General features: G+C 39.6%; 1 protein-coding gene across 1 annotated transcript; it reads left to right on the forward strand.

Annotated features, from left to right (window-relative positions):
• The first annotated feature begins 2,772 nt into the window (after nucleotides 1-2,772).
• Nucleotides 2,773-33,369, forward strand: RBBP8 (retinoblastoma binding protein 8). The gene is made up of 18 exons (XM_010017141.1): nucleotides 2,773-3,000; nucleotides 7,916-7,958; nucleotides 10,100-10,195; nucleotides 12,068-12,180; nucleotides 13,950-14,025; nucleotides 16,472-16,641; nucleotides 17,888-17,989; nucleotides 19,048-19,145; nucleotides 19,783-19,910; nucleotides 20,868-21,753; nucleotides 21,836-21,962; nucleotides 22,895-22,992; nucleotides 23,755-23,869; nucleotides 24,788-24,958; nucleotides 25,602-25,671; nucleotides 26,669-26,765; nucleotides 30,299-30,440; nucleotides 33,036-33,369. Exons 1-18 carry the CDS (start codon nucleotides 2,889-2,891, stop codon nucleotides 33,131-33,133), a joined length of 2,742 nt encoding a protein of 913 aa, XP_010015443.1. The 5' UTR covers nucleotides 2,773-2,888; the 3' UTR covers nucleotides 33,134-33,369.
• Nucleotides 33,370-62,739: the final 29,370 nt, after the last annotated feature.

Raw genomic sequence — 62,739 nt, forward strand, 5'->3', positions numbered from 1 at the left:
AGGATTTCTCAGAGCATCCCGGCGTGTCTTGAGACGAGTGAGTTTTCTGTGCAGTGTTTGTGCAAAGGGAAAGGAAAGCAAAGGAGGTACAGGAGAGTTAAGTTTGTTGGAGGAGCTGGTGCTCCGGCTTTTTGGTGGGGTCAGGGGTTCAGGAAGTTTTGTGCTTTCCAGAATCGCAGAGAGAGAATGTGTTCCTGTCAGGGAAGTATAAATAGAGATAAACAGTGTCAGTGCTTTATCGGTGGTAGTTGCCAGTGCTGGTGAAGGCGTGTGTGGGAAGGCAGTCGTTTATGAAGCTGTGCGAAGTCTTATGCCGGAGGGAGTTGGTGGTTGGAAGAAGAGGGAAATAGAAATATTTAGGTTGTTCTGTGAAAGGGTCAGTCGGGAGGATAGGAGCGAAGCCCCGTCTAAGAGAGCGGCCCTGCTTCCTGCCTGCCGACAGCAGCAGGGCACTCGGGAGAGCGGCTGGCATTGTGCCTCCTTCCCTCCTCAGAGACCTTCCAGCTCCTTCCCTGCCTGCAAGTGTCAGCTTAGGTGTATTGTTTCCCTTAAGGACTGGAAAATCGTTCTTAGGACTGGAGACTAAGCTGAGGAGCTGGCATCACTGAATGCCTTTTACACCTGTGTGACTGCCCAGACCTGTCAAAGGCTCTATGTGAACACTTGTGGAGGCCCTCTATTTGAAGGAGGTTCAGCACCTGTTGAAAGCAGTGTGAAAGCATTTTGGGATGCTGAAGCAGGTGAAACTTAGGAAGATGCTCTTTTTTTATTCCCCTGCTTCTATTCAGTTGATGTACTAATCATGTGCAGAAACTCTGAACAAGTTTTGTGAAATTTTTGGGGTTTTTTTGGTTGTCTTTGAACAAGGAGAAAAACCAAGCCAAAACCACTAGGGTCAGCTGTTACTAATTCTAGAGTCAGCCTCCCTTTTCTTGACAATAATTCACCGGACAAACTCAAATCTAAGACAGTGAGAGCAAGTTTGTTGATTTCGCTGCCCTAAAACCAAAAGCATGGTCTCTGAGATGTGTTGAAGGTAAAATAATTAGAGTTTAAAAGGCATTCCTAATGTCACTAGGCAAGTGATTCCATAGAGAAGAAGCATTGTAACATGGCTTAGTGTGAATGCACATAAAGTGGAGCATTTCAGCTGCAAAGATGCAAGCAGATTACTGTGCAGCTTCTGCTGAAGAATTGTAGCCATTGCTAATTTGAAAAGGTAATTTTATTTTCTATTAAGGACTTCTGTTAGTAAGAGACTAACTTACTAACTTGAAACCAGGTGCTGAAATAGGAACTGAGTTTTCTATGGACAGAGTGTGTTTAAGCAAACATGAAGCTACCTAATGGTTACTGAGTACTGTCAGCTCCATGTAAGTATCTTTATACTGTAGAAAACACACAGTTCAAGTGTTCCTGTGCTGTTGAGAATACACCTTTATTCTGTTTATTCCACTATTTTTATTCCACTTTAAATGCAGCCAGACGGAAAGAAAATTGAATGCTTAAGGCTGTGCACAGAGATATGAGAAAGAAAGCTGGAACCAAGGTCTCCAGGCCCTATACCAGGTCACTGACCACTGAACTAAACGTTTTATCAACGTGAATATAGACGACCAGCTAAACCAGTAGCTGCACTCAGGTATTCCAAGTTGCTTGAAGGCTCTCAAGATAGGGAATGGAGCTTCTTGACTAATTGTAGGCCTTCTATCATCTGAACTACAACTGTAACTTGTGCCTCAAAAACTTGAGAGGCAGTTGCTCCTTTTATTTATATAGACATTGTGGTATGTTTCCTTGGGCTGCCACTTTAGGAATAGCACAAAATACCTTAAGATTTTATTTTTCTTATTATAATTTATTTTACAGAGTAATTACAGAGATAGCTACATCCAACTGGTAATTAATGACACAATCCCAGTTCAAAAGTGTTTGTTTAAAATTGACCTCATGAAAATGGGAATTAGAATGTTTTCTAAGAAAACATTAAGAAAAGCTTGCAGTTTCACACACGGGAAACTGAAGAACAAAGAGATTACTTATTTCAATACTGGACACCCAGTGTCAATAGAATTGAATCTTGCCTTGGCTCAGAACCAGGTCTAAGTACCATACTTCCCCTGTGGTTACCTGAGGGCATCATCTGTGCTAAGAAACACGTTAAGAATTGTGGGTCAAGATTGTTCTGAATTGTTTAGGCAGTCAGGCTTTTAAGACAGAGCTGTCTGACCTTGCTAGTTCTCCTCAAATAGTAATGTTTGGGAGACTTACACATTTTGAGATTACTCCCTATATCCTTTTCATCAGGGAGTGGGAATCATTTCAGTATAGAATCACAGAGACTTGAAGGGGGGTTGGGCTTTTCTTTGCAGAGGGATGTAATTTTAGTCCATGTTTATGCAAATGATGTATACACACAAATGCACCTCTGGTTAAACTTCTGACAAGTGCTTTTACTCACAGCCAGATTTTGGAAGCACAGGTTACTTTGGAAAATCAGAGTTTCTGTTTAAATGTAGCTTTATATAGGAAAATAATAAAGACTCCTAAGCACCTTCATTTAATTTTAAGTTTATAGCTGCTTTGGGGGGGGGCTATTCTGTTAGTTTATAATTACTTGTAGCAGAATACTTGGCATCTTCCAGATGTTCAGGGTGACTGTCAGTGTGTAAGTACAACTTGACAAGGATAGGCAGTAAGCTTTGTATTTAATCCATGGCTGCAAGTTATACACTGGTAAATGCAAACGTAAGTGTTGTTGATCTGTCATTACAGGCATACACCTGTCTTCAGAAACAGCTTTATAACTATGTAATTTAAGACCTAAAGTGTGAGAGTGAGACAGTTCTGCAAATAAGTCGACAAAGCTGGGAGCAGAAAAGAGCAAGATGAATGCATCTGGAGGAAGCTGTGGGAGCCCTAGTTCTGCAGAACCTACAGGAGATTTCTTCAAGGAATTATGGTCCAAACTGAAAGAATGTCATGATAAAGAAGTACAAGGTAAATTGTTAATGTTTGGGTTCACAGAAGGCTCTGTTACCACAGAAGAACTTTGAACCAGAGTACTAAATACATTTTTAATGTCTTATGTTGTGTGAAAAGTTGATTGCAAGCTATCCTTATGGATTGACTACCTAATCCTGGTTTAATGGGATTAAATATAAACTACCAAGGATTATAAATGATTTGCTAGGTTGTCCGGGGCTCAGGAGTAAGAAAGCAGCTGTGTGATTCTGAGTTACTAGCTGGACTTAAACCTTCACATAGGTCAGTGAAGGAAAAGTAACACTGTGTTACATGTGATCTGTGTTTGCGTAGGAAATATTTAAATGTTACTTTTAATGAATGATGATTTGAAGTTTCCAAATCAAGTTACTCAGTGGATTTTTACTTTTTTCTTTTGCATTTGGGTTTAGTCACTTCAGATATATTAAAATGGTTTGCATTGTTGATTTCCCCTAACTTATGCAAAATACCGCTGCAGGTTAATATTACTGAAGTGAAAAGTATTTCCTTCACTTTTTAGCATTCTAAATTTTCTCAACAAAATTTATGATAGTTGCTTATTCTTACATTGTATTTTATGACCTGTGATTTCAGTTTTACTATGAATTGACTGTCAATGTCTGTTAATTCTTCAGTAGTGCAAGAAATTAATAACTATCAAAGTAAAGATGAATTATTGCACTGTATATGTGTATTCTTATTATTGTTGTTTTGTAACTAGTATTCATAAAATGTTTTGCTCAGTATCCTTCATAAGAAGTTAACATTTTGTTTTGCTAATATTAATTCACATGATCCATTCTTGTACGTGGAATTGTATTTGACCAAAAATTCCAACGAGCATATCCATATGCATGAAATAATTTATATTAGGCTGGAATGAAAACATGTGAGTTTTGTTAATTTAGAGCTTTAGTCATGCAAGTGGACCTTTGTAGCTAGACCATTCCAGTGGCCTTGGTTGTTTCCACCAGCCTCAGAACGATTCCAGGTCTGTCCATTTGGGTCCCATTATATTATACCTTCTTAATTTCAAAAGCTGTGGGGGTGGGGTTGGTGGGAGGCATTTTATAATATATAGATGCTTCATACCTTCCACTGAAAGTCTTGATTCAACAGTTTGTAACATTGGGCCTTGACATGCATAGTGTTAGTAATTTAAAACAAAAGTCAACCAAACATAAAAGCTGTCAGTTTGGCAACGGAAAGATGTACCAGATAGTAGCATTTTGTTACATGGAGAAAAAAAAGTTCATGTAAACCTATGAAATACAACTTTATATTGTGTCCCAAAGCATACAAAAAAAACTTCTACTTTTTTCTTTTTAGTTTTCCTTTTTATTTAATTCTTGATGGTTCTTTTCATAGTGGGTGTAATGTCAGCTGCAGATAAATGCGGAAGTACTGACAGAATAGGATCTGGCAATCTATGGCATGTCTGAACAACAACTGAACAGACAAAAAGCTCTAATGTAGAGGGTAATGTTAAGTGACCCCTTCTCTAGTTTCTTGGGATGTGCAGCACGTGATTTTTCAAGTTTTGGTTTTCATTATGCAAGTGAAGATACTCTTTAGAATGCATGCTGGGTGTGGCCATGTAATTTTGCCACTAGGCAGTCTTTTTCATGCCTAGCCCTTTGTCAGTATGTCCCGCACTGTGTTAGGTAAAATTAGGCCTTCCATGATAACATCAAAGACATGCCTGAAGGATAGTTAATTTTTTCAAAAGGTGGGGATCCTCTTATAGAAAATGGTACTGGAAGATATTTTAGAAACATCAAACACAGGCTTGCCTGGACTTTGCTTGTTTCTGAAGTCTATAAATAAGAATTAAAATTGACTCATGAGTTTCCAATCTAAATGTCAGCAAAATTTATTTTAAAGATGGTGGAAGGTGGATTAAGGGAAAGTTAGTAGTTGGAGAACAAGCTGCTTATTCCTTTAAGCTGATTGTTAGGATTTCCAAAGATGTTGGGCATGGTCAATGTCAGTTGGCTTTTCATGGAATTCAGAAGTTCTCAGCAAGTCAGAAAAATATTTATTTAAACTGTATTTACTTTTATTTTCTAGCTGTTGATTATGTTGGATACTTGCATAGTGCTCACGTTAGCACGGAATTTGATATTGGTGTTTATAAAGTGACTAATTTCTGCAAGTGTTAATACTTGCATCTAGCTCAAAATAATTACATGGATGCTTGCTGCACGTGGGTCTTAACAACATCGTTCCTGAGGATGAATTCAAGTCTACAGTTCTATATTAAAAAGAAATGTATTTCAGCATAGCAATGTGAGGAGAGTTTTGTGTACAAAAAATAGCCTATTTTTTTTCCCCCAGTACTTCCTTTCCTTTGAAAAGCAGAAGGTATCAATAGGGAAAAACCTCTATTCATAGGTGCAGAGAAAATTGAGGAACGCAGTCTAATTGATAGATTGCTGTAGGAAAGGAAATGGATGGAAGCTCCTCAAAAGTAAATAATTACAGAAAACAGGGCTGGAAGGGATCTTAGGAGGTCATCTAGTCCATCTCTATACCCTTAAGGTAGGATTATGTCTGTGTCATTGCTGTCAGAAGCTTGTCCAACCCGTTCTGAGACAACTTCAGAGATAGAGACGCTGCAGTTTTCCTGGCACTGTCGGTTTTAAGGAAGTGCATTTAATGCATTTTAAGATTTGTCAGAACAGAAATTCATAGCCATTAATTGAAATATTCCAAGTACATAGTCTAATCAAGTTGCAAGTTTCATAAAAGTGTTATGTGTGTAATTAATCTGCCTAATGATAGCTTGAAAGACTACATTAGTTTAATGAGGACACTGTGTCGTTTACTAAAGCACTTGTAAGGTTTACATGAAGTAGATTTATATAGTCTGAAGCTTGTCTGTTACATAGAAATATCGTGTGAAAAATAAAATTGAATTGGGAATGTACATAGTGTAGTTCCACCTGAGTCTATATGCTCACTGATGTGTTAAATAAGGAAACCTGAAAAAGCAAAACTCTTTAAGTGTGCCTAAAGCCTCTCAATGCTCTGGAAAAGCAAAAAGAAGAGATTATACCCAATGTAGAAATTCAATGCTCTTGGTTAAATGTAGCAAACTGGTTTCCTGCCTTCTCATTGCAGTCATTTGAATTAAGAAAAAAATGCAACCTTTAAGTAGCTAGTTTGGTTCCTTCTGAATTCAGGTGAGAGGGGAGATAGTGTTACCTGTAGCACAGTACTGGGCCTTTTGAGCGCTGCCTCTTCAATTTGTGGCTCAGGTTGCCAATGTTACAATCTTAAATACTTGCTGAACAGACTACCTGTTCATACAGGAGATGCATTGTTGTGCAGCCTCATTCCTTCCAATGGGTGTGGAGCAGCATTAAAGCATGCTTTATAGGGGTTATAATTGCAGATGCCTAATTGACTTGATGAATAGCAGCTACTTAAGAAAAATAAACCCTCTTTCTATGCTGATCTGCATGATAGAACACAACATCTCACAGGTGTTGAATACTGAAGAGATAAAAGAAATCCTGCTATATTTCTTAAGAACTGGGTTGGTTTTTTTTTAAGTAGTCTCTGTGCATTTTTATTGCATTGTCTCACTGGCATCTTGTAGTAGTCTGTGGCACAGGTTCACTGAGGCTCTGGCCAGTGTGACTGTTACACTTTATGTAGCCTGAAGAGTGAACCTGGTCCAGCAAGTAGTTTTCCCCTTTGAGCTGTTCCCAGTTGAGAGTGGTAGGGAAGAGGAAAAAAAAAGAAAAATCTGTTAACTGCCTTAACATATTTTTTCTATAGTAAGATGTAGTGTGGGTGTGTGTTTCGGTTTAAATTAAAAATTGTCAGAAGCTTTCTTTAAAAGTGCTTTTGTTTCATAAGTTTATCCTATTATCCTAAATGAGTAATGCTTTTACAAGACACCTTAATGTTCAACCTGAAGTTGCTCACAACTTTTCCATAGTTTGAAGAAAATATGGCCTTGTGGGAAAATAGTTACATTGCTTTATGATGTCATCTGAAAATTTCTATTGTATTCGTATTTAAAAAGACCATTGGAGTCTGATAATTTCTGACCATTTACTTAAAATAGGAACGACCAGGGGTAGTATCACATAAATTTCATAGCGCTTCATCCCGCTTGTTAAGCTTTGCTGTCCTTAAAGCACTTTTATCTTCCTGCCTCTGCACACATACGCATGCACCCAAACCCATGCAAGCAGATTGGCTGGATTGCTGTCTAGCCCCTGGGCTCTCAGCTGGCTGCTCCTGCCAAGAACATCAGTTGTATTTGCAAACCTTTTTACTTCTGCATGGAACACACATTTATGAGTGTGTGGGCTGCAGTGGGAGAAAGGCCTCAGATGAAATATCATTCCTCAGTTCACCCTAAAATGTTCTGAAGCAGCGTTGGCTGAGAGGGTCTAGTAGCATACCTCCAGGAGTATGTTGTCCTTTTGTATTTTAAAGCCTCGAATCATGCATTTTGTAATGTTTCCTTTATGTGTGTGCATTGTAATACATCTTTCAGTTCAGTGGCTGGGTGCTACCTTTCAAGGGTAGTATTACACATTTATGTGTACACAGAACGCTTTATGTACTTATGTAGGCATAGTCAATGAAAATCTATTGGCAGTACCTAGTATTCATGTGTGGTTTTTTTACAAAGGTGGTTTTATACCTGTTTAAGTGGGAATTTGCATGTTTGTTTAGGAAGCCTCTACTTCCTAGGGATCATAATAGCTGTATTTGTTTTCAAGACCATGTAGAACATACTCAAGAAATCCAGAATGGACCATTTTCTTTCTCTTTTGCAGATGTCATTGGCAGAAAGAGAGTTGGTTTATTGTTTCACTTTTTTTTTTTTTTTTTTTTTTTTTTTTTAAATTAGATTTTCATGTATTTTCTTCTTTTTGCTTTTCAGGCTTACAGCTGAAAATATCTAAGTTGAAAAAGGAAAGATGTTTGTAAGTACTCACCCTAATGATCTAATTTATTAAACAAGCCGTAATTCTTATAAGATCAGTTGAGGTTTTGTAGATTATTCCTTCAGATGTGTACAAAAAGCATGAAATTACCTTTTGCAAGTGTTAACCTGGTGTATTGGGAGTTGCTTCCATGTTCTGAAATCTTAAATTGATCAGTTAATGTTCTAGATTATGAGTATTATCGGCGATGTGACAGAACATATACCAAATGGCTTAATCGTTGTGGGAGTCTTTCTACAATTACCACATCGTAGATACAGTGCTGTTACATAGGAGGTCTTGTTCTCCTTGGTGCATCTGAATACCTGAGGTTTAATATTTCAGACTTGGTAATCAGCTGACAATGACTGCCTTATTTTGTATCCCACTTCAGCAGTGGAGCTAATGACTTGTAAATGCTAGGTCAGAGACTGTTCATTATGCACAGTGCCTTCGTAGCCAAAAATGCCTGTCATGTTTATCAGGTGCAGTGATGGGATGGGGGGGATAGGTGGAGTATTAGTGTGTATTTATTTATTTATTTACGAATAGCTTAATGCCATAGAATGACTTAAAGGTAGCTTGAGAAAATATTTTTAAATTTGGTATTTTCTGCCTTCTGTAAGTTGCATAAACTGCAAAAAAAAAAAAGCTTGTTGTTCGTTTTTTTGGTTTTTTGTTTTTTTTTTAATGCCATAAACAGTAGAAAAATAGACTGCTTTAGTCAGACTTCAGATTTTGCTGTGGCCTGGCTGTACTTGGTTAATGAATTGAGGTATCATAACTTTAACACTTTGTCCTCCCCAAGTGAAAGTACAAGTCTTGAATGGTCCCTGATGCTCTTTACAGGTAATTGTTTTATATGCTGCATATGCAGCTGGAAAGAACAATATTATTCTTGGTGGTAATACAGAAAAATAAAACAACTTTACTTAAATTTCAAAATTAATATGTCTGTTTGTACACTGTGGAGGCTTCCAGCTGTCCCATTTGCTTTATGACCCATGGTGTTATTTCTTGTATTACTGTATATGCCAGTAATAGGAAAATGTGTTTTACTTAATGTATCTTGAAGGGGTAGTGCCAACTTAAAAATATGTCTGTGTAAAAGAATTGTATCAACAAGTTAGTAAAATGTTTTTGTTTCCTGTTGTGTGTGTGCTTAGCTTTTTGTGAGCCGATTTCGTGGCTTCCTCAAATAATCCATCTTGGGCACACTGAAAACAAACACTTGCTTTCATGGAATATACAAAGGATTCCATGGTGAAAGGAAGAGCTGAGAATGAGTTTTCTGAAATTTGTCATTGTCATGCTATGTAGATTCAGCTGCTTATCTTTTACTGAAAGTTAATTTCCTCATAGAAAAAAATTGTGTCCTTGTTGCTCGTACCTTCTTTTATCTTTAAATGGTGTTGTGATATGATAATTAAAGCGAAGGGGAGCTAAAATTGAGAAGTTAGTGTTACTGCTTTTTCCCTAGCTCTTTTGAGGAGGAAGTGTTCTTCATTAATTGAATAGTCCTAGCTTTTAGAGAAGGTATTTTCTCCAATATCTTCTATTTCTGAAGTTCTTGGAAAGAAAGTTCTCTGTATTCATATTATGGGAATCCATGTTCTATGGAGTCTGAGAATTGCTTCTTGAGGAACTGAACCTCTAATGGATCTAAGGGCTTGTGAGCTTTACAAACCTACTGTGGTTTGCCACACTGCAAGATACACTCACTGCTAAGTCAAGATCAAAACAACCAGATTGTGAAAGCTCCCAGTTAGCTTCTCAACAATCTGCAACACAGTAAAATTAGAAAAGTGCTTGATCTTATGTTCCCTGGAATTGTTGCTTGAATACTACTAGCTTTTATGTCCTGACTGCCATCAACCTAATTATTGTCCTGAGAAAAATCAAATTTATCAACAGAAGCTCAGATGAATTAGAAACTAGCTGCTGCTTTCCTAACTCAGAACATTTCTAAATTACCATTAGTCAGAAACACTTTCTTAGTTTGTCTTCAACTTAGTATTTGTGCTTATTATAATCGCATTTCCCAAGAATATGACAGAAACATGCTAGATAAAATTCTATATTGAAAAAGTAATATCTGTAATTTAAAGCTTGAACTAATTTTTTTCTCTGTTTGATTTTAGGGATGCAGAAAGGCTTGAAGAGTTTTATACCAAGAACCAACAGCTCAGAGAACAGCAAAAAGCACTTCATGACACTATCAAGGTTTTAGAAGACAGGTGAAGTAGTGCCTTTTAGCTTTTGGGTTTGTTGTGGTTTGCGCTTACAGAGTAGCTCTGGATACTTTGCAAGTTGGGTGGTGTATTTTTATTTTGGTGATATTTCCTTTGTTTCTTTCTGTTTTGGTGGTGGTTTTGTTGTTTTGGTTTTGTTTTTAGTAAACCACTCCCTTTCCAATATAATCCAAATAGTGAGATGTAGAACAAAACACAGAATCCTGTAAACTATATTATATAGTTTTAAACTCGGGGAAAAAACTCTAGGAATAACACTATGAAATCTTCCAGATTTGAGAGGGTCTTTTTTACCAGTTGTCTGTTCTATGTAAATTTAATCACAGGCTGTCTTTTGCCTTCTTTTGGGCTTAGACATTCAGATCACCTTTTGACAGTTCTGCCTTTCTCTTATTTGTTCCTGTTTAAGCTGGTAGAGCAAAACAAAACCAATAGACATGAATTACAGTGCTTTTTTTTTTTTTTTTTTTTTTTTTTTTTTGTCTTTAAAAATGATGCTTGTTTGGAAAATGTATGTTAAATTTGCTACTAATAGGCTCTCAAAAGCTTTGTGGGAACCAGAGATCATTACATTGTAAATTATTTTCCCACATGCCTCTGATACCTGAATTTTTAGAGCTCAAAACTTGCTTTGAACTGTTTTTCTGTGAAAGGCATTAGGGATAAACTTGTAACTGTGCAGGTAATAAACTTTCACACCACATAGGTAGAAAGACATTTGCGGAGTGGACGGACTTTTCAAATCCCTTAGCAGATGAAGTACTTGCATTGTGGAAAACAAAAAGAGTATTCAAAGTGGTTTAATCCGAGGAGATGATAATACTGTGTTTATTACACAGTCAGATAAGCTAGTATGAAGAGGCATTTCAGTATTTTACTCTTTCCACAATTCCACAGTATTAAAATACCCATAAACCAGGATGACTTTAACTTCCAGTGTTAACTGCAGAGTTGGAAATGTAGATGGTTTGGTTGGTTTTGGTTTGGTTGGTTTTGGGTTTTTTTTTTTTTATTTATTTTATACTTCATGTGCTAGCAGCAGCAATGCAGAACTCTTAACTAATTGGTCTCCTATTTATCAGGCAAAAGAGAATCTGGTTTTCACTTCGGTAAAACTGCTAGGGTTTTGGTGTGTACCGGAAATATACTTCAGTTATCACGTGGAAAATGAGCACTCATTTCATTGCATGAATGAATATGTCAAGCTGGAGTGATCATAGCAAGTCCTTTTTTGATAGCAGATATGCTTTAAAAAGCTGATATAAACCATTAGAAACAGCAGAGGCAATGCGTCACGTGGACTTCCGGATCCACTTCTTATAATTGGTGTCTACATAAACATATGAAGGATTTTGTATTTGCTTGGTATTTGTTACAGTATAGACTTATTATTTGTCCTTTTTGATTGCTTTGTTTAATGACAGTGATATATCCTTCTTAGATGAAATAGCAATTGTATTTACTGAAATTATTTGCTTATGTGTATTTGCTTGAATTAACTTAATAATGAATGATAATTTATATCGCACAGTAGTCTTAGTAGGTCATATCACAAAGGCTTTCAGTGGCCAGGTGTAGCATGCTCCACTTTATTAAATAAGGTAATGCATGTTGCTTGAGAAGTATCCAGTACCTACAGCTGTTTATGCAAACGTTAGAGCACGTAGTATTAGATCATTCTGAAATCTCAAAATATTGCTATGCCAACATACAAACCCACAGTACTTAGCGGTGTTCTGCATCGTTGTCAGAAATTTTCTGATTTTCATTGTTCAAAGGGTAGGTAAGTGTGGATGTGCTTCATGTATGGCAGTATCTTCTTAACAAAGGGTCTTTTTGCTCTTAATTTTATTGTAGGTTAAGAGCAGGATTATGTGATCGTTGTGCTGTAACTGAAGAACATATGAGAAAGAAGCAGCAAGAGTTTGAAAATATCCGGCAGCAGAATCTTAAACTTATCACTGAACTTAGTGAGTTTTATCCACGAGTCTGAAGACAAAACACACTATTTTGTAAACTAGTTCTTCATGAAATCCTGTAATTTGACGTAATTTATGTATGGTGTAAGCCCAAGAAGTTCAGTCGGGGGATACTTAACTCTATAGCCTGAAAATAATGCAACATACCAATTACTAGTCATTTGACCCACTGTCTTAGATTGAAGTGTTGATACTGAAAGTGAACTGATGTGGAAAATCTTACAGTGTTAAAGTAGCTACTTTAGATAAAATGTGGCTGCTTCTGTTTATTCCCAGGGCTAAGGCAGAGAATGACTGATTGCTAGCTTTCCGAAGGAAACCCTGACTTCAAAAGTAACTGGTGATCACAAAGTAGCATGTTCAAACAAAAGTTACCTGGATCAAGCTAGGATCCTGTAGTTGGTCTTGGAGTTTAACTGCAGTAAATCCATACCCTTCATGTAACCCTCTGAAGCCACAAAAGAACTGCTTTACACCAGGCAGCTTGTAGCCAGCTCATTTTAAAATCAGAAGTATGTATGGGACAAGTTAAAAACCAAACCTGTTTGTTCTAGGTGACACAAAGGCAGGCCACAACAAATCTCTTCATAAAGAGGGTTTGGAAAGATCGGGATTGGTTGTATAAAGTGCTAAATAATATAGGGCAAAATTTAAAAATATTAATGGTATCTTTACCATTGATTGATTATTTTGTATCATTTAGTTGTCTTGCTTGATCAAGAATAAGCAGACATTCAGCAAGATTTCTAATATGGGAAATGGCAGACACAAAAAGTAGCTTTTTCAGTGCTTAATTAAATTATAGAAATACTAGATTCTTTTCTAATATAAAATACGTATGTTTTTCAAGGGCTTTTAATGTAGGATATTAAAATATTCTGAATCCTTGAGTTTAATGATTAACAACAAGCAGGGTACAACCAATCTTTAATTAAAACACTGAGCCTTAAATATAAAGGTGAGGCCTATTAGGTACAAATCTTGATCACTCTCTGATAAAGCAGTAGTCTTCCATGGGTTTGGCTTAAGATCTATATGACAATTTGTGTTTCCTGCAACCATCAGAAAAGGACAGTCAGAAATAATCCAGAGGTAAAATACACAACAAAAAAAGAAGAACAAGAAAAGAAAAATTGAAGTGAACAGAGAAGTTGGGAGCTATCATTACATTAGTTTGACAATGTGAAAGAAAGGCTAATGATGATGCAATAAGCTTGTGTGAAGTGAGTGCAGGCAGAATGAATTGGAAGTTAAGAAAAGTAAAGTAGAAAAAAAATCTGACTAGTCTCTCTTAAATCCAAAACATTTAACTGATTTTTTAAGAAATCAGTTTTTTTTCCTGTTGTCTCCAATTATCTGGTTGCTGCAGTGGCTAAAACCAAATTCTGAATACTTTATACTATGCAGGCTGTCTTCAACCTAAGGAAGCGGTTTTTTCCATGGAGCTGAGTGAGCAATTAATATTAATCTTTACAACACAGTCTCACTTGTATGTACATAGACAAAAGTAACTGATGATGGTGTAGAACTAGTATTACGATCCAGTAATTGTGACACTTTTATGTTTTCCAGCATTATTTTACAACCTTTTTAATGACTTAATTTTGGTAAGCCACAGAGAGGGTGTGTGGTATGATGTTACAGAATTGGTTCCATTTCCTTAAAGTACCTGACAAAATTAGATGTGATATATACCATGTTAACATGTGCGCATTGATTTTTTTCTTTTTCCCTTTTTCTTTTTTTCATATAAATTGCAGTGAATGAAAAAAACAACTTACAGGATGAAAATAAAAAGATAACTGAGCAATTCCAGCAGTTACAGAAGGAGTTGGAGTAAGTTTGGAGGGTTTTTTTGAATATTCCCCTTCCTTCCTCCATTCCTCAGTGGTAATGCCTGGCAATATAAATATCTTTAAAACTTGATTTTCTTCTTTTTTTAATAGATTGTGAAAAGATAGTCTACTGCTGCTACAGCAACATAAAACTAGCATCTTTGTATGGCGCAGATTTTTTTGCTTTCTTTTAACTGTGCATCGTTTTTTAAACAGAGATAAATTTGTCATAGAAATTCGGTTTGACTTCACGATTGTTTGAGATGGTTTTGGTCACAGCGCATAGCAAAGCCTTATGTCTCATTCTTCTATTCCTCTGTTGACTATCAATTCCTTTCTTCTAGGTTAAGACTTTAGAGTAGTTTCACAGCTAGGAAAAAAAATCTCAGGATCTTTTAATAAAATCTTTAAATAAACTTATTTTACAAATTTCAAAAGAAAACCATCAAAATAAGGAGCTACAAATTGAGTGTCAAATTGTAATCTGATATGGTAGCAAGAATATGCCCAAATAGTGTTGTGGCTAATGTGCTAATACAGTGCACTGTGCAAGGCAGAGGTAGCATTTCTTTCTTGTATAGTTATGGTTTGACATCATCTTACCAGAGCTTTGACAATCTGAACAAGTTGTGTACGTGCACGGGGGAAATGGGACAGGATGTGTCTACTTGGTATGTCAGGCTTTGTCTGCATGTCATCTTTAATTGTCTTTGTTGGAAAGTTTTGGTAGGGGAGTAAAAAGGCTTAGAGTTTAGTTCAAACTGACTGTGGTCCTATTCCTTTGTATTTCTAGGTTTATCTTCCATTGTTAGCACCTTAATAATCCTTTCTTTTTCTTTATGGATTTAATCTTCTCAGAGTTAACATATTTCATGACCCTATGAGTACTTTTTTTTAATCCCAAGTAGTAACAAATTCCTATGTTATTCCCAATGTATGATTTTATAGAATCCTCTATAAAATGGAGTTCTTTGAAGTTTTAGAAGAATTTAATTATCTGGGTCTTTATCAGATTAGGATTTCATTATCCATGGGTGGAAACATCAAGTTTCAGATAAATGTTTCCATGATTCAGAAATTATTTATTGCATCTATATGATGTATCATATGTATGTATAAATTTGCAAAGTAACTGGATGGATATATTGTTTTGCTATTTGTTTGGATTTGTTTCTTAAGGTATTGTTCATAGATTATGCTAATTTTTGGTGCTTCCCTTGTAAATGCGCTAGAAAAGAGGAATTACAAAATGACACAATAGAATTCATTAAGATTTCAGAGCAGCAGTGTATCAGTGTTTGTCATTAAGTGTTCAAAGTCAGTCATGGTAAAAAGCTGCAAAAATGTACTTTTGTCTCAAGCCAGGCAGCTTTCTACAGTTTTCCATTAACTTATTTTATATAAGATCTTATGCTTCATTTCAATGCAAGCAGAAATATATCCGTATTTCCTTCCCTTCCCTTAGATCAAAACCTTACATCCTTCTCTTTATAGTTAGGAAATGATCTTTTGGCCCATATTTTCTCTTGAGAGTCATAAGGAAAAGTGCTACTGCAGAAAGATGACCAAGCAAGCCATGTTAGAGTGCCTCGTTTTCCCTTTTATTGCCACTTCTGTTTCTCACTGCCATCTCCATACAGCACGTAGCAATGCCCTTATTAAGTACTAAAAATACCGGATTTGTTACAAGAATTGAAATTAATGCCTTTTTGTTGTTGTTTCCTTGCTATGTCTAGATAGAGATTTTGGAGAGCAAAGACATAGTTATTTGTTATCTAACTTTTATATATTGACTCTGCAAGACACTGTTAGAGCTGACAGCATGAGAGAAAATAAACTTCGTAACTCGTGTTTCTCACGGGTATTTCTCACTTTATGTGGTTTACATTGCTTTTTACACTCCTCTCTAAAGACCTTTGTGAGGTAAGAGGTCTTAGCCAGTGTTCTGGAGAGGGATTGCTCTGAATGTAGTGCTGTTCATTACTATGTGAAACTGACAGAAAGCTTTTGTTTTGTGTTTAAGACAGTTAGTATTCTTAGGGTATGCAGGGACTTCCATACAGGGAGAGAAACACTAGTCCACCCATTTCAGCATTCTTTCATTCAAGTAGCATAAGCTTCTGAGGACAAGCTAGAAATTCTATAGTCCCTAGTTTCTTCCTGGCAAAAAAGTCTTCCATAGAGCAGTAGTTAAATGTTAACTTAAAATGTGAAAAGTTAGGGGGTTGTATGCTGTTCTTGGGCTTGATGGGGCAATTGTCAGTTTGTTCTTTAATGTATCTAAAATTGGGTTCTAGTGTTACGTTTTTGCACTCTGATATTACTGAGATGGCTGTATTTTCTAAATTGTTGCTTACTTGAACCCTATGATTAGTCTGCTTCCTGAGATGAAAGGTCTTCATCTTGCTGACTTGGGATTTTATTTGACCACCTAATTTGGTCTCTAGGGAGCGAAAGCAACAAGAAGTGGAATTAGAAGAAGGAGTCATTCCAGATTCTCCAGTTCAGACTTCTTCATTTGCTGTGGTTAATCGTATGAGAAGAAAACGAGAGAATAGGCACATCCGATACACAGAACATACGCACTCAGACTTGGAACTTGCAGAAAGCAACAGTGGTATGAATATTGTATTTTATATCTTCTAATTAATTTTAGAAATATTTCTTTTAAGGGTTACAGAAAAAGACGATGTATAAACTTGATTGCAAAGGTAACATTTTTCCAACCCCTATCTCTCCTGTAAATGCAAACTTGGGTTTGACTGTGCATACAGCTCTGTCACCACCTAGTGGAGAGTGAAATGTTCTGCCACATTCAGCAATTACTCTGCAATTAAAGTAGTACTGCTGAAACTGATAGATATCTAGTTCTAGCAGATGCATGCTGTTTCTTTTGCTAGTACTGATACACTTATATTTGTTTTGTGTCACAGTGCAGAAGTATTGTGTGCATTTAATTTCCAAAATTTGTCCTGTAATAGGTCTCACAAATGTAAGAGGTATTTTTTGTGAAATAAAGGGGTTTGTGCTTGTATTTTAAATATAGACAGGAAAGATGATAAATAATCCAGATGGTCTTAATGTGTTATCTTGTGGAATTAAAAAAAAAGTGTTTTAAATAATATATAAATAAGTCTAAAAATGAGTGTTGACTAAAAGCCTCTCTCCAAAAATAAAAATAGCGCAACTATCAGGTGAAGAGAGTGGGTTGGTTATTTATGCCTTTTATTTTGCATATGTAATTTTAGTGCTATGAATAGTTTCTCCTTTTAAACATACCTACTTCTCTCCATTTTCTGGAAAAAAAAAAATTTGAAAATTCAGCTACTAAGTGAAACTAAAGTTAAATATGTAAGAAATGGTGTAAATACCAGTCACAGTTAATGGCTGTGAAAAGCTGTTGGTGTCCAAATAGAAAAGACAACATAACACACAGTTGGTCATGATTCACATCTCAGGTTTTTTACGTTTTCATTATCTTAGCTGATACATGAAATTATTCCCTTGGATGGTTTAATAGTTTTGTTGCCATATTAACAGGACAAATATAGATTGAATACATACTTTTTATGTGGTCACTATAGAAAGTGGTGTAATTATGCGTCAGCATTGCTTTATGGTTGATTGGGCTCATACTTGTGAGAGAAAGGATTAATGTGAAATATTTGTGACTAATTTGTCACAGTGACACATCAGAATAAAAACGAAGAGATTTGCTTAGATTACTGGATCTACTGATGTACCAAAACCTCATGTTAAGGTGGTTTTAAGATCAGGATCATGGTCTGTATCTACACAAAATTATCATGCCAAGATAGATACCCGATTTCACCATACGAAAATATTTCTGCATCTTATCCTAGAGTTTGGAAAAATTCCACTGTATTCCACACAAGTGAACAGTCCCCACAGAGAAGAGATACTTGTGGCAGACACCTGTGATGCAGAACTGTCCCCTATAGCAAGTAAGTGCATTAATAGATTTAGTTCTAACTCCGTTCAAAATAAGGCAAAAATTTTGTAAAACTGAGGGTTCATCAACAACTGAGGGTTCATGTCTTTAAGCAAAGGAGCTAGAATAAGGATATTGGGTTTAATCACAAAATTGCTGTTGAAATGCCCATCTTGTAATGCTCTCTGTATGCCACTCAATACATGATCTGGTGGCGTAGCATCAGGGCTTAGAGTCTGCAGCTCAGTGCAGCTCTTACTGCAGATATCTTAAAAGTTTAGGTAACTTACCCAGTTGTCTTACATCTGATTTTCCAACTGTACAGGAGATAAAGTATTCTAAGAGTTGCACTTGCAGTCAGACATGAATAATGGTTAGAAATGCTTCTATTTATTATTCCTTTTTTATGAAATAGTACAAGTCTTATATCCTTGTCCATAAAGAATTCTTTGAGAGGATATTTCTGTGTCCCTGATTTTTCTCTGTGAAGTGTTTTAACTATAAATGACTGTGAGAATCAGCATTTTGGAATAATTTGTGCAAGTCAGAGGTGGTTCTTGTACTTTCCTCCCATCGTAATACCTTGCTCCAGTTTAATAAACTGAGTGATGTTAAACCCCTGAAAGAAGGGAAACTCATCTATTTGTTTTCCTAATAAAACCACAAAAATAATAATTATAACTGTCACCTAGGAAATATGCGACACAAGCATTTTACTACAAATGTACATTATCATTGTTCTACATGCTTTTCTCAGACTATTCATGCCCTGGGTATTTGAAAAGCAGCTTTTACATTGACTTGTCTTTGTATTTTAATTTTGGGGAGCTGTATTCAACTTGGAAAGATATTTCTCTGATGTAATAGCAGTTTGCTCTCATCAGAAGTTCTTCTTTTGCCCCCATTCTCAACTTACCACTTCAGGTTCAATTTTTATCTGACAGAAGTCAAACTATTTACATAATTACCAGATTTGTGATCTTTTTAGTTCTTTTAGTACCATCTGTGTGAGTAGACTAAGATACTATACTGTCAGTGTGACTTACTGTGAACTTTTTTCTACTCATAAAGATAAACCAAGGATGGGAGGCTATCCTGTTCCAAAGCCATCTTTTAACTTGGCTGCAGTCGTCGCAGAAACAATTGGACTTGATGTTCAAGAGGAATCTGTAAGTAGTATTCCCAAATTTCTTACATAATCAGCTTTTTATGCCAGTTGCTTTCAAAACCAGTTTTTTTTTCTTTTGCATTAAAATTTTGCAGAAGTATGCAGAGTTGCGCTAAGCTCACTTTGGTTTGCTTTTGCTTACTCATTACAGAATTGCTCTAGCAAGCAGAGAGATAACTATGCTGACCTGTCCAGGGGTTGGGGAGGAGGGTAGGGGTGCAGTTCCTGTTGTGTACACAACTTCCAAATTTGTCTAAGACAGTGGACTAAATCCTTGGGTCTGCCCAACTTCCTTTGTGCAATAATCAAGTCTAAAACGCTAAGAAAGATTTAGTTGAGGATGAGCTTATTGACTCAGGTGAGATTACTTGATTTGTAACTATAGTGAAAATGAGAGTATGCAGGCTGGGGGTTTTTATGTGTATGTATTTGATTTCTTTTTTTAATTTCTCTAAGATTTCTGTGAAGTCGTTGGTCAAAATTTCATTTATCTTTTAACTTTTATTATTTTACAGAGTTTTGAATGGTTCAGTTTGAATGGTTTTTCATAGTATTTGTGTGCACACCTAACATTTCTAATTTTTGATTCTAATAGCTTCTCACACTTCCTTTCTTTGTTTTCCTTCACCACTTGCAAGGAGTCCCAAAGTGTACTGAGTCCTCCCCGCACTAATACTGTTATGAGCCAGGCCCCAGAGAGCATGCAGTGTGAAGACTCAAGAAAACATCCAGTTTCTGAATCAAGAAATGATGACAACAATTTAGGGTGTGTTTCCACTTGGTTCTAATAATATTGTTTTAAGCAGGCTTATATGAAGTTCTGGCTTTAGTAGAATTTAAAACCTTACAGCAGTTTGCTTTAAAGGTACAGACATGGAAATAAGTATTTTCATATTGTACAGGCTTCTTTCAAGTACATAACATCAGAAGCAAAGGAACTGATAGAATGCAAACCTGTGGAGTTTTATTTCATTCTTAGACTTTGGAATTGGGCTTTCTATGTACGCATTCCCTCACTCACTGACCTTCTGTTCTTGTGAGTTGTCTCCTGACGCCCAAAAACCTGGGAGTAAGAGACCTGGAGCGGAGGTAGGAAAATGATTGTAAAACCTTTCTGCTGACCAGATGTTGTACCAGTTGACCAGTTGCCTTTCCCATTGTTCTCAGGATGTTGTGGTCTAAACTGAAAAAAATTTTTAGCGCTTATTTGTCACCTTAAGTGTATGTTTTATTGATGACATGTAACAAACAGCATACCTGAAAGAAGCTTGCGCTTTTTTCCTTTACTTGCAGAAGCTTTGAGAATTTCCTAACTTGGTTATAAGATCTGTACAGTAACCTAGATAGACTGCTATCACAACCATTTTCACTTTCTTCCAATTAACTGTATTGAAAGGGAATGCTTTGGTAGGAGAGATTCCTAGCTAGGCTTAATTCTGTCCTTGGTTCCTAGTTGAATGTGGAACAGCATTTCACACCGTACTAAAACGAAAGACAAGATCTGCGATTTGTTTGCCTTTTACAGCTCCAAGTGCAACAATTCTTACTCCTAGACCAAAAATTTCCCTTTTCTTTTTCCTTCTGTTTCAGTTAATACTAGCAACTCTGACAGCTTCAAAGCAGGTCACTGATAGGAAACTTCTAACTTCCGTGTATCCTATTCTCTCCTCCCAGCCCCCTGTGTACACCAGATAAAAATAATTTTATCTTTCATTGTATTCAGTCTTTCAGAACCATCTCAGAACACTCCACCACACACTGACTGGGATTCTCGAGTAGCTTCTCCTGTTTTTGGTGCTTCTAGCAATGTGAAGAACAACTCAAGTACAAGTCATGCCCCCTGTATTTTAGATTCAGGATTGAAGCCTAATCTCAAAAGCAACCTCTTCAACAATCCTTCCAGTTCCAGATCTCATAAAAGTAGATCAAAATCTGAAGATGTTGCTTTTGTTGCGCCATTGAATCTTGGAACAGAAATCAACTCAGTTATCAGCCAGGCCTCTATCAATAGGCAAATGGTTGTGAAAAAGAATACCAATGAGGTTGTAACCTGTGTTGGGAACGTTTGTGCAGCTAAGAATGAGGTGATCAGGAGTGATTTCTTTATTGTACACCAGAAGCAGCTAGAAGGCAGGTGCGCTAAGAGGAAGAAAGGGGAAGATGAGCATGCAATTAGCTGTGAAAAAACGTCCTTCAACAAAGAGAACTCTGTGCCCTTTCAATCAGATGTCCATCATATTAATGGGGAGCATACAGTTGATAAGCCCTTGGATCTGTCTGATCGTTTCTCTGGAGTTCGTTGTCAAGAGAAAAAACAAGGAATTGAGGACACCTGTAAAAATAGACTGAAACAGGTGACTCTGCATGACATTTTTTCACACCTAGGAAAGCCCATTCCTGAAGGTTCATCATCTGTTCCAAATGCCAGCAATGAGAGCTGTTTGTTTGGCAGAGGTTTACAAGAGGGATCCTATGTACAAGAGGCAATGCTGGGAAAAACACTCCCGGATAAGAAAAACCAGATCCAAATGAAAGAAATAGTTCCTCTCTTCAAAATTGCACCACTGCCAACTTCTGCAGAGACAGAGAAACTTTTTGATGATGTGAAGGTATGTTTTTCTGACTTTTCTTTCTTTTTTGAAATATAAGATTTAAGTTTGGGAAAATAGTAAATTTGAAATATGTTTTTAGGTTGCCAGTGGCCATGTACCAAATAGGAAGAAAATAAGGACAGGACATGGAGAGTCTGAACCAGCATCTGTACTGCAACCAAACCCTTGCAGACTATCAAAAAATAAAGCACTGCAAAATGAGCAAGGTAACTTGATGATAATGTTCCTTTTATTGTCCCCTTGCGCTCCAGCATGTGCTGTGGTTGAAGAGAATTTTTTGTATCTTCTACTTTAGTCACTTTCTCTGTGTTTGTAACTCAATCTCATTCTATTCAGGCCTTCTCAAGATCATCCCTGCATTTTCAATCTGCATCTTCCTGGCATTCTTTTGCCACTATATAATAAATATATCATTGGCATTCAGGTGTAAACCCAACAGGCTGGGATTCTTGTTTCTTTCTTGTTCATTTAGCGTTGTTGTGTACTGCAGCATGTGACTAACAAATAAAATCTTGGGAATTTTATATCAAATTCTTCAAAACTGTACTTAAATGTAAGGATGAGCTATTTAGTTAATATTTTTCATTATTCCTGATGAGCTGTTAAAGAAAATTGTACCTTTAATGATAATGAGCAGCTGTTACCAAATACTCTTCCTAGAAGTTGTCTTCTTTCCTATTAAGTGGTCCCAGTCTGAAAACTCATTTTTCAAACTGGGATTGTAGAATCACTGCTTCTGTACTCTTTAGCTGAGCTGTTACACTGCATAGTTTATTTAGAAATACTTGCATTATGAATGTAAAAAAAAATCTGTCAGTAGTTGCTGTGGCCATATAGATTGGAATCTACTGGCCCAGAGTATTTTGTATTATATACCTCATACAAACACAAAGGAATGGCATGCTCCTTGAATGTAACAAAAAACTTAAAGATCTGTTTCTAACTCTTCAGATAAAGTTTGACTTACACCATATGAGCATGTTTATTGTTTAAGAAAAATCAATCCCTAAATCCAAAGATGAATTAATATACTTTTTGATCTGCAGAAAGCTGCTTTTTAATTTGCACACTATAGGATGCTGTTGGCAGAATTCACTTCTGATTATTTGTCTCTTTTTCTCATATTGTCTGCATCTAGACCTGAAAGAAAAACCTTTAGAAAACCTCCAGTGGAGCATAGACCCAGGAGCTGACCTTTCACAATACAAAATGGACATCACTGTGATTGATACAGAGGTAAACTTGCATAACATGGCTGCGTGTTCTATGATACTGAAAAAAGCCTGCAAAAGTAGTGTAGTATCACAAACTTTATTCTGGGCAGACCAAAACTACTTTCTAACAAAAAATTGAAATTCAGCTTCTTTGATATGTTTGCAGTCCTAAAATGTTTGTTTATGTATAGTACACTACAGGTGTCCTGAAACATTTCCATTGTCTGATTGTATTTGATAAACTCATCCAGGTGGCTACTTAGTATGAAACTGATGTATTTGGGGTGGTTTGGGGTTTCTTTTAAGACAAAAAAACCCCACCTGACCTCATATTTTTTCCTGTGAAAATGTTCTCTTTATGTTAAGTAATAGAAAATGTGCAGATAATGACTATTGTCTGTCTTTCATGTGGGTGCAGGTTGGTTATTAGGAACCCTGAGAATTTTCCTGAAATCTTTGTTTTGTCTCACTTAAAGGCTATCATAAAATCTATTAATTTGAGCAGGTTTTCATTTCTGTATATTATATTGTTACTTTTTGTAGAATTTAACATGAACTTTTAAGGCACTTCTTGCCTATCAAGTAATGTAATCAATCAGATAAGTGTGTCACATTTGAATTTCAAAACATGTTATTCTTTTACCTAGATTTTACATCTTTATCATGCAGACAGTGTCCAAAAAGATGCCCGTAACCATTGTGAAAGTTTCAGATGTACACCAATGACACTGATTATACCAGTTGCTTCTGAGTGCAATTGTCATGTTTGCTTTTTTTTACTTAGGGTGGTTCTCAGACAAGAGTTGAAGGGGAAGTTATTGATATGGATTATACATACGTTAGTGAAAGTGTGCTATTAAAAATTCAAAATCAAGAACAAAACCAAGAAAGCAGTCCAAGTAAGGCTTTTTTTGCTGGTTTTTTTTTTTTTTTTTTCCTTTGGTTTGCCTTTCTCTTTGGTGTAGGAGGAAGAAAGAGTAAAGGCCATTTTTTCCCCTCTATGAATAGATGGTAGAAAATAGTTTGCAGTACAAAAGCACTGATGCATTTTTGTAGCCTCCAAATTCAGTCTGTTTCCTAGTACGATTAGTGGTGGTTGTTGTGGCTCTTTTTAACTTAGATTAAGAAAATGATAGGATTTGTGCTGAGATAAAGCCAGTAGCTGTGCTTTTACAGTGTCTAAAGAGTTAAATACTTCACCATTTAATAGTTCTGATCTTGCCTGCAACCATCAACTCTTACAACAGACAGCTTTGAAAGTTTGCTGTGTAATCATGCTAGACTTTCTATGGGAAAGTCTTTTTTTAATTCCATTTTAAAATGACATATAAATAGAAGTGGTATATTTAAAATAATCCAAACGTGTTTATGTCACATTTAATGTATGTGATGAATCATGGTTGCAGAACAGTGACTTTTAACGATGTATGCTGGTTTTTTAAGCTGTTGCAACTTGATCACTTATCCGCAGTTTTATCTGCTATGCACAGAAAGTATTTCCTTCTGCTTGGACAACTCCATCATTACAAGAACAAAAATTTTATGTATCCAGTGTTAAGATTAAAGGTACATCAAAGTGATTTAGCAATTAATCAAATTTTAGAAATGGGATCAAGGTATCTTTATGAAAATTAAATGAGCAATGGCCACATTTGAAAGTTGCAGGAAGACTAAATGTAAAGCTGATGTTGAGTTAATCAGTACTAGAGCAGGAAGTAAATGTTAGGTTTTTTTGATACACATTCAATGCAAATGCACTTTCTTGATCTAAATTGTTGAGAGATTGATTTGGATGTTCATTATGCTTTTTATAATAGGAGGAGAAAAAAAAATTAGTGATACCTTAACAGAGATGTTTGACCGGACAACCCATGAAGAATATGAATCCTGCCTACCAGAAGACAGTCCTCCTGCATGTGATGAAAAAGAAACTCTTCATGATGAAGAGCAGGATAAGGGAACAACAGCAGCAAGCAAGAAACTAAAGAGTGGGATATAATTTGTTTTGTCTTTATTAGCCTGCTTAAACTAGAAAAGTTGATTTGAAATCCATGCTCTGTTCTCTACGAACAAACATGCCAAATAAACTATTAGTTTTGGGGTTTTTTTAATAAATTCCTGGGGAAATTTATTTATTGTAAGGACATAACATCAAACAATATGAAAATTATTTTGATAGTTTATTTATATAGCCACCAAACAAATATGGTATGTATAGTGGAAGTTGGCATAGGAGCTGTACAGCGCAGTGACTCTTACAGGAAACACCAGTTTTTGGCTGCAGGTGACTTGCTTCTCTTTCTTCTCCCTATCCTAGGTTTTACTGATGATTTCACAGCATTTCTTACTTTAAGCAACTTTTCCTTTGCTATTCTGCTTATCTTTTTTACTTGTCTTTTACTTATCATCTTTTACTTGTCATGCTGTTTTCCTTCCTCCAGTAATGGTTTTTCATCACTGGTTTAATCAATTCTGTATTATCTTTATTATCTATTTGAATCTGTTGTCTCAGACTGAATGCACATGGCATTTATGTATTTTTAATAGCTAGCTAATATGATAGATGTTTTTCCAGGCAGTCTGCTAACCTTATATGACGTGTAAGTTTTTGGTTTGCATGTGTGTTTACAGAACATGAGGATAAACAAGATAAAGCCAAGCAGAAAGCTTTTGTGGAGCCGTATTTCAAAAGTGATGAAAGGTAATTTAGTTTTTCTGTATAGGCATTTTATATCCTCCCTAAAGCAAGCTTGTTCTTCCATAAAAGAAATGTGTTTGTGCATAATGTACTAGCAGCTGAAGATGCACAGGTAAAAGATTTACTGAACTAGATATAAGCCTTACATAGAAGCAGCAGTAGAGGAAGAAATAAGCACATTGAGATGCTTGTTACAGCTGCTTGAAGAGAAGAGATGGTCTCGTCTGCTTTTTATAATTCTATTGAATGCAGTATTTTGTAATGTTTCTTATAGGCATGTTGTCGTGCATGAGTTTAAGAGCAAAGAGCTTATGGGTAACTTGTACAAATAAAAACCTTTCCTTCTCTGGCATTTTTGCCTCTTCCTCTCGGCAATAAATGAGTAATGTTTAACAACTGTGCCTCTTAGCATTTCCTCTATTGCATTTCTGTAGTCTGGTAGTCTGAATCTTCATTTCATAATTTCCCAAAGCCCTTTGGTTAAATATTTGTTAGTTTGGGGTTTTTCTTACCTCAGCGTATGTTTTCTTCGTAGCGGCAAGTTTGTTTAGTGTTTTGTGAGCAAACAAGATTCTTTTCAGAATTTGTTCTGTTCTTGAACCCCAGTAAATTCCTCTTGCAGAAATTGGTGCAAGCACAAGTATGTCTGAACATAATAAATATGCTACAGAAGATGTATATTTTTATGTAGTTATAATAATTTTGATCTAATTATTTTCATACTACAATAAAATGTAATAATGAGATGTACATCTCTGGTTATGTTCATTTATGTTACATTTAAACAATCCTGGAACTGTTTTAGTTACAAAAATAGTCCTATTCAGCTATGAAATACAGTATGATTGGGTTTTGCAGGTGTTTTCTGATATTTATTCTTTTCTTGAGACTCTGATATCTTTTCCTTCATTATGTTCTAAAGACTGGAAATTTGCAGACATGTAATAATAAATGATAAGAAATAAATGTACTATTATGTGAAAACATTTTTGTTTTTCAGAAAGAATACTGTGTTAGATTTTCCTCATATTGAGGTTGTTCGAAAAAAAGAAGAAAGACGAAAATTGCTAGGCCATACTTGTAAGGAATGTGAAATGGTAAGTAGTGTTTTAAAATTTGGTCAGTCTTCCATTCTTCTAACTCTGCTAGTATCTAAGTGCTAAAGTGCTGTTGTAATTATGAATCTGGTTGCATCATCATCAGTACCTACAGTAGCAGGGAAGTAAGTGTTTACCAAAGTTGTTTTCCAAGTTTTGGGTAAATTGGTTTGTTTTTTAACTGTAGTAACTGCATATAACTTAGAAAGTCTTTCTCTATGTGTGTATCTGTATGATAGAAACATCTCACATCATGGTTCCAGTAAGATGTTTTTTTGGTTTGTTTTAAAAAATACACTAGCTAGTCAAAGAATGATTACAAGTTTCTAAACTTTAGCTTAAAAGCTCTACTGAAATTCAAAGGTAGTGGAATAAGTAGGTTTTCTGTCCTGTTCTACCTTGTTATATCTTGATTTGTCGGTTGTTTCGTTGTTTGGGGTTTTTTTTATCTTGGTTTCTTGGGTGTCTGCATTTTCAAGTTATTGTACCAGCATAGGTGCCAATGTGTGCAAATATATGTGCAAATGCATGCAAAAATATTCACATTAGCAGGTTAAAATATATCAAATTTTAGGTTTGACATTACACAGTTTTTCCTCCCTTTCAAATTACTAAACTGCTTTCAGATACTGAATAGATAAAATATTGAAGTAATTACATGTGTAGTGAGGACATACTTCATTTGGTCAGTAATAGACTTTCAGGCTGGAGTTAATTTGGTGGTGATCTAATACATTATGACTTGCCAGAAGTGTGGATTAATTGCAGAATAATGATGGATTCTCGGGAATCTTTTCACTTAATTTCCACACCCATATAGAAGCAACATGTTTCATAGATTCTCCTGCTATTCACTCTGTAGACAAGTCACACTTACTTAGCTGAAGAAATTTATTAGAGTATATTTTTAACAAAGACACATTCCTGAAAAATAGCTTCAGTAAAACTTACTAAATACAAATAATTAAGTTTTACAGTCAACTATAAATACCATTTTCAAAAATATATTTGATTCAAAGACTTTGAAGGAAAACAAGATTTTGGGGGTTAAAAAAAAATCAAAAGCAAAACCAAAAAAACCCCCAAACCTTCAGTCTATTTCATCGCCTGGAGCCTCGCATTAAGCATTTTAATTTGCTGTCTCTGTAAGCTACAGATATCTTCCCTTGGAAAATCCAGTTCTTGTTACTATCTGGCAAGCTAGAGTGGTAACTATGGTGTTTTAGAAACATTTACAGCTCCAAGTTTACAATATTAGGTTTCTACATTAAACTTTTGGGTTTGTTGTTGGTTTTGGTTTGGTTATTTTTTTAAGTGTATGCCATTCAAGATTAATGTCTTGGAATGTGTGGAATGCTTGGCTGTGTCATTGCACCATAATAAAACTAGTTTTGAATGAAATGCCTGTGGAAGAAGGGTGTATTAGACACAGCATAAAGGGTGTTTTTTAAAAAAGTCTAGGCTTACTTATTAGTCATATGGGTTTGAAAAGTCTCCAGAGTCTAAGGAAATATTTACAAAGTGGATAGAAATCAGTAAATTGTTTCTGGCCACGTGCTGCAGGCAGTATGAGCGAGAAGAGTTACCTGTCATTCTGAGATGATGTGAGAGATTTAACTTCTGCACGTGCCATAACAGACTGATATCAAAGGCCTTTGTAAGTCCTTATCTTAAAACTTTGTGGAAGCATCTCATTCACTTTACAGTATAGAACATTAGATAAGAAGTCTTGTTTTGGTTTGTTATGATTTTGCAATGCAATAAGAAAGATTGTATGCACAAGTTACCAGTAGCTTGTAAAAGCAACATTTGTTAGTGTGGTTATTAAGTCTAGCTGCACTTTAGGTAAGTAGGAGAATCAGACAGATGTTTTATACACACTTAGATTGCAGAAATTGCTCTGTAAGTAACTTTGTGCTAAACTAATGAGAGGGATATTTTAAGGGGTTCTCTTTCTGAGACTGCAAATTGCGGAGTTCTGTAAACTGTTCTTTCAGATTGAAGAACTGGCAGTTTGTTCTATCCTGCATACCAGGATCTTGTAGTAGACAGACCAGTAATCTGAAATTTTGGGTGCAACCTGATAACCTGAATCTCTGTTCTTGACCAGGTGACCCACATGTTATTAGGTCAGATTCCTTACTAATAAGGGCTTTGAGACCAGAATATGTTCACGTCTCATGCTTTGTATAATGGCAAGAAATCTGGATTGACTGGGGGTTGTGGGGGGAAATGTACCTCTGTTTTTCAGGCAGAGTTGCAGTTCCCACAGACTACTGAATCACAAAATGGAACAAGTCTACTTTTACGAGTTCATGCAGTTTTGTCACTGGCATTTTCAGAGCTGCGATTACTCTTTTATTATACAATCATCAATATAAGTATCATGATTTTCTGGAGGAGAATTTTTATGCCTATTTTATACTTTGTCTTCTATCTAACAGGAAAAAAGGGAATTTATTAGTAGGTAGGTTTTCCAAAATCCTACCAGTAGACAGTGACAGGAAGTAATCTCTTATTGACAGAGGTATTCTGTTCCTTTCCTGATTTCCCCAGTCTAAATCACTTTACAGCTTATTGAATGAGGTTTTATGTTTTAGTTTACCTTTTTGAATTGTGACACTATCATTTCAGTAGAATTGTTTTATCACTTTTATGAGGGTCAGGTCTCTTGTGCAATCCAGACTGTGACTGTTGGCTTGCTGCTTGAATCAAACAGTGAGTTTGCTCTGAAAGCATTTTGGCACTTTGATATCAAAGTGCCAGATTGCTATTTTTAGGAGATGCTAACTAGAATCACAAACTAAAACAGTAGAAAACTGCATGACAAAACCTACTCATGGGAATACGCAGAAATAAGTTTGGAGGGTGTATATACTTTTCTCATTGCAGCTTCCAGTACAGATGACAGGCATGAAAAAGTAGATGATTTACTATATGCTCTAGAGAATGCCCAGCTGGCAGAGAGTTTCTGGAGTCCCAGTGTCACTCAGCCAGTCACACTAGCTCTTTATTTACCCCTCATTTGGGGGTAATTAAATAGGAAGCATTTTGACTTAATTTGCTGCTACTTCTGTAAACCTAGACACAGGAAATAATTCTACAGCATGGATTTTTGTAGTGTTTTCCCACTTTTCTATTTAATTTGTAAATGGGAATTGAAACTTAATTTATTAGAAAATTCCCATTTGTTTCAACACCTGTGCTACTTAGCTTTGTAAAAGCAGTCAGTAAAACTGTTGACATAAGTAATTGTACACATGTCTAAACCTTGTACCTATGGTATGTTAAAAGATATAAAACTAACAAATTTGCCACCAAAAGGTTATATTTAATCTGTAACTTTAGTAAGCTTTTAGGGTAATGGCCAGGTGCTTGTCATTTGGATAATAAATCTTTACTTCTGGTTTGCCTCACCATTATTTTTAGATAACTTTGTTAATGAACAGTGATTTGACAATGTCATTGTGTAAAGCAGTTGCTCTATATGTATGAATTCATTAACTTGGATTGTTTTTTTTCCTAATATTCAGTATTATGCAGACATTCCAGAAGAGGAGAGAGAGAAGAAACTCGCTTCCTGTTCAAGACACAGATTTCGCTACATTCCTCCAAATACTCCTGAAAATTTCTGGGAAGTTGGATTTCCTTCCACCCAAACTTGTGTGCAAAGAGGTTTGTGCAGAAGAGGCTTACAAAGCACTTTTTAAAGCTGATTTTAACTTTTTTTTTCCCCTAAAACGTTCCCTGAAGTTATCTCTAGTTTATAAAGCAGCCTTTCTCACCCAGTCTTGTTGAGGTCTGTTTACTTAGCAGCAGCTGCTATTTTGAATAAATAGTGCCTGGGGTTTTTTTGGTTTTGTTTTTTTTTTTTTTTAATAGCTCCTGTACTACTAACAAGGGAATATAAGGGAACTCATATGTAACTCTATATAAAAAGGCAGAAATAATTGGGATTTTCATAGAATTTAATTAAACCCCTACATGTCTTTGAACCAAAGCAAGAATTGGATCGTTTTCAGAGGCAAAGGCTAAAAGGTTGTGCTTACTGAGGAGAGACAGGCAGCACCATTGATGTCCTTTGTCTATATCTTTAGAGCCCCATAATACCACATGATAAGGGAAACGTTGAAGATAGAGTGTGATTAAAGAGGTCTTAATACATATACTCTGCTTGTTAGTGACACTGTAAAACTGTGGAGGTTGGGGTATGGCTTTTTTGACTTCACACAGAAGATGGTTCTTTCCTAAGTAAGTCTTCTAAATCCTAGAGCTTGATATAAGATATAAAATGAGTTTTCACTAATGATGTTCAGACATAGTGAGTTTGTAGTGTACTATATGTACATTTCTTCAGAAATAAGGATAAGAAGCCTATATGATTCTCTTTGAGTAACATGTATCTTTGTGTTTATGTTATTAGCTAGGAAGCATTAATCTTCACTTAGTTTTATCAGTTTTCGTAAAAGTTTCAGGTCAGACATTGGAAAATGTAGTCAAGATGTGTATGTGTTCTTGCATGATACTGTTGCAGTATTATCCTTAATCATTCAGGACAAGGAGCCTTGACTATTAGGGATTTGCATGACCTTTATAGTGCAAATCATACTCCTTAATGAAGATATACTGAGTCAAGTTCATTTGAATTTGAAGCTGTATTTCCAAGAAATATGTTTATGTTCAAAACATTAAGCCTCCCCCCTGCAACGTGGGGGACAAATGTCACATTTGCTCTTGAATCCCTAGTCAAATGCCCCCTTCTTAAATATCCACTGCAAAGGCTTTCACAGAATTTGCAGGCCATTAAGTTTCCTCGGGGTTGGTTAGGCTCGAGGAGGATGGTTCTTGGTTTCCAGCAATTTGTCTTTGGTATCACGTAAGGAAAAGTAAATCCCTCAGTCCAGCTAGCCAGCACCTCGGGAATAATGCTGAATCGCTATTCTTTCGTGAGTAGTCTCTTTCCCCTCTTGGGTGTACAGTTAGGGCTTGGCTGAGGCTAATCCATTCCTCCTTTACCCTAAGCAATAAGAGAGTTCTCACCACTCCAGAACCACCTTTGGTTCTTGATCATTATCTTCAAAGATGAACAAATCATAGTGCTTCCCTTTCTAACCTGGTTGCCTTTACCTGTTCCAATCATTGAGAAATCTGGTCTAAACCAGACATGTCTATTTATAGCTTCATGTGATTGAGATAGCCTGTTAGGGAGATTCTTTGTTACTACCCATTTGGAATCTGCTTGCAAACTACATTGGCTATCTCCTTGTCTGCTAGAGTAAGAACTGTTCAGTTGTTAATGGTCCTCAACTGACTGTCAGAGGCAGACTTTAGCTCAAGCCTTGCTTAGTAAAAAAGCCATATTATGCAAAAGTGCAACAAGAACATCAAAATGCCAGAGAGTTCATGTGATGAACACTTGCAGCTGTCACTCCAAAGTAGTGGGGTACAAAGGATGTATGTTCTACTTCTTATTGGTATCTTGAGCCAGCTGTGGTTTGTGGTGTTTTCTTTAAATAACTGAGTTGCATAGAGAGCATTTTTCAACCATGAAGTAGGAATCTACTACTCTCACTCACTTCAGAGGATATTAGTGCTGATAAACAGTAAGGGTTTGACAAAAGCCAGATGCTGTAACTGATTTGCATAAAATGTCTGCTTACTATCAGTATTAGCTAAATCGAGCACATATAGAAATTTTCTATGCACTTTTCTTATCAGAAAGCTTTCAAAGTGTATTTGATCCATGTTTGGATTTTTCCAGATGGACAAGTTTTTTATAAATGAGAATGACCTCAAAACAGAGGGATGTACTATTTAGACCCCCAAAGCACATGTGCCTGATGTTTCCTCTGTATGACTAGGAAATACATTTTAAAAAGTAACTTTATTAGTCAGCTGAATTTGCAATACTTTTGTACTTTCTTACCTTTATGTAATATCTTCTGTAGAAAAGACAATGAAAAATGCAATTTTGTTTTCAATAGATGAACAACTCCACTTATAGGTGAAGAGTTTCCACTCTTCAGTATTATCTGTCCGTATTGCATTACTATGCAGTCATCTACTAGAAAGCAGCTGAGTGTTTTCATTAATGATATTGTACCCTGGGATCTCTAGCTTTTTTTCAAGTGAGAATCAGTTGCCACAAAGGAAAAAAAATCACAATTTATTTTCTGGGGGTTAAACAAAAAATGAAAGTAAAGCTGTGCACATTTCCTTGTATTAATTTTGTTATATATCTTATCTTAGATTTATTCTTACTCTTTTAAGGATATATTAAAGAGGATCTTGCTCCCTGTCAACGTCCAAAAAGACGGCAGCCTTATGCCATAATGTTTTCTCCAAAAGGCAAAGAGCAGAAGACATAAAGGATGGGGAAGTAAGGCACACCAACTTGACGAGTACCTTTGCTGCCTTAGATATTTATAGTTAATATAAACTTGAAATAAAGAACTTTTTTCCGCAATGATAGATAAATAGTTTCATTAAAAACGTAAATTTTATAAAATTCATTTGAAAATCTGATGTACCAGGAAACAAAATTATTTAATGTATGTTTGTTTCATATTGTGTTAATGCATTTTTGTATCAATTTTTGCACCTGTCAGACAATGAGTCTCCCCTCCCTTCTCCCCCCCCCTTTTTTTTTTTTTTTTTTTTTTTTTTTTTTTTTTCATATCAATCAAATTCTACTACACACTCTTTTTTTTTTTTTTTTTTTTTTTTTTTTTTTTTTTTTTTTTTTTTTTTTTTTTTAAGTCAACAGCTAAATTTCCAGCAAATCCTGTCTAAACGTCAGGTCAGTGAGTAACTACTTCGAAGTTGCTGAAATCAGTTGTTCTTGCAAGGTCTAAATGTTTGTCAATGGGAACAGAAATGTATTTTTGTAGGGTGCTTTTATTTTGCACTGGATTTTTTAATTTAGCCTTTCTCTTTTGGCAATAACGGATATATCTAGTTGTAATAAAGCTCTGTTAAATATGAAATGTATCTACTGTTAATAGTTTGGAGGTGTGAAAAACATGTGGTCTATGTGTGTTAAATTTTGGTGTTAAATATATAGCACCATGTTTTCCTCAGTGTTTGAATTAGAAAATCCAATATTTCTTTGATTTTGCCTTAATTTGGATCTGCTTCTATATCTGTGTCTCATTTATTGATGAAGAGATAAGCATTGTTATTTCTTAATTTGGATGACATGAGTTCTCCTAGGTCATGACCATTGCTGTCCACTAGGTTATGAAGGATTCTCCGGAGATACTTTAAGTAATTTTTTTGTAGCAGGCAATACAGTTTCATACTTGCATTTGGAGAGTAAGAGCAGAGGCAGGGTAATGCTTTTTCATAGGTAGGTAAAGCCACTGTAAGATACTTAGGAATAAAGTAGCAGTCTAGAATAGAACCCAATATTCAAGCAGTGTACAGTCAGAGTTAGGCTTAACCAGTGAGCGTTCTCTCTAAAAAGAGATCATAAACCAAGCAACTATTTAAATGCCTTAAAGAAAAATAAAAGAACAGAAAGTACAGATACTTGGGGGCGGGGGGAAGTATGTGTACTTTCTATTCTTGTATTTTATATTTTTATGTATGTGTGTAATAGAAGTATTATTTAAAAACTTGGTGGATAGGACCAGTTAATTCCAGTCATATAGGAGTTGGCGGTAAGTTTTGCTGGTGGAGAAGTTATGGCATATGCCTAAAAAGAAAGCTAAAAATTAAGTTAGTAATTCAACACTAAGTAACACAAAATCCTCTTAGGTTGGAATCACAGGCCTTGCAGAAAAATAAGACATGGTGTATCACTAGGCACTGTTCCCATCCTACCTGCTTAGTTGATTGATGGCTTTAGCATTTCACAGGGATATATCCAAAGGAATGGCAAAGGCATAAAGCCAAATAACCATTAAAATCTTTAGTCATTCCCCTATATACTAATACTTGCTGACAATAAATGTTTACACACTGTAGAAGTTCATTTCTTGGAGCAGGCAGGCAAAGAATCCATGCCAAGGTAAGTCTGGTTTCCTGAAAATCAGGAAACTTTAAAGAAAAAAGAAAAAGAGTTTGACTAAGAAAGTAAGGTAAGAGGCTGCTTTTAGCTAGGGAGAACATTTACAAAGAAGTTAAGTCCAGAAAAAGGGAAGTGGAGGCCACTTGTAACCCATCAAATGTAAAATTTGTTATGAAATAGGCTACAAAAAAAGTTTCTTCAAAAATCGATTATAAATCCTATTGAGAACTATCAGAAAGAGCAAGCTTCACAATAAGTTGGTGTAGTAAATTATTAAAGTCTAATGGGAATATTTAAAGGTAAAGTGACAAGAAAAGTTTGGATTTTTGCACTGCTGTTCATTGTGATGCCTTTCTTTGCAGGGTGGGTGGGTAGGCAGAGCTGTTGTAAACTCAAATGGGTGTCAGCAAGATGCCAGGACTGGAGCCCACTCCCATGGATTTGAAAGTGAGAGAAGAAACTGCTAACTTGCCCCTCACTGTAGGTTGGAAGTTGTCACTTAAAGCAGCTTTGATGGTCAAGGAGTATAAAGTGACAATTGTGCCATCAGACTTTAAAAAAGACTCCAAAGAGATCATTGGATCTGCAGCCTGATGAGCTTTAATTGAGTACTGGAAACAGTGGGATAATTAAGAGTATAACAAGGTTTTCAGGCCTATGGATAAATATTGTGTGAAAAGTTGATGGTTTTTTAAAGGTGAGTCACTCTGATACAGTCTTCTAGACTCTGAAGATGTCAAACCATGATTGATCTGACAGCTTATAGTGGAACCAGCCTGTTGTTCTCTCCTAGATTACACCCATTTAAAAGTACATAAATCACCACAGTGGAAAGTAATTACAGTGGAGTTCTGCTATGACCCCTTTACATTCAGCCTATTTGTAGGTGTTTTGAGAAAGGGTAGAGGGCAAAGTAGAAAGTTGATTAAATTATTCACTGTGTAAGTAGACCTGGAATATAGATGGGGACAATTCACAAAGCAGAAGGCGAGATTCAATCCCTTTGCACGGAAGAGATGTGATAGCTGCCAATAAAGTCATGAAGTGTGGAAACAGTAAATAGGAAGGGCTGCTCACTAAGGGGAAACAGGTTTAGTTACAAGCAGTTAGTGTCTGTGAGGATGTTACTACTCCACTAGAGGACAGTAAGGAACTGGTTTTGTACTTAAAACAATGTAAGAACTACTCTTTCCTGTTTATTTTGACAATTTTTAAGACTTCAGTTGCTTTCAAAATTTTAGATGCCTTGCCTAGCTGTTCTAATGCCAGAAAAAACATTGCACTATTGAGAACCAGACTTCATCTTGATAAGAGATCAATTTTTTAAAATCTAGAAACAAAAATAGAAACAGACTGATTTCCTTTCTAAAAAGTAAGAGAAATTCCTAAAGAAATACCAGAAGTCTGAGCAACTTCTGTGTACCAAAAAAGATGATTGAAATGTATAAATTTTAGAAATTCAGTTGAAGATTTCTAGTTGCAATTTCTAATTACAGCTTAGCTATATTTTTTTTAGCAAAATCTTGGAATAATGTGTACATTTTTCCAGAGGAAATGGAAGGAAAAGGAGAGCCAGTTACACCCAGCAAGGAAAGCCTGCTAAAAAATAACTGAAGATTGTTACATTCATAATTAGCATTAATCTTTGCTTTCTTTATGGCATGGCAGTGTGCTGTGATCAGTCAGCTTTGCTGTGAGAGGAGTGGACTGTGTTCTTTGATGAGCTATTTTTTTCCCCACAACTGTAAACAGTGAAGAAGAAAGGGAATTTTGGATAAAAGCCATAAGCTGAAGTAGGTTTGTGTCTTTGGAGGTTATTGGGACAATTGACTAAAATCAGTGTTTATGATCCAGGTATTAATATGCTTTCTGATATGAAGCCAGTACTCACAAGTTATGGGGAGGGGTGGGGGTGGAATTTCTTCAGGTGTATTAGGGTATGAGTGTCCAAATAGGAGTCTCCGAATAGCAGTGCCTGTTGGGTCACACCCCAACCAGCTGGCATTCCATCCGCAACTGTTGTCTGGTTTCCTTTCGTTGCCTGTGATGTTGTCTTAGGATTCATGCTGCCTCTTCTCATTTTATGAAGTAAGGGAAAACTTAGTATAATCAGTGCTAGGATTTGTGCATCTTTAACAGATACGTAGATACCTGACACTATTCCATTAGCTATGACTGGGAGAACTTGAGGACTTGATGTTTGCATAGTAGCAACCCCCAAAGAGACAGTAATATCTAAAAACTCATCCATTTGGCATCATCAGAAGTTACCGCTGTTAGAATGGGTTGAAGTGGTTTCTGAAAGTCAGTTTTTCTTACTGACTTCTGAAAGTCAAGTTTTTCTTGGATGCAAGGTAATGCTGAGAGGTTCTAGCAAAGCTTCTTATGGACTACTATATTCCTAGTGCTTCTTAGCATGTATTCAAGTTTGTGATGTTCTGTCACTGGCATGGGCCTAATGACTGTGCAGCCTTCAAGTCGGCAGCCTAGTGTGATTCCGAAAAACATAAAGATGGCAAGTTGATGGCTTTAGCACATCTAGACCGCGTTCTGTCCAGTCTGCAAACAGATCTCAGCTTGAGAAGGAAACCTTTGATCATAAACCATTTCTTGGGCTGCTTGGAGCCCAGAAGTCAGACAGATTGTTGATAATGTGTCCACAGGCAAGCTGCGTTTCCTGCACTGCCTGCAAGGCCAACTTGGCCATTAGCTGCTTCTAATTAGTTGTGCTTTTGAACTTTGCCTTTCTCACGCTGAAAGGATGAACGACTTGTCTGCTGAAGCAGGAGGAAAACAGTGTCTGTCTGCTGATTAATGGAAACTCCTGTCAAAAATAAACAATACAAGAGAACAAGATTATAAAAAAAAAGGGGGGGGAAGAGCAGAGGAAGAAGAGGAGGGAGGGGAAGAGAGCAGTGAGGTGTTCGTTGTTGATAGGTCATGGGGTATCTGTGGATGACTCTTAGAAATAATCAACATTAAAAATCAGCCTGGCCTCGTCAGCCCTGATGTACAAAAAAAAAAAAAAGGCTTTGCTGTATCCAGATAAATCACTTGTGGAGCATTTGGAAGACTGAACTGATTATACCTTTCTTTTAAGTGTTTTAGTGCAGAAAGGCTGCTCAGTCTGAACAGATTCAGTCTTTGCTTTCTTCCTGCACAGAGTGAGCATAATATTTAGAGGAGCATTCTCTATGTACAAGTAAGAACAACTAACTACCAAGGGAGGGAGCAAGGCAGTGGAGAAATAAGCCCAAAGTTTGACTCAGTGGAAGATGGACCAGGCTTGTTTCATGTCCATTTAGAGCAGTTTCATTCATTTCAGATAAAAACTGAAATGTAAAGCTTTTTCCTCAGAATTCCTCTTAATGCCTTAGTCTGTGCTTTGCATGCAGTCTGTGAGGATAATTTCTGTTCCTGTATGTCAGCACATGGAAAAATATCATGCTGCAGAGGATATAAAGAGTGTTGACTTTTGTGAATTATTTTACAGGTTACATCACAGGTAAAGTGATGGCTCAGCAGAGGTTGGGTGGCTGTGTCTTGGATGTGCTATAAAGATACCAATGCAGTTTGAAATTATGAATGCTGTAAATGTAGCTAAATTTCTTCTCCCCTCAGTGGTCATATTAATATGAGATTTTCCTGGGTTACAATTGTCTTGTGTATCCTGTACTTTTAAATCTGCTTCTCCTCTTTAGAATACTTCTAGGATACACATGTGGCTAGACGTTTGGCATCCTGGGCGCAGCACTTGATGTGCAAATGTCATCGCAGCAGAGCCACATGGACTTCCAGGTGGCTGAGAGGAGTTTCTGCATCATGTTCCTGCGTCATGAAGGCTGGGCAGAGACTGGATTGAGGGAGGAGAAGGACTTGGGGGGGGTTGGTTAACAAAAAGCTCAGATGATCCAGCAGTGTGCGCTTGCAGCCCAGAAACCAACCATATCCTGCACTCAATCAAAAGGAGTGTGACCAGCAGGTTAAGGGAGGTGATTCTGCCCCTCTGCTCTGGTGAGACCCCACCTCTGTAGTACTTTGTTCAGTTCTGGGGCCCCCACCATAAGAGGGACATGGAGCTGGAGTGAGTCCAGAGAAGGCCATGAAGATGATCGTAGGGCTGTAGCACTTCTATGGAGAAAGGCTGAGAGAGCTGGAGTTGTTCAGCCTGGAGAAGAGAAGGCTCTGGGGACATCTTACAGCAGCCTTCCAGTACTGAAGGGGGCCTACAAGAAATCTGGAGAGGGACTTTTTACAAGGGTATGTAGTGACAGGACAAGGGGGAATGGCTTTAAACTGAAAATGAGTATATTTAGATGAGGTATTAGGAAGAAATTCTTTACTGTGAGGGTGCTGAGGCCCTGGCACAGGTTGCCCAGGGGAGCTGTGGCTGCCCCATCCCTGGCCGGGTTCAAGGCCAGGGTGGACGGGACTTTGAGCAACCTGGGCTAGTGGAAGGTGTCGCTGCCTGTGGCAGGGGTGTTGGAATCAGATTGTCTTTAAGTTTTCTTCCAACCCAAACCGTTCTATGATTCATTGTGATGAGAGGCACTGGAAGTTTCCAGTCAAGGACCGAAATGTCTGTCTCCAATACTTGGCAATGGTGGGAGACGACCTTGCCCAGCAGGAGCTTTGAGGACACTTGAACAGCTCTTGTCCTTGGGTGGTTTTTGTCTGCATTCCAGCTGCAGCCATAAGCAAGACTAATCAGAGTATCATTTGTACCCAAGGCTCCTTTTTAATGTCTTGTTTGGAAAATTAGTTGGAGCTTAAGGTCAACATGTGAGAAAAGCTTTTCATTGCAGACAGGAAAGCTGATTTAAGCTAAATGCATGTATTTCTTGGGAAGGCATCCTCAAACTAGAATATGTTACCAGATCAGACCAGTAACATTTAATACATGCCTTCTGTACCAGTAAGTGGCTATACTTGGAATTAGCCAATGCATGAACAGTTTTAAATACAATCTGGCAACACACAGTGAGGAAAATATTCCCAGAAATAACTGTTAGAAGAGTCCCATGTCTACCTCTATTCCACCCATGTCTCAGAAGATACCACTTCTGTGTGGTGGTAGCACATATTAATATATTTTAACTGCTGTACCAGAATAAATGTAATCTTAACCACAATTCGGAAAGGGAAAGAAGATGTCCCTTTTTTTTCCTTCATCTTCTTTCTGAGTGGTTTATGTAAATATTCTTGATGTTCTTACCTAGGATTTTAAACTTGAGTAGAGATCAGTTTGGTCTTTTTTTTTTTTATGTTTTATATTCACCAACTTTAATAACTGGTTTGAATTACTACTTTCTCACTAACATAATACCTTCCCTGATGTTGCTTATAGTTAGCCACCAGTTCCATATGGAGAAGGCTTTAAGAAAACCCCAAACATAGTAATAGAAAAGCCCTTTATATGCCTGTACTCCAAAACCAGTAGGAACAGACAGGAAACTATGCTGTGGATGAAACAAGAAGCAGGGGAAGCAAAATTCAGAGCCAGTCATCAGTGCAAATCCATGCGGTGCTAAAAAAGCACTCACTTCCCTCACAGTCAAAATTACCAACTCGATGAGTCTTTTTAGGACAGTTTTAAGTAAAGCGAGAATAAAATAAGGCTAGATAAGAAAGAAAGAACGATTTGAGGGCCTTTGGGAGTCTGTTAGATGCACTTTACTTATGCTCTTGGGTAAATCAGTTGTGGGAAAAGATAAAGAGATTAAATACAGTCTTTGAAATTACATTCCTAATGACTCACCATTTCAAAGAGCTTGGGAATTTAAGCTGCAATTGAAAAGAAGCATAAAATGAAAAATAAAAAAGCCCACTATCATTATCTTGGGATAATGTGTATCAGGTAATGAGTTGATACTCTTTTAATGCTGAGCAGATGCCCTAGAAGAGGCAATTATTTTAATTCAAGTTTTCTTTTATTTAAGCCAGTTTGCAAAAATACAGGTACTCCATCATGCAAGGGTAAGGATTAATATAATTAGAACCAAAACAGTAATAGTTGCAAATCAAAAAAGGTGATTTCCTATTTCTATTCCCTGGAAACATCCGGTATTTCAAATTGTGGTAGCATTCCACTTTGGAACAAAAAGCTAAAATTTTCCACAAAATTGTATCTAAATTGATTTGAAATATTCGACTTCTTGAAGTATTTCACTCTATCCTAATGCAATTCAGCGTATACCATTACTGTCAAATTAATAGAAGCAGGTAAGAAACTCAAACTCATCATGACAACCCTCTCTGAAATCACTGTGCTTTTTCTATGCATTTCTAAAGTGTTTTGCTTGCTGGGTACCAACTGAATACTTTCGAGTTTGCCAACCTGCCAAATGCACTCTGTTAATTGCTAATAAATTGTTAAGTGCTTGGCAAATCATTCGGATAAACCAATGGGACTTTTGAAGTTTAGTCCTAATAATTTGACACTTAAGCAAGGAAAATGCATATTATATTTCCTTTTGGAAATATAAAAAGTTGTAAAGGATATGGGTTTAGCCACACTTCCCTCTACTTCTCCTTTGGTGTATAATAGATAAGCACATGAAATCATTGGAAATATGACTCTGTTCTTCCCAAGCCTGTGTCGAAAGAATTAACTGTTTGGGAGGAGGCAAAAGACCTTTTTTATTCATCAATCTCTGAGTATTAATGCAGAGTATTTTCTTAGTGACTCTTGAAAGGTATCATGCATTCCTGAGAAAGGAATTGCATGTATGTCGCATCTGCTGCATCTTCTCCCTTAGTTAATGGAGACCATCAAGCTGGAGGAGTCTTGGGTTAGTGGTGCTTACTGGTGGAACTGCGCTCAGCAAGACTTTGTTAAGGCTCTTCTCCACACTAAGAATAAGCAAAGGAGGCTTTTGTGATAATTTTATCAAGATGTTAGATGACCAAACAGTTCTAACATAGCATTGTGGAAACTAAGATTTCATTAATTATTTCTTCTTGGTCAGTACTTCTTGGTAAAGACATGCTGTTGAGGCTGGTGAACTCCACACTGTGCCAGCTGTTTGAAGTTACTGCACATATGATCTCCTCACAGAAAAGGGTTTATTTATAAAGGCATTATGTTCACATTAAAGCAAATGTGAACTAGCACTGAAACAGTATTTTTAAGACTACATTTCTCTTTGTGATGAGAACTATTTCCAATTCAGTATATATAAAAATGGATCTTGAGAGCTTTCTCAGAAGAAAACTTCTGCAGAATCTGTTTATCCTAGGACTGAACTGGGAAGGACATGAGAATACGAACACTCAGACTTATGGCATTTAGTACCAAGAGACTACAAGTGATTATTCCAAATGGGTATGTAAGCTTGACATGACCTACTCTAGGGGCTCTCCTCTGTGTTCCTTAACCCGTGGTAGCTCTTTTTACACCAGACAAAGACACCCACAAGCTGTAGTAAGCACTGAGCCATTCTGCTAGGGGAACTGCCTTCAACATAGAGTTACAAGACTCTCAGGAGTCTCCTAAAAACAATCACTTATTTTTTCAGCCCCTCTGATTTGCTACCTAGAGGTAGCACCCTGCTTTAATCTGCTCAGCTCTTCCAAGCCCTAGCTGTACGTACCATTTCAAGAACAAAACTGGCGCTTGCCTGCCAAGGGGCGTCATCTGCACTCCTCATGGTAAAATATTTTCCACAGCAATTTCCCATCTCTGTCACCACTCTGCATTCAGGCTTTTGGCTCAGACTAACTTGAAATGTTTTTAAAGGGGATCTTGTTTTGAAGACCAAAATCCTCAAGATGCTATGAAACATGATGGAGTTCAGCAATTAGAAAGCAAGGAGCTGAAATTCACATCCCATTGCAGGAGCTTGGCTGTAGGATGGGGCACTGGCAGAGGCAAACCCACGTGGCAGGGATTTTGTGTGGAAATACTCCGTTTCTCCAGAGTTTGAGAAGCAAGTTAGCATAAGGATGGCCAAGACCCTTTTGTTAGATCCTGGCCTATTCTACATCCACTTTCAAAGCTCACCAATCTGGATAACCTACTGCGGTGGCTTTCCTTGAGCCGCTGTGCAGCTGGTGGCTGTTGAATCAAATACGTCAAATTGGCTTACCATACTTTAAATCTCAGTCACCTCTTTCTGTATTTCTATATCCCTCAGGCAGAGGGAACTGCCTGTTTTCAATATATTTATGCTATATACAAACCAAGAATAAATCATGCAAATGGAAAAATACGGGGAACAGAGCGTAGAAAAATAAAATGATGTGATTGTGGCTGCTGTCCCTGCAGACCTCAAGCAGAGTGTCTGCTGCTCTGCACATCTCTCATTCTTTTGAAACATAAAAAAAAGCTACAACATGAAAGACCTGATGTTCCTTGGCCATGGCTGATGCCAGAAGGGAGAATTTTCCAGGGAGGATTTCCAAACTGCCCACTCGCTAGCCAATTCATTTTTTTAAGGCTTTGAGATAACAGAGACTCATTTATTGCTCAGAAGTGCCCTGTATGCAACTTTGTGTCAAGGAGGTTGAATGAATTTTCAACATGTGACATTCCAGGATTTTCCTCACCTACTGACAGACCTTCTGAGCTCTTTCTCATCTGCTACTTACATGTGTGCGTTTAGGTATTTTGGTTGGGTTTTCAGACCATTCCACTTTCCCATTTTGACTGCTGCAATGCTTTTGAGGGTCATGATCTCATTGCCAAGCCCACAGCTACTGCATCACTAAAGCTCCAGCCCCTACAGTCAAATGATTCTATAAATTTTGGCTTTTATTTAAGCAAAGCTTTCAAAATAACTTGGGAGATCAAGAAGTTTTCTGTATGTCAAGACGTAGTGTTGTTAAGTTATGGGACAAAAGGCTCACTCCCCTCAGCAAAGAGTAGTGCAGAGGCATGACAGCAGGCGGGGGGACCCTAATAACCTCACTGGGGACATGAGTCCCTTGTGGGGCTGTCCCAGGGGAGCCTCAGCCACATAGGCTGGGAGTGACGTCCATCATGATGAGACAATGGCAAAGGCTCTCCCAAGCACCTCAGACTGAGGGCAGGTAGCACATTACGGGTCACGGGGGAACGGCATCTTGGGATTGCACAAACTTATAGGATGTTTTGAAGAAGCAAAAGCAGCAGCAAGGAGGGATCATGGTTGTTTGGGGAATAACGCATGTGGGAGAATTAAGGGATGAGAGGGGTCACTGCACCTCAACAGTGGCTGGTCAGTGTGCTTGTCTGGCCATGCCCTGCAACTCATTGCTGCTGTCTGTCCTGCCTGCTCATTAAACTCCATCTCTGTTTGCCTGTGTAGGAGGGGTGCAGGAGCATGTGTGTCCCTGCCTGAGAGACAGCTGGAGGAGCTGGCTACTGGCAGGACCACAGGAGCCAGACCCACCATGGGGAGAATGTGGGCTTTGGGGTCCGCAGCATGGCCCACCTGTGCATGTGTCTGTGCAAAGGGAGATGTGAGAATCCAGGGCCAGCTGCCAGGTAGACTAGGTGTCCATGGCTGGTTACTGGAGGGGTCCACAGCCTCTCTGTGTGTGTACATGCTCAAGGGGGTCTGCGCCTGCAACTGGAGTGGGGCTGGGGCCCTCAGGTGCCAGCAGCTACTGGGTAGTCTGGATGTATAAGGACAGATGCTGCCCACATGGTGTGTAGGTTGGTGTTTCCTATTGGTGAACCTTCATCTTAATCACACACAGGGGGACACGACTAAGGCAGTCTGTGCTGCTTGTGGGAGTGCTTTGTTTTATAGGCACGCTGGATTTGACTGGGATAGTTATTTTTTTCCATAATAACTTGTACGGAGCTATCTTTTGGATTTGTGATGAGAACAATGTTGATAATACAGGATGTTTTCATTACTGCTGAGCAGTGCTTACACAGAGCCAAGGCCTTTTCTGCTTCTCACACCCCCCCACCAGTGAGCAGACTAGGGGTGTACAAGAAGCTGGGAGAGGACACAGCCAGGACAGCTGACCCGAACTGACCACAGGGATGTTCCATACCATATGGCGTCATGATCGGCATACAGAGCTGGGGGGAGAAGGAAGGGAATATGTTGGGAGTGATGCCGCTTGTCTTCCCAAGCAACCAGTTCATACGATGGAGCCCTGTTTTCCTGGAGATGGCTGAACACCTGCCTGACCACAGGAAGTGGTGAATGAACTCCTTACTGTATTTTACTTGCACATGCAGGTTTTGCTTTACCTGTTAAACTGTCTGTATCTCAACCCATGAGTTTTCTCACTTTTACCCTTCCAATTCTCTTTCCCATCCCAGTCGGTGGTGGAGTGAGTGAGCAAGCGGCTGTGTGGGGCTTAGTGGCTGGCTGGGGTTAAACCACGACACTGCATTGTGCTGTTGTGTCCAGGTGCGTACAGGTTTTGTGTGTGTTCCTACTGGGAATCCATGCTCAGCCTGGCCTCAGGCTATTCTCACCTGTTGGGATCCTGGATCCAGCAACATCCAACAAACAAAGCTTCATGACATCAAAAAGAGAGCCCCCATGTCCAGGGGTCTGCTCTGCTGTAAGCAGCGGGGATGAGTAAGTGACCTAAAGTCTGATATTAAATGAGGTTTAGACTGTTCTGGTTTCTAAATGAAGGATTTCCCTTAAACAAGGAAGGCTTACAGACAGACAGTTGCAGCCCAGTCTCTGCTCAGGGATTGTAGAGGGTGAAGTAACTTTTGATTGCTGCTCTGGCACCTCTAATTCAGCCCCTGCACAAAAGCAGAACAACAAAACTTCAGAGGGAGAAACTCTGAGCTGCAACTAGTGCAGAGACTGCAGCTTCTCCCACCGGATTTCACTATCACAGGGCCATGCCTCCAGGATGGCCGTGCCTATGGGCTTTGTTCTCTCATGCTGCGAGGGATTACACAGCACTGAGCACGAGATGGTCAGCTACATGACCTGGGGCTGCAGGTCCCTCCCACTATCCAGTTACTAGGAATTTTCCAGTCAATGAGACCCCATAAGGAGGTGTCAGTGATAAAAGCCAACCTGAGAAGAACCCTCTTGGCATCAGCACTGAGCACACTAATAAATCATTTAGCCCAGCACCTTCTACACAACAGCCCCAAAGCACCAATATTTACATATGTTTCTCCAGCTCATACACAGATGATCTCCAACCACTTACGCTACGGGAGAGCTTGCAGCATGAGCAACAAGTGCCTGGAATGAGGGAATGGTCGAGGTTATTCACAGGGACAGTTTTCATGCTTAGCTTCCAGTGCTGAACAGTGCAAAATAAAGCAGAGAGTATTTCCTACAAGTCTTGGAATTCTGACCCGCTTCTAAATGAGCATCTGTTTGTTCTGAGCATCAAAACCACAAAGAAGCACAGAGAAAATCTTGTGAAAGCGGAGTGATGGAAAGCTTTCAAGCCCTTCAAAATTCCCAAGATCCTTTAAAATTCCTGAGCCGTGGTATCAAGCAGGAACATTGGCTCAGCACTCTCCAGGATGACCGTCTGGGTTGGCTGTGGCACTGCTGGGAATAACTGATCCACCAGCCAAGTGAGCAGAGATGGCAAACTTCACAGGTGATGCCTTATGTCCCCCCACCAGGCAAACAGAAGACACAGTGGAAGCAGCTCAGCCTTGTTCACTTGTCTGCCCTTTGGTCCCAAGTGAGATGATTTCACTTTGCAAGCATTGCTAAGTGTGAATAGCTGGTCCACGCTCTCACTTTCCCCCGCAAAGTAGCTTTTTAAAGTAATCTTTTTTAAGCCATGCATTGGTATGAGGGAGTCCTGTCACGAGAAGCCTGCACAGCTGGGGCTCTGACACGGTCCTGTGCAGAAGGCTTTGGGTGCAGCACTAGGCTGAAAATGCTTCCTGATTCCTAATGCTTTCCATGAAAAAGGCAAAGGCAAAAAGAATTAAACAAAAAAACAGGGCAAAAAATAATAGGAGGCACCAAACAACTCCAGACAGCTGCTTTGGAGGTGTCCTTGGGGACAAGCTTGGGTTTATTGGGTGATGCTTGCAAGCTGGGCAGACATCATTGGGCCTCCTCTTTTTCTCTGTGCTGTCATCTCCCATTTTCTTCCCAGCCGTGTTCCTGCAGGTGCTTCAAGAGGCAGAAAGCTCACTGGGTCAGTCCTGCCTGTGGGATGGGGCCAGGCATCCATCCCCGTCTGCACCACACCATCCCGACATCCACCACCCACATGTGGGTATGACCACTGCTACCACAAAGCAGGAGCAACCTCCGCCTTAGCGAGCTGTGCCAGCAGCTCATCATGATGGCCCTTCCGCAGAGACCACTCTTCAGCCTCCACTGACATTTTCAGCTCCCAAATGGATGCGAGTTAGGATTTAATTCTCCCCGACAGCCTCATGATAAGAAAAGGACTAAAACTTGGAGGAATACACTAATTTAGAAGTCATAATAAGGAGGAGTGGGTAATGCACCAGCTCCATGGAGTACAGTACAGCACCACTCCCAGCCCAAAGCAACACTGGTAAGTACCACTACTACTATGTGACTTTCCTTGCAAGTCTTGTGTTTGCACAGCTTGTCCTGCCTCCCCCCCACCTTTTTCCAAGGCACCCATCCTCCTGGCATGTGCCTGTATCCCCAATCTCCCTCTAAAGTCACAGCATTCCTACCTTGCATGATCTCTGGGACTGGGGGAAGAGAAAAGACCTATGGTCCCTTGTCTCTCCCCGTACTCAGACATGCAGTTTCCTCTCTTTGGGTAAGTTCCTTGAGACAGCAGAGCCACCATGAACATGGGGTCAGTGAGTCACAGGAGACAGGGGAGGGAAGGGAGGAAAGTGCTGTACAGAGCTACATGTAGCTTCCAAGGAGACCATGTAGCCTCCAAGGAGACCAGCACAGGAGAAAGCCCATAGGACTTCTGGTAGCCCTTCTATGGTGCCACCTCCTCCATCAGGTAAAGTTGCAGTGCCCGGAAGGATTAGATCAGTGTGGAAATCAGAGTTAACAACGCAGGCATCCCTGCCCTAAGCCACTGATTCCTTGTCCCAGAGTTGAACAGGAAGGAGGTGGAGATTCAGGAGTGAAGTTGAGTCTAGGAAGAAGGAAGGGGTGGGGGGAAGATGATTTAAGATTTATGTTGTGTTTCTCATTACCCCACTCTGATCTGACTGGTAACAAACTAAACTAATTTCCCCAAGTTGAGTCTGTTTTGCCCGTGACAGTAATTGGTGAGTGATCTCTCCCTGACCTTATCTCGACCAATGAGCCTTTCCTTGTACTTTCTGTCCCCTGTTCAGCTGAAAAGGGGGAGTGATAGAGCAGCTTTGGTGGGGAGCTGATGTCCAACCAGGGTCAACCCACCACACCTGCTGACCATGCATATCTTAAGAAAAGGAGCAAGGATCTCCCTAGCCTGCATCTAATATTCAGCTGCTCACTCAGCAAGAGGACACTTCTGGAGCAGGGATTTCCAAAGCATGTACCAGGGAAATGGACAGTGAAACACGCAGCTCAAAGTGAGCGGTCAATACCGTGACCCAAAAGCAAAATGGTGTGGCACAATCTGTTCCAAGTCAGTGCACTGAGCACTCATGCATGCTGCATGGATGGTCCTCCTCACCAAGGGCCAGATCCTGACTAAGCTCCCCTTTCCCTCATATGGAAATTTTAAAACTGAAAAGCAGCTTCAGTGCTTGGTCCATATGTCTCAAAGATAGCCATGGGAAGAGCAGCGCGTCTAGTAGGAGCAGAGGTCCACTAAGACACAGCTGTGACTTAAGGAAAGAGTATAGAGAGTATAGAAAAAGACACAGGTAAAGTATAATAAGCCACTTTTCTTGTGATACAGCATCCCAGCTTCCCTCAGCTTGGAGATTTCCTGCATCAGAGGTTATGTCTGGATAATCGTCTGGACATAGAGCTTACACCCTCCATGGAGGAAAAATCATCAGGGAAAGCAATCTTCTGCTATTATGCTGAGGAGGAGGATAAGGAGGAGGATGAAATCACTGGGGAAGCTTTGCTGGCAGTTGAAGTCTGTCCACCAGCTCTTACTGGCCAGGTTGGGCCAGGCAGGAGAGGAAGAGGGCTTCTTGCATTTCTTTATCCCCTTGGGTCGGCACGTGAATGGCTTCAGACACAGGCTTGGATCTATGAAGACTGAGATTTGGTTTCAATTACGTCTTTAAGAAACTGTAACAAAGAGATGTGAGCATATTGGTTTGAGGTATGACTACCTAATAGAGCTACCAAAACTGAAACTGCTATAATGCACCACTGCGTAACAGAGATCTTGGTTCATCATCATGGTACTTTTTAAACGAGGGCATTATCTGCATGTAAATCATAAGAGTATTTGTTTAAAAGGCAGCAATCCTAGCACTTGATTTGCTCTAGTAGCACATTCTGGAAGTCAAATTTCTATTTATTTATAGACAACCAAAATGAAAATATTTTCACAGGCTTAGAAAACAAAAAACAGTCACAGGAAAAGCATTTGTGATGGAAAGTTACTGTCCTCTCACTGGGACTGCTCAGCCTGTGAGAAGGGGAGAGCAGGGATATGTATAAATGTATGTACATATGCATTTACTGATATATATAGTGAGGGTGTGTTTATGCATGTATATTTATAGAGAGAATCAAGAATCATAATCTCACAGGAAACCAATCTGAGTATTTTTAGTTAACATGAGAAGAAATAATACTGTTTCTTAGGCTAGAAGAAGACGATGTGTGCTCCACAAATGTGCACGTCTTTGCAAGGAGCTGGAGGCCCGGATATTAGTAATTTTGGTGATGGCACCAATGAAAGATGAATAAAAATCCAGGCCCCAGCACCCATAGCTCATAGCACATACCCTGAAGACATGGAGGGCAGCTGGGGGGTGTGTGTGTGTGTGTGGTGGGGGGCACTCCACCATCTTTCCCATGGGAAACCTTCAGGGTGGCTATGGGCTCTATAGAAGCCTTATACCAAGCACTCTCTGTTTATGAAAAGGAATTATCAGGTCAATTATAATATTTGTCTTCTTTCTGTGTAATAAAGAGCAACCGTAAGAGAGACAGAGCATCTCATTCAACCTTCTTTGCTCTGCTACACCCTGTATTTCCTCAGCTTTGGCTGAGCTGGTTCAACAAACACCAGCCCTAATGCCCTTCCCTCTCCATCTGCCCCAGGGGTTCAGCATCTGTGTGATAAGAGCTGTTGTCACCTTGCATCCCAAAAAATCAGATCTAAAACCATCAGCTGGTGCTTTTATAGATAAAAAGGGAGGCCCACTGGATAAAACCCATCAGAGACTGGGCAGATGCTCCGTGCCCACATGTGTGCACGCACACCGTGCCATCTGCTAGGGTGGACGAGCAGCAGGCTGGCAGCGAGGCAATCCTCACACGCGGTGATGCCATCCAACTTGTGGAGAACAAAACCCTCCACCGCCTCCTCCAGAGAAAAAAAAGCCTTGAACAAACCAGCCCTGGGGCCATTTCAGCCAGCGACAAAGCTAACAGGCAAATCAAACAGAGCAATAGCCCAGCAGACCTCAACTGACTGAGCAAACAAACGGAGAAACTCAGGTTCCAAAGAGCAGGGGAGCTGCGTTATGAAACAAGATTTTTGGTACAAAAGGAAGCTTACAGCTATCTCTGGTGATTAGACACGGAAGAGAAAGGTCACTCTGGGTGTCACACCACGCTTCACACACAGAGAGGTTATTCAATCAATATTTGTCCTGGAATCACATGCAGTGGAAAAATTTTGAAGTGAATGGTCAGCAGAATGTAATGCTCGTATTCATTCATGTTGTGCTCTTGGATGGACATCTGTTTTTAAATCTAGCACAACCTAAGCTTCAGAATCCAGCAGGTTTTTAACTAAAATACGGGAAAATCTTGGAATTAAACACTGTATTTGTATATGCCTTTCAATTACACCTTCAGCAGGACAGGGATTTCCCACCTATGATTTTAGAAGGGATCTCTGGTAGGAGGGAGATTATTTGAATCTCCACATTCTGGACCTAACAGGAAAAATAATTTAGTTAAGACTCCATAAAGACAACCCCATCCACAGAAATCTCCCCAAAGCAGAAGGGAGGGATTTGTTCCTGCCATTGCTGTGTTCTCTGGCCACGCTGCTGCGCTGGCATTAAAGGTTTTATTTAGAGTCACAGAAGTAACAGCGGGAAGATATAATCCTCTGATGAACACACAGCTGTTACCCCCTGCCTTTGTGAAAATGATGATCTCAGGATGAGATATTGTTGCCTTGAATCATCATATTTTTTTATCCCCCCGTGAGTTTGCCACAAGAGATTGTTTGCGTATGTTCAGATCATAAGGTCCTGACTCAATTTTTCCCTCCCCTAACAAGAGTTAAGGGAAATTTGACCGTAGGGGCCCTAACCATGGACTTTAGAATTTGGCTGCAAATAATGATTATTAAAACACAAACAAAACAGAATAAAAGCAGACCAACCCCAACCTTCTTGCCTAGTAACTTCATGACAAAACATGAACAAGGCACAGCACAACATCCAGTTCACGTCAGGTTGTGATACAGCTGATGGAGGGCATTTGGATAACGTGCAGCAGGGATAGGATTCATTTAAGTCCTTAAATAGTGGGTTTGTGTGATTTAAAGTGAGGTATTAATGCTCTGTAGGATTGCATAGGGGTTAATTTCAGCCGCCCAGGGGATAGCCTGGGAGAGGAGACCCCCATTCAACAGCACAGAGAGTTACAGAACAGAGGCAAATACAGAAGCAGGGTGGCTGCTTCAAGGCAGAAGCTTTCAGTGACAAGTTTATTTTAATAGCCTAGTTGGAAATTCACTGGAAAAAACAGCTCCATCAGCCCTGGTCAGGAAGAGTGGGGGCAGAGATTATGCTCCAGCACAAGACAAAGCATTGCCATGTCCCGTGCCCGATGTGCTTTCCTCCTCACGCAGCTAATGCAACAGGAAAATACAGCCTCTGAGTTGTTCACACTGTGCTTTAAAGAATCTTTAGATCACTTTGATGGGCTTCAGCCTGCTGAAATCATCTGCTGTGCAGGCAGTGCCACTCTGCTTCAGAGGAGATGCTGCAGGAGGGCAGAGGGATGAGCAGGGAGCACTGGCCAGGTCAGGGACCACATCCATGTCCAGAGGACGGTCTCTTTGTCCACATGGTGGGTGGAAAACCAGCAAACCCCACACCAAGGGGGTCTGGCATAGCACCATCCTGGTGCAGTCATGGAAAAATCAGTCCTGCTTCTATTGCAAACCATTTCTCTTCCACCTGCACACCTCCTCCCCTCTAAACCCACTCACCCTGAGGGCAATGCTGGCCCATGCTGCTATTGTTTGGAGAGAGGAAACTCCCTGTTCAAAGTGGGACACCCTGGCAGGAAACAAGGTTTATCCTGCAAATGGTGAACGGGGCTGGCACATTTCACACAGGGAGATGCTCTTTCTAGGTTTCATCCACACAAGGCTACTGCATTCACACTCTGTAACACTTGCGAGGGAATATTCAAGCAGAGAGGGAAAAGAAATATCCTCCATGAACATGATCTGTCCCTTTCAGAGCTCTGGCCCTCAGCCTGTTTGGCACTGAGCATTACAGTGTCCTGCCTCACCGTGTCCTCTGGCTCTGAACTGAGGCAAAACTGCACAGATTCGAGCACAATTAAAATGATTTTTCATGGGAGTCACCTCTAATGCTCTGTAATGTATTTGCTTAAATAGCCACATATTTGGCCTGAAATAATTTGGCTTGATGCCCTTTAAAAATATCCAGTTCAGAAACAACTGCATACTGAATTTGAGCATTTGAAGTTCTGGGACAAATGGTCCTACCTGCATTTGTCATCCTCTTACCTTTATGGGCCATCATCCTCCTGCTTTTCTCTGCAGTCCAGGTATGCCTTGTACAGAGCAATAAAAGCAACATACTCCCCACCTATCTTGTTCTGGCTGGCAAGCAAATACTAAAGGCTCAAGACCAGCAGATGCCTTTTCAAACAAACTCACGTCTACAAAGGAGCAGCAAATTCAAGCCTACAAAGGATTAGCACACCCATGTTTTCACTGTGTGGTTCTCCTGCGAGCTAGCTGTAAGGGCTGTTCTACAGACAGAAAACGCAAAAGGCGGTTTCCAAGGGCACAGTATGCTCCATGATATATTATCAGATATTATATCTAGTCCACGGAAATGCTCATTAGCTGTCAGTTTAAGATTCCTGTACCTCCTGAAGAACAAAAACAGGGAGAAGTGACAACATGCCACTGCTGTTTAGAGCAGCACAAAATTTAAACCAGGAATTTTCTTGAGATTCGACAGTGGAATTTCAACATTAATTGAAGTTCTGCAACTTTTAAACCTTTCTCACAGCATGTTCCTCTTCACTTATTTTTCTCACAAACATGCTTTCTACCACCAAAGAATTAACAATCGCTCAGGTAAAACCGTACGGGGAGGTGAGACATCGTGGCCCCCTGTGAGCTAATGAGGCCCCTAACACCAGTACCACATGAACCAGTGCAGGGAGCAGATCTGTTCTGAAATGTGCTCTCTCAACACCAAGTGTCAATGCCACCATATTACCACCAAGACCTTTTCTTGGAGTTTTTTACTGGTGCCTTAAATCTAAAGGTGTCTTTGGCACGTTTAGGATTTCTTCTTAGGGCCATCTCACCATCATCTGCCTTAATGATGACAGGGGAAATGGCACACACAAATGGTTCCTATGCCTTTAGCATGTGGATCGCACCCTAGCCACCCCCTGTATCTCAAGCAAGGCAGCAAGGGGTCTCGTACTGATGTTAGAGCATTGGGAAGAAAAGACACGGCTATGACAGCAGAGACAAGATATGAATGAACCAGCACTGAGAACAGAGCTACAGAAGACATTTGAGCAGTGGTTACAAGAGGGGTAAGACCAGGACTGGGAGATACAACTCCAGTATCCTTGTTTTGTTTCTTTCCTCTAGAAAACTGGTATTTCTGGACTCATAGTACCAGATGGGACATGATGAGAACACCCTTGAGGTTTCGTTTACATCTGTACCCTTGATGTAGAGCACATCTTATTCCATTTCCCCCAACTTACAATCTTGCCTTGACATTTGAGTCCCAGCCTTCCCATAATTTCCAGTCCATTCATTCGTTATCTGCTGGCAGAGAACTGCAGGTTAAGCTCCATCTCCTTCATACGTTATGGGCATGATAACCAGTTTGATGGTGATTTTAACAGCTTGGTGTTAAAAATAAAGCACAGATACGTTTGATCAGTTTGGGAAATGAACACTCAGAATACTGATTCAAAGTTGTCTTTGGCTAGCTGCAGCAGTCACTCTGTTTTCTGACTGACTGGTCAGATCAATGCTTTTCTTCCTCAGAATTCTTTCTTTTCAAGGCATATTCAAGGGAGCTTTGAAGTTCCAGGGTTTTGTTCTGTAAGCGTTGTTCCTGCTGCACGTCAACATTAAGGCAACATAAAACTCTTACAATATACAACACAAGACTTTGTTATTTCAGGGGGCATACGCATTTAAGGCAAACATTTGTATAAAGCCAGATTCTAATATGCTCCATCACAAAGAATAGTACTTTAATCCAGCAGTAGTCCTATTAAAGCCTTTGGGATTACTCCTGTGGTATTGTGCTTTTCAAAAGGGGTATCATCATTGGAGTGCAGCTCTGGGGAGTAACATCATAGTTGCAAGGAGGGTGCAAACAAGCTTTTACTACTGAGTATCTACTAGTCAGTCTTAAAGATGGTTTGAACGTAGCTGACTGCATCTTGCTTCATTGGCAGAGTAAAAAAGAACTCTTCAAATGAGTTTTTAAAATGAGAGAATTTAATCCAAATATCATAGAATACTTGATGCTTACAGAATATTCAGTTTTGTGTTAAATCTGAAGTTTTTATCCAGGATTCACCTACTCTTGTATAGAAGCCTCTTGCTTTGAGGCAGCTTGTTCCCATAGGAACACAGTCATGCTGACACCATGGAGATGGCTAAATCATTTCCAAAACCAGACAGCAGAATAATTTTGCTGTGTATTCCTTTTACTGCTCTAGTTCGAGCATATGTATTATGCCGTATTATATCTAATTGCATTACATCCCCACAGGGAAAAGTGAAATATATATATATGTACACATGCATACACACATATACACACAGCCAAAATCTTGTTAGTAAGTTCACTTTCTGGCCCCTAATTTTTATTTTTTAATAAGTTTTAGAATGGATCTGACAGACTCTTTCCAGCTCTTATTTCTTCACAGCTATCTTAATGGGTTTATCCTTTCCTTGGGGCTCAAGGAGGCTTGAATCTTAGCCTTTTGATTTCAATGCCATCTCTCTTGCCTTACTTTAGAAGACTATGCTTGAATGTTTCATTTATTTAAACAGCCTCATTGATCTCAAGGTGAAGATTATTACACTGAGGTGCTATTCAATTTTAGCAGAGACAACAGAAGACTTTGGATCTGTCTTGCCAGGGAATTGCCTTTCCGTTTATGTCATTTCCATTTGCTGCTTACAAGACTTTCCTGCCAAAACATTCAGAGGAGAAATGTATCCTGTTTAGACTGATTCTTAACAGCTTTAATGTCTATTGAGTTCTGTAAATGTGCATGTGGCAAGTTATGTTTATTCAAGATAGGGTTGAGCTGCTGGTTTCCCACCAGTGGCAGGAAGCTGTTCCCCACCCTGTGTGCAGGCAGCTGTCCTGGCAGACCCTAGTGCAGAGCTGGGACACCCATGGCCACTCCTCTGCAGGTGAATTTGCTGTTCTTTGAGAGGGGGGCTGGATTTCTCCCCTCCCAGCATGAAAGCAAGCAGGAGGATTTGGGAAGCACAGGCAGCAGCCCCACATGAGCACCATAACAGTGACCCAGGGCTGCAGGGAGCCACGAAAGACCTCCAGAGGGCTGCAGTGGGAAGTCCATGACCTGACCCAGCCCACAGTGAGACCCCCTGGCCGGGCACACACCAGCATCGGAGGTGAGCAGCCTTTGGCAGCTCAGAGGTTTTCAGGGATAGGACCTGCAAGCCATCCTCCTCCCATCCCGCCTGCAGCTGAGGCTGGCCCCCTATCCCCTGCCACCAAGGTTGCCACCGTTTCACCTTCCTTCTCAACACCTTGGTCGCTTGTGCCAGTTTTTAGGCCACCCTGGGACAGAGGGGTTTATTACACTGGAAATTTGCAGGTGGCAAATATTTACCTGGGAGTATTGCTCAGAGGATCCAGACCTGTGTCCCATACTGGGGGCAAGGAGAAATGGCTGCAAACCCCACCGACCCCTGAGCGCCCTGGGAGCACAATGCCTGAATCAAGTTAATGCAAATTACCTGCGCATCCTTTAGGTTATATAAAGCATGCTTATGACTTTAGAGGGGACTTAGTACATTTACAACCAATCATGGCACTTGGGCAGCCAGTATAACGGATGAATATGTTTTGGATTGGATTTTCACACTCCCTGATAGCTGCTGCTTATAGTCTATGCACATAAAGCATTATAAATAGGACTTGCAACTAATACAAGAGGTGACCTGAGGTGACAGGACACAAGGGTGCAGGCAGAGGTTTTATTTCTCCCCTCTGGCTGCCTGCTTTCCACAGCAGCCTGCGACGAGTACTGCCCACTGAAGATCTTCCAAAGTTAGAAAGGATCTGAAACCTTCCCTGAAATTTCGGAGTGAACCAAGTGTGGCGCTCACGGGATATCGCATTGCACACAGACAGAAAAATGCCATTGAGCTGAACGCAAAACCTCAGCTCCTGCTGCCAAGAAGTTTTCCATTTGCCTCCTTCATTCCCTTTGGAGTCACACTCCCTGAATTTAATATTTTCAAGAGGAGAAAAAAAAAATCCTTTGAAACTTTTTTCCCTTTTTCTTGGATGTTAAACATTTCCAGTCACGCTGAACTCATAGGAGAGTCTCTGAAGTGAAACACTCCATCAGCACGTCCCTCCGGGAACTTCACATGCTATTTATTTCATGTTTTTACTCATTGAAGACCGTGTCTGAGGTGTCAACGGCGCTTTCACTCTCACCCAGCTCCTCAGTCTGACTCTCCTGTGAACTGGAGGATTTTCCTACCCCCGGCAGCCAGCAAACTGAAGGACACGCTCACGTGAATGCTTCAGAAACCTGCAGCCTGTTTTAAAATTATCCCAAGGTGATTAAAAATTAACAGCCACTGTGATGAGGACGGATGTTCTTCCCAGCTTCCCTCTGAAGCCGTAATGTTCAGTGATTCTGAACTTGACTCCGAACTGTCTCAAAATAGTAAAGAACGGGATAAATCACAGCTGTCGCTTAATGAAAACCTCAAAAAAAAGCTCTTTTTAGCGACCAGGAGTACTGTTCTCCTGCAGTTACAAGTCACCTTTTATTTACACCACTGCTTAAGCTGATTTCCAGGCCGACAGGACATTTGCCCATGCCTCATTTTAATAATGACTACTCTATTTTGAACCTCACGTCTACATTAACTTATTATGATACTGCAAAAAAAAACCAGAAAGATTTCACAGATAAGAACTGCAGCAAGACAAGGACAGAGACAGGGGTTGTTTTCTGTGCAAGTGCCCACAGTTTTTGTTTTTCAAGGGAGGGAGGAGCTATGTGGCCCTGTTCCCATTTAATCACTCCAGTAGGAGCCAGCAACGGCCACATTCCAGTTGCAGTTCCGACATGGCCACCTTCCTTGTTTTGTCTAGTTAGCCCACGAGCTCACTGAAGCATGGGAGAGCATTTTCCAGCACCCAGTAAAACAGAGCTCCCAGTTTGGCATGGGTCTTTAGGGGATCCAATAGCATACAGGGTGAACAAACAACAGCATCAACAACAAAAACCCTCAAATCCAGCTTAGTTGAATGAAGAACTTTAAAAATTCAAGAATGGAGGAATTCATGTTGGATGTGCAAGCCCTCAGCCCCCCACTCCATGTATGCATCAAACTCAAGGATGGTATCTTTTCCTCCTGCAGCTCCTTCCATCTCCAAATCCAAACAGGCTGCTCCCTCCTCCACTCCGCTTGCCAGCTTTGCACTCGTGGTCCAACAGTTGCCTCCACCATGCCCCAGAATAGCTGGGAACATCCCTCCCAAGGCTTCTGTAGGTCTGGGCACTGCATGTGCTCAGCCTGCTCAGCAAATGCGGGAGGCTGAAGTTTGCTCCACAAAGGTATATACTAGTTTTAGCTGGTAGGTCGGAATGAGTCCCCAGCTAGCATATGTGAGCTATGATTCAAAGGTTTCAAATCCAACAGAGGTGGGTAGATTTTGACAGGAAGTGCACCTCCTTCTCCCTTGCCAGCCCCACCTCAGAGACAGAAGCCCACCTCCTGAACTTCTGTCTCAGTGCAGGGATGTGGGGTATGTCTCAGTGGGGTATGTCAAAGGGAAGGTCACAAGAACTTCTTATGTGGGTAAAGTGATGTGGTTCTCATGGTTTTATCTTTAGAGCTGGCATAACCTTTCTGACCAAAATTTCCAAGAAATGTTTGGCCTGAATTGGACCTAGCAATGGAAAATATTAATTATTCTTTATAAATGGCTGCTGACACCAGCATCACCTAAAGTTACTATAAATTGGAGCAACGATACAGATGCCACTCACAACTTATCTAGACTGCCCTAATTTCTCCAAGAGCCAAATGACTATCAAATTGGCTCTACCACCCATACGTATACAACTAGCTTACTGCAGATCTCAGGAACCTTGCAATGCACAACCACCACACATGCCACACCTCTGATATCCAAAATAACTGGCAGGTTGGGTGTCCTGACCATCCACAACCCAGCAACCTTTTTCATCTTTGCTGAGGGCATCAGCTTCTGCACATCCTGCCCCACGGTCACACACGCTACTCCAACCACAGTGTTAGGTGGTTACAGTGTCATATATGACTCTGGTTTTATGTGAACTTGGTAATGTTGGTACCCACCTTGGAATGATGCAAACAAAGTTAGGTTCTTCACAGAGAGGCAAGTGTGGATCTACACCTATCCAAGGAGAATGCTGCTCTCCAAACAAGGTGGCACTCATATTACTATCAAGCTTTTACGTTTCAATTAGCAAAGGTGGCCCCCAACAAGTAAAACCCTCTGGCTCCTGAAAAGTCACTAATGGGAAGCACAAGTACTTAGCTTTTCTGAGAATCCGGCTAAATTTGCAACAGACTGAAGGTTAGCGCCTGGCACCAAAACAGGCCTTGCTATCCAGATGCAGTATTAGTCTTTTGTAAAGAATTTATACCGTCTTTATCCAATTTCCATTCTTAACTATGGCTCTCAGTGAAATGTCTTTAAACTCCCTCTACTTTTTTCCTGCCAGACACTCCTTCTAAGCAGAAGGATTATTAATTTCGCATTTCAAGTCTTTCTCCAATGTTACAGCTGCTTTCCTCTTTTGAAGTGCAATTCTCTTCTGAAAAGGGATTCTGAGAAGGAAAGAAGAAAGCATTTATAAAGATTGTGCATTTCTTGCTTCTACAAAGTCCTGCACAGCAAGAGTCCTCACAGGATATGGGAAATCTGCCTGACTGTTGGGATCTGATAGTGATACCCATGACCACCAGTAATAATATCTGTTCTCAACTACCGGAGTACAGAAGCATTATCTCCAGACTACATCTTTGCTAAGCTTTTCATAATGGCATCACCTGACTGATCCTGACAGTCACAAGACAAACTTGTCAAATTTACAGGAGACAACTGCATTTACTTTTCCTTCCCCTACCTTCTTGCAGCTCCAACAAGTATCACTAACAATAAGAAACTTGGTTTTGTCACTAAAGCAGGCAAACACTGTGCTGAAGCCACTCAAGAACTGGCCTGGTGACTCACCCTGTGACTCAGGACCGGTTATTCCTGCAGAAAATAATACAAATCTTGCCTCTAACTCGATTTCCAGGTGAAGTTTTTGATTCACCTGCAAAGAGATTCTTAAGTTTGGCCTGGCAAGCCACTCAGGAGCCCAGCTTTAGCTCAAGGTCAAGGTCTGTGGCCTTTCAGACTGGGTCTTCACATCCTGCTGGCTGCACGCTCCCATAGCAGCAGGACTGTCCTCATGCTAGCTAAGGGAAAGCCAAAGCAACATAAGACTTCCACACTGGGTTAATTTTCCTCTGAAGGCAGGTATGCAGAGGCACCGTTTCTCCAATCCTATTTCTCAGACTGGTAAATTGCTGAGCTTTCATTTTTGTCCACACTCCCTCCACTCTCTTCAATCTCTTTAAAGCCAGCCTCTCCACTTGCCTGTTAATGGCCCCCCCCAATTCCATGTTGTCTCTGAACACCCACAACTAACAGGCCTTTCTTCCAGCTGTTGGTGCACTGGGTGAAAAAGCCATCATGCTCTACCGCTCCTATTACCACTTGTCATCCAACCACTTATATAAGCCTGTGACCTCTGAAATAAAAACAGTTTTCTTGCACTTGGGTAGAGCTGGTTGGTTGGAAGAGAACTCAGAGAGGGAGATGATTGCAAAAACAGTCATAGAAGCAGGCTTCCAGAATGTCTTTTTTGTTTTCCTTTCAACTTTGCTATTTCCTCTAGCCAACCACTGGTTCCCCATTCAAGAATAAAGTCTCAGCCGACAAAGCCAGTTTAATATTTCTACATATCCTCCAGCAGACAGGACCACTATGGCACATGTAATCATCTATAGTTTTGCTAAGCACAGATCAAAAGGACATAAGTAACCGGAAAAAAAACCATTTACCTTAGTTTGCTCACATTCATTTAAACTTGCTACTAAATGTATAAATAGGTCTAGAGAACCCGATATTTCTAAAACGCCAATTATCCTTTTACTGTCGTACCCCACTCATTATCAAAAATAGCTTCACTTTAGACTGAGAGATTCATGCTTTTCCTCTTGCATGTGTCTTTCTCAAACAGGTTTATTCTCACATGCAGTGGAAGGGATGTCCTGGTTTCAGATGTGTTTAAAAGTATCTCGATGCACATGTGGACAAGGGAGGGGGAATGCTTTCCTCTGGGACAGCTCTAGAGGAGCTCTGGAGCAGAGGTGGCAGCTCCATTTAAAATAATGCAGCAACAGAGAGTGATTTATCCAATCATAGGAGTAATTTTGTAAAGAAGTGTGCACTTCTGTACTCACAAAAGCTAGACCATCCTCTGGAACCCCACCTGGTGCTGTAGTGGTGGTTCTTTCCCAGACCTCTATCTTGTGAGAGGCTGGATTTCGAAAACACGCTCCAGGACTCAGTTGCCATAGCAAGCTTTTGAGCTCCAGCGAAAAATACATGCTGTGGTTGCTTCCCCTTGGAAATGAAAGAGGAGGAAAAGAAATCCCAGTGTATACCTTACTCGGCTGTCATGTGGGAGGCCTGCATTTAATGGCCTATCAACCATCTAGTAGTAGTCCTTGGACCAGCGGTCAGCATCCAGTGAGCATGCTGACTCCGAGGCTACAAAGCTGTGCTATTTCCCTGTGACCGAGGAGCCCTCGTCCAAAAAAGCCCTGAATCCTTTTACAAGAAGCACTGTCTCAAAAAGAGCACGGAGCGCATCCAAGGGATCCAAGTGCATTGGTGCCCCAACACCAGACATCTCTCTGCTTCACACTGCAGGGATAGGGCCCCTGGTCAGACAGGTATTGCCTGTCCCATCAAAGGAAGGTGGAAGACCTGCAATTCCTTAGTCTTCCCCGCCAAAACAGAAGTTTGAAGGACACTTTGCAAGCACAGGGGTACAGAGCATCATCCCAGTAGGTGGGAGATGCCAGCTGGGCTCTTCTCTGGGGAGGCAAGTCTAGCACTCAGGCCTTTCTATCCGAATGATCCACCCTTGGTGTGCCACAGGGACAGGCACAACAGTACCCGCTGCTAAGAAAGACAGCATCAGGGTAAACCTCAAGAGAGCAGTCTGAAATAACAATGTTCATCTCAAAATAGCACTTATTTCTCTAGGAATGTGGGATCTGGAAAACTTCCTTTTCCTCCATCATTTCTGCCTTCCCTTGCTCACAGCTTCCTGTTGCTGGATGGCGTCCTTACCAGGCGCGGAGCACATCCCAGGGGCTTGACCCCTTGAAGTTCAGGTTTTGTGGTGCTCAGCGCCAGTAAAAGCCAAACGTTCCGAAATTAGTCCAAGTCATAGAGCTTGATTCTAAAGTCACTGAATACTCAAATGGTTGATTTTGAGATGAATGCACACCTGGGTCCATAGCTTCCTCCAGCAATGGATATTTAGATAAGATATTATGAAAAAATTCTTCACTATGAGGGTGGCGAGACACTGGCACAGGTTACCCAGAGAAGTTGTGGCTGCCCCATCCCTGGCAGTGTTCAAGTGTTCAAGTTGTTGAACAACCTGATCTAGACGAAGGTGTCCCTGCCTGTGGCAGGGGGGTTGGAATTAGGTGATCTTTAAGGTCCCTTTAAAGACAAACCATTCTGTGATTCTATGATTCTGATGATTAGGTTCCTTTCCCTTGTCAATCTAATTTTTTTTAACCAAATTAGCAAGCTTTTGATAAAATTGTAGGGGACATTACAATATTTGCGACAGTTTGGGATGGTTTGTAAACGATCTACCAACTATAACTGGAATATAATACAAGTCATTGCAATGCTTCAGGAAGAAGGCACACGTTGGTATCTTGCAACAACCATATGTTCTGCTGTTTGTATATATCTGTTAACCAACCCTTACATAAGCCGTTGATGAAATTATCATCACAGGGCAAGAACACTTGTAGCACGGTTGAGTTGATCAAAATAAAGTAATGAAGAAATGAAGGAAAAAACCGGGGACGGCCGCCCCCCCCCCCGGAGCCGCAGCTGCAAGGCGGAGGGAGGGTGCAGACCTGCAGTCGGCTGCACAACAGACATCACTTCAGAGAAGACAGGGAATACAGAAATTTGGGACTTGGGCTACACAGGAGAGGGCAAACTAAATAACTGCACTTTCTGCGGTGCGGGTGAGAGGGAAAGGTTGGGGAGGGGGTTGTTTTAATGGTTTGTGGAACTTCTTAGATGGGACTTAC

This window comes from Nestor notabilis, unplaced genomic scaffold (genome assembly GCF_000696875.1).
Source record: "Nestor notabilis isolate BGI_N333 unplaced genomic scaffold, ASM69687v1 scaffold22906, whole genome shotgun sequence".
NCBI lineage: Eukaryota > Metazoa > Chordata > Aves > Psittaciformes > Psittacidae > Nestor > Nestor notabilis.

Excerpts from the sequence above, each read along its gene's own strand:
- RBBP8 (XM_010017141.1), top strand. The coding sequence starts at position 2,889 with ATGAATGCATCTGGAGGAAGCTGTGGGAGCCCTAGTTCTGCAGAACCT. Across the intron at positions 19,146-19,782 it reads TTGATGTTCAAGAGGAATCT|GAGTCCCAAAGTGTACTGAG; the intron begins GTAAGTAGTATT and ends ACCACTTGCAAG. Across the intron at positions 25,672-26,668 it reads TATTTCAAAAGTGATGAAAG|AAAGAATACTGTGTTAGATT; the intron begins GTAATTTAGTTT and ends TTTGTTTTTCAG.